Source organism: Crocodylus siamensis, chromosome 3 (genome assembly GCF_052110815.1).
Source record: "Crocodylus siamensis isolate JL-2025a chromosome 3, ASM5211081v1, whole genome shotgun sequence".
Lineage (NCBI taxonomy): Eukaryota > Metazoa > Chordata > Crocodylia > Crocodylidae > Crocodylus > Crocodylus siamensis.
The window spans coordinates 236,043,391-236,115,479 of NC_143397.1; the positions used below are offsets into that span (position 1 = coordinate 236,043,391).

Below are 72,089 nucleotides of genomic sequence, written 5' to 3' on the forward strand. Positions count from 1 at the left end.
TTTAGTAATGACCTTCTTCATTAATTTTACTTACATCTTATCGGCTGCTCATAATGTACCTGATACACACAAGTAAACTGAGCGCATATAGTTTATCTTTAATAAAACCTTCCCTCTTCATCCCCCCCTGCAGGATTTGCTTTTCTAAGTCACTCCCAGATCAAGGCACAAAGTATACCAAAAAACTCACCATCTTCTATTTTGCATAATAAAATGACACCAATGTGATCATTAGGTATCTGGTTAGGTACCTTTTTGAGCAGGTAATGGAGGTAGGTTTGCACAACTGAGTTGCTGGAAAGAAAATGGATTTACCCACTTATGGCAAAACCTGGGCAACGATACAGAGAAAATAAGACCGCAGCTGGAGTACTGCGTCCAGTTTTGGGCGCCACACTTCAAGAGGATGTGGATAACCTGGAGAGGGTCCAGAGAAGGGTCACTCGTATGGTTAAGGGCTTGCAGACCAAGCCCTACAAGGAGAGACTAGGGCACCTGGACCTCTCCAGCCTCCGCAAGAGAAGGTTGAGAAACAACCTTGTGGCTGCCTATAAACTCATCATGGGGGTGCAGAAGGGAATTGGTGAGGCTCTACTCACCAAAGCACCCCTGGGGGTCACAAGAAATAATGGCCATAAGCTAGCAGACAGCAGATTTAGACTGGATATTAGGAGGAACTTCTTCACAGTTAGAGTGGCCAAGGTCTGGAATGGGCTCCCAAGGGAGGTGGTGCTTTCCTCTACCGTAGGGGTCTTCAACAGGAGGTTGGATGGGCATCTGGCTGGGGTCATCTGAACCCAGCACTTTCCTGTCTACGTAGGGGGTTGGACTCAATGATCTATTGAGGTCCCTTCCAACCCTAACATCTATGACTCTATGAATAAGACAGATAAGACATAAAAGTGGTGAGATTATATATATATATAAACACCATTTCTCTTGTACTCTGTTTAGATTATCGTATGGCCTTCATCCTTGGGGTGTCTGAGCATCTTGCAGTAGGTACAGAACTCTGTATTTAATATTGATGCAGTGACCAGAAGTTCAGCCAGGGGCTGGGAGGCTATTCACATGTGGGAAAAGCTATAGCTTAAAAGTGTGTGGTATAACTGTTCTGTCCCTGCACTTGTTTCTATCCAGAGAGAGGTCACTCTCAAGGTTGTCAAAGCTAGAGCCTGAAAAAAAATGCAGGTGTTTCAATGTCTTTAATGGAAAAGGGACTTAAACTGCAGTCTTCCACATCTCCCATGAGGAGACTGAATTACAGGGCTATAGAGTTAAGTCTCTCATCCCACACCGTGAACACTTATTCTATACAATGTGAAAAAGCTGCAGGAGGTTATATTGAACAAGCCCTCTTCTTCAAATAGCCAATTACTTAGTGCATAGGATATGCTTCTGGAGAGGCAGGAGACCTAGTTTCCTAATTTGGTGCAGGGAGTAGCGCGCTCCTCTCCTACACACTAGGTGAAGAAAGGTGTAGAAGGACTAGCACCATATGGCCCACAGGCTGGATCCAACCCATGAAGAGACTGGATCTGGTCTGAAGCAGTTCAGGGAATTGAGATCTTGCTCCACTGACAGCAGCAGTGGAGGCATCCAGGCTCCTAGCACCTGCTACGTTTATTTCATTCTCTTTGCTGCAGCAGGGGCAGCATCTGCCTTTTTCTACTCCCCTCAGAGCATCTGCTGACTCCAAGGGATACAGGGCCACAGCCTGCAGCCAGGGCTGAGTCATAAGCAGTGGCCTATGGTGGCAAATAAGGTTGCCACTTTTTTGCGCCAGTCCTGGAATAGGATGGATAGTGGAACAAACACTGGAAGACTCCCACCTGTCATATGTAGGCTTAGGGTGAGTATGCTGCAGGGCAGTGTACACATCCTGCATATTCAAGTATATGTACCCTATTGGAAAGCAATGGCAACTCTACAATTTCTTCTCCAGTCTTATAGGTGCCATGATACCAGTTGGCTGAACCTGTTATCTTCTCTGGTCTCGGAGTGCTTCCCCGTAAGTGTCGGGCCTTGTTTCTTTACCACACGTTAGACAGAGCCTCCAAGTTCCCCCAGTCTGAGCCAGACTTCAAGCTAAAGCATCCTATTCATCAACTATACCTATTCCTAGCAGCTACGACCAGATTTCATAACTGTTTTTCTCTCTGGGAGCCTGTGCCTAATGGATTACAGTAAGCCAAAACATCCTTCTTAAAATAAAAGTACTGTTCATTTAGCCATAGGAAGGAAGCATAAGAACAATAGTTTAAAGCAAAATCCTTACCCAGAGTTTAATCATATTCTTCATGTGGATCCCCGACAGGCCTACTTTTCCAAGATCCCCACACTGCAGGTTATGGGGTATCCTGAGCTCAAAACCCCATCTTTTTTCCTTGTGAGTTTCTCTCTAATCATTCTGAGTTTTGATCTTGTTTCTTCAAAGGGACCAAATATTCCTGGGAAAACTTGCCCTAATTGATGCCCAGACCTGGGCACTAAAATGAGTAGCTCTTCCATTGTCACTCAGTGTTTACTAGATGTTTGCTTCCATCTCCCCCTTCCTGGGTTTATTTCCTGATGCTCCAAATATTGAATTAACTCCATAAATGCACAGTAAACATCATAATACTCTGGTTATAATCATTTACAATCAGCTCCAAATCTGCCACAGGACACAATTACCAGTTGACAAAGGATCACGTTAACCTTGATTTTACAGTGGCAATTTAATCTGCTTCTGTTTGGGGACAAGACAGACAAACATAAACAGAGTTTTAGGCTATGTACATCTGCATATGAATCTGAAAATAAACAGTTATCAGATTTCATGCCAGCAAACAGACCCACAAAGGAGGGAATCCAGTGAGTGAGTACACCATAAAGCTGTTATTATTCACTCCATGCAAGTCAAAGCAACTAGTTCAAGCTCTAGAGTACAGTGTACATTAAAATACAGCTTTTTACTGTAGTGCCACATGCAGCATGCCATTTGCTGAATTTTGCCTTATTGAAAGAACTTTACTGGTACTCAGTGAAACTGCATAAAATCTGCTCTGTTGATTGGGCCACCCTCCCCACAGATAGGACTATAAAAATGAGACAGTGGAGTGATGCAAAATGCCAAGTTGATTGGGCATTTCAAACAGCTTGATTGCTGAAATGAAGAACAGCTTGAGAATTCTTTGGACATCCTGTTTATACACAGGCATATTTTCAGTAGGCCAGATTTCAATTTTTTCACATATCCAACTGAAGAAATGAAGATTCTCTCAGCTACTTCACAGGTATCAAGGGTCAAAAAGTGAGAAGGATCCTGCTATCAATGCTCTGCTCCCATTCACGATGCAGAGCAGACTGACAATTAAACTGGTTCTGCAGCTGACAGACATGAAAATGTAATTCAGTACTAAAAGCAACCAAGATCTCCTGCAATCAGTTCAGTCTAGATGAGCAGTCAAGACAGCCTGTATTTTATCTCACTTCTCCCAGGAACAAGTCTTACAATACTTTTCTGGCTTCTTGCTACCTCCCTCCATCAGCCCCTCTATTAACCATCTATACATTTGCATATTTGCTTCCCAAATCTCAGATCTCAATATCTTAAGACACATCTGAAATGAAGATTTCAAGATCAGTTGTGGGCTCACATTTAGTTTGTTTGGTCTCCCCTCAGCTGTTTGACTAGCCATGACAACACTCTACACTAAGCACTGATATACTTGATTCAGGTGCTGAATCTGATCATTCATTACAACTCTCACATTATTAGCTGGAACATTTTATGCTTTCCTAAAATGTAATCACTTCGTATATTTTGTAGATTAAAGTCCTGCAGTCAGTAACATAAGAAACAGTTTGAGTTTGTGAAATAAAAGAACCTACCATTACTGGAATACAAGATCAGGTTTTAGCATCTCATCTTACAATTGCATACAATGAAGCCACGTTAAACTATCGTTAAAGTGCTGCCAAAAGCAGCACATGCTCAGTAATGGAAGTCAACTATGAAGTTGAATAAAATGCAGACAAGACTAAGAATGACTATAACACATGTGGCCTGTAATGGGCAAACTTACCGATGGGAAGGTAAGGCAGGGTGAAGGGGGTGTGCGCATGTGCCTTTAAAATAAAAAAATAAAAATAGGGCAGGGGTTCTCTCCAGAGATCCTCCAAAAGTTTATGCAGATAAGTTGCAAGGTAACCTGGTCCAGTTCCAGCTCATAGAGGGCAGGTCCACACTAATATGCAACAGGCTCAGAGGGCAGGAGGGGTTCTGGGTGCACTGTTTGGGAGCCTGCTCCATAACTGCCAGGCACTTAAGGCTGGTGAAAAAACAGGAATATTTGGAAAGGGGAAAGAAAAAGGCACAGTTGGGCTCAGGGAACGAAGCGGAAGTTGAAGCGTATTCAATGTAGTGGCTCACTATGGCTTGAAAAAAAGTTGGTGCTGAGAGGGACTAAGTGCAATGGGCACTACCATATCTTATTCAGATGGTGTAGGGTTTTTTTCCAGCTTAGATCCAGTGTAGTCCCTATTCTCATCAGCCTCTTGTGGGCCAAGATCACCTTAAAAGGCAGTCTGTAGTTGAGGGTGTGGACTTGAACAATGCACTGCAGGGAAGCCCCGCTACTAGAGTCTACTATAGCTTCCCACTAGGAGGATACCAGCTATTATTTTATGGAGATGGGAGATTATACCTTGACTTTAACAAGGCTTTTGCTATGGTCTCCCACAGGAAGTATGGGTTTGATGAATGGACTGTAAAGGTGGATAGAAAGGTGGCTGGAGTACTAGACACAACAGGTAGTGATCAATGGCTCAATGTCTAGTTGGCAGCTGGTATCATGTAATACTGCAAGGTTTGGTCCTTGGGCGTTTTGCTCATTATCTTCATTAATGATCTAGAAGATAGGATAGAGTGCACCCTCAGCAAGTTCTGCAGGCAGTATTAATGGTACTTCTCTAACAACTTGAGGCGTCTCCTGTACACTGTTCACATCTCAGCTCCATACAGTAAGGTGGGGATGATGACTGCTTGATAAACCATGAGCTTGGCTTCAAATCTGATGTCATGATTTTCAAACACTCATTTCCTCAGGCTTCCAAAGCCTGCACTTGCACATTTGAGGCAATGTTGGACTTCTTTAGTGATGACGACAGTCTGCTGAGAGATGGCTTCTGAGGTACAGGCAATACCTGACTTTCTCCAGTCTCACCATAAATCTGAATTACAAGACCTGAGGACTGCTCATTAAGAGCTTGTCAACAAAGGACTTTGGTCTTGTGAACATTAAGCCTGTCCCCTTTTCTTGTATGCCTCAATAAATACGATGTCAACAATTGCCTGAAGGTCTGCTTCTGAGTAAGCACAAACTACAGCATCATCAATGTACTGGAGCTCAGTGACTGAGGTTGGGGTGGTTTTGGTTTTGGCTCAGTCAGCTGAGGTTAAACAGCTTACCATCCATTTGGTAGTTTAGTTCCACTCCAACTAGAGGCTTGTTGGTGGTCAGATGTAGCACTGCAGCAAGGAACATCAAGTGTTGGAGTGATGACGCAGCTTTGCTTAACTCCTGTTTTAACCTAAAAAGGGATCTATGATAGACATGTTACTGAGAACCATCCCTTGCACGCTGTCATGGAGCAGGCAAAGAATGATGATAAATTTTGGTGGGCATCTATATTTCATAAGGATCCTCTACAGCACTTCTCAGCTGACAGAGTCAAAGGCTTTCATGAGGTCAAAAAACATGTAGAGAGGTTTATATTGTTCCCAACATTTGTCCCGCAGCTGGAGAGCTGTGAAGATCATGTCAGATATGCCTGTTGATGCCCTAAATCCACACTGAAATTTCAGGAGCTCTTCTGAAATGGAAGGAGATGGGGTTCAGGAGAGTTCTCACAATTATCTTTCCTGTGGTAGACAGCAAGGTGATCCCTCTAATTTACAGTTGGACCAGTCTCCTTTCTTGAAGACTCACGTCATGGTGTCCCTGAGGTCATCTGGGATTTCTTTGCATGCAGCCATGTGAGCTCCTCTTCTCCCTGCTTGAAGATTTTGGCAGGGATTGCATGAGCTCCAGGTAGATACTTTGTCCTTCATCTGGTGGATGGCTCTTTGTCACCTCAACAAGAGTTGGAGAGATTATGGCTAGGATGCTCTTGGGTAAGAAAAAGGATGTTTCCAAGGGTGATAGAAAAGAACACTTAATACTACTTCAGTGATCTAAAAGAACAAACCAACTCCCTTTGATAGGAGACAGCATATATACAAATTTTAAACTATTGATTTTAAAAGCGGATACTCTTCAGCCAAGCCAAGAAAATACGAAGGAGTGTAACTTATGAACTCATACAGAACAAAATCTAGGCCAGTGGTTCTCAGCCAGGGTGCTGTGACCCTCTGGGGTGTCTTGAGATTCTTTCAAGGGTGCCACACTGTTAGCAGTTAGGTTTAAAAACCATGATCCAAAAGATAAACCCAGAAATTTAAAATAGAAATCCATAGTTTTGGATTCTCTGAGGTCTTCACAACAGCAAAACTGTTTTCAAAAAGGCAAAAAAAAGTGTGAAAACTAAAAATTGACATCGTCCATGGAGTCTAAAGTCTGTCCAAGGGTGCCTTGAGTCTAAAAAGAACCAATGATCTAGGTGGTTAACTCCTACAAGTATGACATCTTTGTGACAGCATTGGTTACTGCCTGTCTTAGAAAATGAAAAGAATACTAGCCATAACCCACACTAATAAGGTAACCTCATTGCATATCACCACATTTCAGGCTCGTGTAATGAGCAGGAACAGAGAATACACTTCTCTAGGACTCTGATCTCCATCCATTACCCAAGACTATGTATAAATGCCAAGAGGAAAGTATATTCTAGTCTTAAGTCAGAATGATCATCACTTAGCATCCTAAATGTTTTTTTTGAAACTTGGTTACCACTTTCCCCAGTGATTTTGCTGAGAAGAGTTTGGATCCAGGACAATGCAGAAAGACCTCCAGCTTGCACTGGTGCATCAAAGTCTGAGGAGAACTGTTGCAATCTTCAGAGGCAAGATTCTTCCCCCTCATACTCCCAAAGTCAGTATATTCTGAGTTTCATCAAGAGAGGGAATGGATCTAAGCGGCTTGCTGCTGCTGTTTGCCAATTAAATAAAGCTATAAAGTTTCCTGGCTATCTAGCTATGTTAGTCCATACTTTTGAACCAGCAGCTCAAACATTCCCAAAAAGACAACAGCATTTGCATCTTGCACGATATAGCTATTGCTGATAGAACTGAGATTACATAATAGTGCAACATGGAGAAAGTAAGTTTTGCACATGCAAAGATCCTAACCTAAATTAAGCTTTTCAGGTACAGTGAAGTCCCTTCAGTGTAGAGACAGTTAGGAAATGAAATACACAAAGTGCACTGGGCAGCCCTGCTCTTTTATAGGCTTGGATCCAAGTGTTCAGGTTTACAAGGAGTATTTGTACTGCACAATCCATAAATTCAGGCAATTCTTAAAGCAGGTAGATTCAACTTTGGATTCATTTTTGGGGTAAGGAGATAGAATAGAAATTGAGGTAAAATATTTTTTCAGTTTTTGTTCAGTTCTAGAGTTCAAACATATCTGGCATAAATACCCGAGTGGAAAACACAGACAGCATGGCTAGTAAGACAGAACATCTTCCTTCTTAGTGGCAAGGTGTCTCTATTTAAAACATTCAGCTTTCTTATGTAAAGGACTACATCATTGCTACATTTTCTAAATACAAAAATAAGCCAGCCATAAATAGTAATTCCTTAATATAACATGGAAAAAAGGTGTTCAAACAAGATACAGCACTAATATATAACAGCTTATAACACAACTTTTATTAGAAAAGTTATACATAACAGCATCAACTATTTTCAAGAATATTAACCCTGAAAAGCAACAAAACAGACTAACAAAATGTGTAACAAGAAACTAATGACCTTTTCTATAATTAAACATTCAAGTTATCTACAATGTCTCTTTTTACAAAGGGGAAAAACCATGGTTTTACAGGCACATCATGTTGAAAATAAAGCTGCAATAACTATTTTATACAATTAACTTTTTCAAGGTTTATTAAAACATGGTCATTATGTAGTCTCAATTTTTAAAACATTCACATAATTTTACACTTGATTATACACTGAAATTTCAGTCCCAAAAAAGAATCATTTCACAAAAGTGCCAACATTAAAACCAGAACTTTCAGTGTTAATTTTGCCCTTAAAAAAAAAAAAAGTTAAGACGTGTTTCCATAATCAACATATTCACATAATTTGTTGTGCTATCTGGTCCTAACAGTAAAGCTTCATTCCTTATAGTAAAACCAAATAGGACTTCTGCAAAGCTGTTAAATACATTTTGAACAGACGAGTGTGCATTATTGGAAAACTGATACTAAAACCATAAATATATCTGAAGAGCCATTAGTACACTTTACGTAATATTAGTTTTATTAAATGGAACTATGCCTGCTTGTATGGTATATTTAGTTTGCTGCCATTTCAATATAGGTGGTGTGTAAATTAAACAGTTTTATAAGGCAACTTGTCCAATTTCTCTTATGTTCATCTTTAACTGTTTAATAAAAAAGAATTTTAAAAAAAGATCAGATAATTTACAATCTAGAAGACTGTTTTTAAAAGTATGGACTTTGTATATAGCTTTACAACACTGATATTTTAAAGTTTAAATGAAATGACTAAAACTTTGATTTGCTGCCTATTAATAGTAATTAGCCATTACCAGTAGCGGACCGCAGTGAAAACGATAAGTAAAAAGGAATGTTTTGTCTTAAAAAGTTCATTATGTGGTCTGTCCTTTCTGTAAGCAATAAGATCAATTAGAAGAAGTGTTTTCCAGAGACACCCGTTTCCCTTTAGCATCAAAGGCTATGAGATCTTACTGCAAAAAAATGCAGTGACAACAAGCCAACATATGAGGCACTACCATTCATACCGGCAGCTGTAACACCACCCATAGTACAAAGGAAGATACTGACAAAGATCTAGGCAAGGAAAAAAAAAACCATTAGCATGGAAAGCAGACTGACATTTTTGGACAAATTTGGCAAAATTTTTAATGAGACAATAGATTGGCTATTCAGGTTTACTTGTGCAGGTTAAAATATCATTACTGAATAAAGCAAATCAAATTATAGCAAGTCATTTCCATTGTTACTCAATATGACATGCACCAATATTGCACACATCTGCTCTGAATCTTTAAAACAATCTTCGTCTCTGGGTCCTTGAGTTGTTCGTCTTGCTCCTGCAATTGAAACTCAAAATCACCCACCCCAGCAGTGTCACTAAAATCAGAAGTGGTAAAATACAAAAACCAAAAAGAAAAAGGACTTTGTACAGACAATAAAATCCAAAATTTTCTAAATCTGTAGGCCCTACACATGGGGCAATATGTACGTACTAGTGAAATTAACACTAGCTCTGCTGTATCTCACCACTCAAATAATATGGAATCTGGGACCAGGTGTTGCAATGATGTCACTGTAAGGCTCTTCCTGTGTCAGCTCTATAGCTTGTTGTTTTTTAAGTACCAAGAAACTGTAGAATTTTGCTGCTGCTTGTTTTCTATTTGTATTTCTGCACAGCTCCAGCAAACTGATAGATTCTGCTCCAGTCTTAGCAAGAGCTCTCTGGAAAAGACGACACAAACAGGAACACAAAGTTAGTCAATATGCCAAACAAAAGTAAAAGTTCTATATATACACACACACCAAGAAGGGCCAATGCTGGCAAGTCATTCAAACACTGTCAGAGTTTTAGCAGCTTTAGCCTTGAGTGCATAGGCAACAACCAGTCTGGAATAATGGTGGTTTCCAAGCTTCGAGGCTCCATTCAGTATTATGGGAAAAATTAAGTCTCTATCCCAGTACTCGGTGGTTCTGAAGTGGTCTTTACTACAGATCCGAGTGCTACTTTTCTGCCAGGAAGAACAAATTAGAGATTTCATATCAAGAGAAGGAAAGCACAAACAATTTCTTTTTCTTCTTGAAGGTGCATCAAGCAGTTCAAGCCTCAGCTAGTAGTACTATCAGACCACTGTGTACTAAATGCCTGTGATCAAGGTTCCCTCTAAGGTGCATGTGGCCGCACACAACCAGAAGTGTGGCCGCACACCAGGAGAGGCTGTGCCAGCCTCCATCCCTGCCTTGCCTCACCTCAGGGAGGAGGCCCACTGCCTGACCCAGTGAGGCTCCGGGACAGTGCTCCGCTCCCCCCTCATCACCTCAGGGAGCGAGGCGGCATGTGGAATCAGGGCAAGGGAGCAGAGCAGTGTCCTGGAGCCGGCAGAGCCTCACTTAGGGCAGGAAATGGCTCCTCCCCAAGGTGAGGCAAGGCAGGGATAGAGGCTGGCGTGGACGGCTGGCGCAGGCTCCACCGGCTCCGGGGAAGTGCCCCACGCCTCAGCTCTGATGCAGGGGAGCAGAGCACTTCCCCAGAGCTGGGGAGCCCATGCCAGGCTCCAGCTCCTGCCCCTGGCCTCTGCCTCCCGGCCCCAGCCCCCAGCACCTGGTCCCAGTCCCCTTTGGTAAGTGTCCCATGCCGGACCGAGGCGCCGTGCTCATAGACCACTGCTCCTTAGAGGAAACATTGCCTGCGATACAACTGCTAAGTGTTACCACCGTAACTAATCAATGGATCAGAACCTATATTTCTATCATTTAAGAGGAACAGGAGTTAAATTTCAGACAGACATAGTAACAAGGTTTGATTGTGCATGATCAAACGTGACCAAACTAATCAACTATGCTTCCCAACAGCAGGGGAGAGGTTGTATTTAAATCTCAGTTAACAGAACTCAATCCATGCAGCCTTCCAAAACGGATCAGAAATTCTGCTCTGAGAAGTCTGAAGTCCTTGTGATCTTTAATCTAAACTTAAAAAAGATACTTTACTTGCCTGTACAATATTTTCCTAGTGGCTCATGTGGAGCCTGCATTTTGCTGGCCAGAGGGACAAACAGAGATGCTATCCCTGACTCTAGATGAATCGGATTAATTTGCTCCAGATTCGCACAATATTATTAGCATTTTCCAAATTATACAATTTTTTGGGATCAGGGAAATGATGATAGAGGTCTAATAAAATCATTAAGAGGATGGACAAAGTAAATAGGAAACTGCTGTTAAAGTCTGAAAAATACTAGAACTAGTGGGCACCCACTCTTACTAGCTGGAGAAGATTTTAAAACTAACCTGCATATAATTAACAAATTACCATAAGAGGTTGTAGAGGCAGATGGTACAACTAGGTTCAAAAGAGTCTAGACAACATTCATGGATCCATTGATATACAGGTTGGCAATATTTTTGGGCTGAGTGCCAAAAAACATACAACCTCAACTTGGAAGATGTTGACATGCCGGGGTAGATGGTCAAGGGAGCTGAAAAGGGCCTGACCCCCGCTGTGGCAGCACAACCCCAATCCCTTCCCTGCCGTCTGCCCAGAGGCCCACATGAAGCCACCACCGGCAATGAATGGGGAAGAGCAAGGCTTCTGTTTGGGAATCATATATGTGGTTTCTCTTTCCTTCCCGATGCTGTTGCTCTCGGATCCGTCTTACCAGAAAAAGCTCCAGGCTTCTCCCACTCCTTTGTACTAGAGTTTGGCGGTGGGGGGAGGAATTGAGAGGAGCCAGCAAAGGGAGGAAGGAGTGGCACTAAAACCTGGAGCAGGGCAGGGGGCACCCAAGGGAAGCAGCTGCCCCTGTACTTGGGGGCTGGGAGGGGAAGGCACAAAGCAGGACAGGGGAAGGCTCCTGCTGCTCTCACCACTGCATGTAGAGTGTACATGGCAGCTGGGATTAGGGTGCACACATCCCTTCTTGCCCCCCTTATGGGGGTGCTGTACTAGGGACAGAGCCTGATGGGACATGCCTCCCACCTGCCCCCCCACACACATGCTTTTCACTGCTGCATGAATAAGCAACATCTCCTCCTCCCTCCCCAGCAGCAGCAGGGTGGACATGGGGGGGAAGTGCAGTAGGGTAGGCACTGGCAACAGGGAGGAGGCAGCTGCCAGGTCAGCATGGTGTAGGGGCAGAGCTGCTGCTGCCACCACCATCACTGCTACTTCTTCTTGTACTGCCCCGAGTCCAGGGCCTGTGGGGCCCCCACTCAGGCAGCACTGCCCCTCAGGACTGTGGCAGGTCTATTGCTACCTGTGCTGTCTCTCCACTCAAACACGCGCACGTGTGTGTGTGTGTGGGGGGGGGGGGGGGCCAGGGCAAAAGCAGCACCTGCAGCAGGAGCTAGGCCCTCCCTAGCCCCATAGGCTGCAGTCCTGGAAGCCAGAGCTGCTGCAGCTGGCACATTCCACACAGGGAGGATGGAGGAAGAAGAGTAGGGAGTACCAGCTGCGTTGCCCCGGCCCCTTTCTCGCTGTCTACCCGAGATACACGTGCAGCTGCCACCACCAGTCAGGCAAGGGCTGCAGACCTCAGTGCACCAGTTGCAGCATCCCGGCTGTCCATCACATCCAATCCAGGCTCCGTGCCATAGAACCCAAGCTGCTTGGAGCAGGGCTTGCAGCCTCCCCATCACTTGCTGTGAACAGCCCGGCAGCAGCTGCCACAGTTCAGGCCAGCTGTAGTGCACTAAGCAAAATGGCCATGTGTGCCAAGGGTTACCAGCCCCTTCATTAATACCCTAAATCTGGTCTGTTTGATAGCTATCCTCACAGGCACCTCTAAACCAATGATGGTAGATGCCAGGGAGGGTAGGACAGAGATAAATCACTCTAGATATACTCTGTTCATATGCTCCCCCCACCAAAAGTATCCATTCCTGCCACTGTCAGGGAAAGGATACTGGGCTAGATGGCCATTGGTCTGGCCCAGTATGGCACTAATTATATTCTTATAAAATGTAGCATTATACCTGAAGACCATGAAGCATCTGTTGAGTTCTTTTATTCCATCTTCTTTCTTCTTGATCTTGATCACCCCCCGTACCATCTTCTTCCTGCAACCAACAAAAGAAAAAAGCCACATTCACTAGCCATGTGAAACGTAAATATCAAGCCTGTAGGTGCCTCAGTGTGGAATCTGTATTTCTCTGTATCCCTACAGCGCTGCTGTCCTCAAGGCAGTGAAGAATGTGTGAGGCTAAGATACTGCGACTTATAAGAAATCCATATATTTCTTCTAATGTAATCTCTATTTCAATAAAAATATCCTGCAGGTATAAAAAACTGACAAAAAAAAAAAAAAAAAAAAAGGCTATTCCTTGTTCTTACGGTTGCCAAGCTGGCAGTCAAAGAATGCCAAGAAATGGGAATTTGTCAAATAGGCATTCCATAAATCTAAATACGAAATAAAGAATGGCTTTGGACACACTGTGGAGTTTTTAGCACTGATCAATACCCTTAACTTTTTTGTAGTACCTTTCAGAGGTACTTTCCAAACATACGTGCTAATTCATGATTCTTGTTTTGTGAATCATGAAACAGACAGAAAAATACAGTTTCTTTAAGAGACAGAAGTCTTACAAGTGCCAAAACCAGAACAGAATCTCTGTCCAATTTCCAATTTTGGACTGCAATTACAAAAGCATCCTGCCTATTCTCAGGAAAAAGCAGCTTAGCTGTCAGAAGTGAAGCTCTATATTCCAAAGAAGCACTTTGTACAATATGAGGAAAACACTGGATTGCCTTGGGAGAGGCAGGAGAAAGGGATAGAAAAAAGAGAGACCAATTACAGAGACCAATATATGGGTGCACCTCTATTTAAAATTCTAGTGAAGAGCTTATTTTCAGATTCATAAGGCATAACTTGTGCTTCTGCTTGATAAAAGCTTGCTTTTAGAAAGTTTAAATCTTAAAACCTTACACCTTAAATGAAAACAGACACCGCTAAACTCAGAATATATACAATGCAAGAAACATTTTCCAGTTCTCAAACTATAAACCGTATGTAATTAAGTCTGTACAAGCTGTACAAATGAAGGTTAAAAATGGATTTTTCAGTTTCAGTTGCAATTTTCACACACTGTTTCTATAATCTCTCAAGTGGACAAATATACCTCCATTTATTAGTGGTCTGAAACAGAAAAGAAAAAAAATGTTTAAAAACAAATTTAGCCTGCATTAGTCTTAAAGAGTTCAATTCCTACCTCTTCCTCCTCCTCCTCCTCTTTCTCTTTCTCCTTTTCCTTCTCCGGCAAGAGCTCCAGCTCTGGTATTAGCTGACATATGTTTTGAGGCTCTTCTGGAGGCATTTCTACTTGCGGCATTTCCAGCTGTGGCATTGGTTGAGGCTTTTGAAAATATATAAAGGAGATATCAAATTAAGTGGGATTTGGGGATCTTTATATTTAATATAAACTTCAGTGACTGATACTTTTAGTATTGAAAGTCAATTAATAAAATACTGTTTGGCACAGAACTAAAACAATCTAGCTTTCATTCATTTTCCAAAGATCCAAGTATTTTTGCTTTGCTCTCCATAAATCCCCTAAGATTCTATTGAGCCTAGAAATCAATAAAACAAAAGTAGATTTCCCAGCTTAGTACTTTAGATGAGTACAGGCCAACTTAGTTTGTGGCACATCTGCCAAAACCCCCCATGCCCTTCCATGTCCTATCGGCTGTTCCGCCTTCTGCTCCCTCCCCAATCTGCTACCGTGCCACAAACTGCTCATGCCACTTGTGCCACAAACGCTGCAGGCTAAGCACTGCTGATTCTATTTGATCCATACTACTGATCATATTCCAGAACACAACATTTCACGCATGCACACATTGGCTTTAAAATCCTAGATGCACTGCAGCATTAAACTCCTGGTTAACTGACTGGGGAATGCCTCCCTGGTACATCAGAACCACCATGGTACCCTTTGTAAAAAACATGGGACAACTGATATTAACCAATGGTATTTTCCAAACGTGTGAGTGATTAAGGAGTTAATGTACCAATTTTAAAAATGCAGGATTCTCTTCCCTTTCCCACCCCCAAGAGTCTCCTCATCCCCATTTTTAAAATTGGTACATTAACTCCTTAATCACCTCACACTTTTGGAAACTACACTGACACACTTAATTTCTCAGTCTTGCCCTATGAAACTTGCCATCATGGCTTCAGACCACTATGGATTCAAATAGGAGAGATTAACAGTACACAAGCTGTTGGAGCTCATGAAAGTAAACTTTGTGACCAATTCCTCTAGTTTGAAAAGGACCTAGAATCTAGGTCTTCCACTTCCAAAACTAGTGCTCTAACTACTAAGCCATTGTAAGATGTGGGCAACACCACTACCTTCTGCTATTCTTTGAAAGCAAAGAGTAAGCCATATTCAAAAGATCAAATTAAGTATGTGAGAAGAAGAGCAAGCTTTGGGCTCTGCCCAATTTCCTTTCAGAGATTTCCTGGACAAATCAGAGCTAAAAGAACCCGCCAACCCCTCTTTATATCCGAACAGGGGCATACCAGTACTATGGCTGCAGGTATTTGCTTTTACTTCAGCTTACTTCATGAGCATGTAGTCATTAGAGAAGCATCTCTCATGGAAAGAGTCCAAACATCTTTCATTTAAAAGATAAGAGCTTGTCCGTTTAGCATAGTAACAGCTTTTTCCTTAACAGAAAAATGTTTGCACGTTACTTCCCATGATGAAAAGGCTTCACAATTTCCTGAGTAACAGATTTTATCTTCTGCAGATTGTTTTCTGAATAAACTAGGCTTTTTGCCATTTCATTTTTAAGGGAAAAGGTGTTGGTTTTACTGAACATTTTTCAAATGTTACCCAAAACAGTTCAACACAAAAGTGATATGAACACCACTCATCTTTCCCCTTTCACTATGCAATACAACCAGGATATTCCCGTCAAAAGATACCATTTATTTCTAAATAAGGACAGCCATGCATGGGATGATACATGCTCTCCTTTTGGGGTTGAAGGCACATTTAAAAACATCCACCTGTGGAACAAACAGGGGCACTATAATCTGACTCACAGGTAACACAGGCTCTGGTTCCACTTGCTGAGCCTTGCGCTTTACTCCTGTCTGAGGTGGTGGGGGCGGCATTACAGATTCATCCAAATTTGTTCTGCTGCCTTCCATCACGGATTCTTGTAGGCGGCTTGGCTCTTCCAAGATAGGTTCATCTACAAATTATGACAAGTTAAAAAAAGGTTTTATAGATATTTTGATCTTCCTGGGATATAAAAAAAGTGATCACACTGCTGTTTCTGAAGCCTAACAGACTCGAGTTCAGCAGCACATTTGCAGTTTACAACAGCTAGGTCCAAATTTTCCATCATAGTGTTTGCACTGACTTAAATAAAGAGTCAAGGTATGTATGCTGACCCACCCTTAGAATCCATTTAATTCACTGGACACAGTTGGATCAAACTGAACTTCTGTTTTTAGAAGAACAGATTCTAACAGAAAGTGATTATTGACCGTTTAACAGGCTACACAGTAAGTAATTACAGGACCTAGTGCTTCACAACTTTGTTCTCGTTTTAGTAGTTTAAATGTAAAGCACAACCCCAAGTGAAAAATTAATCTTTGAAAGGAAATGCATGTTTAATGAATCACAAACCGATGACATCCCGCTGTTGCTGCTGCTGTTCTTCTCTGGGTACCTCTGGATTTTCAAAATCTTTAAGGAACTCATCCAGGTTATCAGCTTCTCCACCTTTCCTTCTCTTTCTAAGGTCTTCAGGTACAAGAGGCGTTAGACACCGAGTAAACAGCTGTAAGAAAACAAGTTAAACCACTACTGCAGATCATTCTCCAATACTGCAACTACTACTTACTTTTTCTTCGTAATTATTTTTTTTTAAGAGATGAGTTACTTATGAGGCTCTCCCCTCTAGTCTTCTCTCTTTCAAGAAGAGCTTGTTAAAGATTTAATCTGCAACTGAAATGCACTGAAATACATTTTGGGGGGGGTTTTTTGTTTTAATGCCTGGGCAACTATGTAGTTTGTTTTCAGTCATGGCAAGTTCTCAGAAATACATAATCTACCAGATGCTGTTATTGCATCGTGTTGCTCACTATAGAGAGCATTAATTTAATTGACTTTAGTCTTCCATTGTATTTCATGTTTTAAGATAATCTTCCAGAAGTACTGGTTACCTTCAATAATCTATTGTTCCACAAAGGCTGAGCAGGCAGAGAGAAAAGTTTTTCAACTCCCCCAGTTTCTTTCCACATCATCAGTTTCTTGGTGGGAGGTGCCAAGTCCAAAGTGGTGACAATATCAGAATAGTCACTTAATTGGGCTCGGATAGTTTTGCTATCCAACTCCTTCACGCTGTCTACAATCAGTTTTCTCTTCCTCTTTGCTTTAGTTTCCTTGACTGTTGAGACAAGAGAAATAGAAGATTCAAGCTTAAAATCCTGGTTACTACATCAGACTTAAAGTCTTACAAGTTCACATACATGATTTTAAAATAGAAATTGAAGGGATTCTTATTTAGGAAAAGGCAGTTATTATTATTATTAATAAACAAAGTAAAATATACAAACAGTGCTTTGAAACTGAAATATACTACCAATTGATTTTTAATGATTCATACACTGAAAGCAAACGTAAGTGAATAGTTCCACTGATTACCCATGGACTTTACTATAAGCTATGCTTCTGCTCAAATCTATGACATCTATGAAATCATTTTGATTAGGAAAATCTAAAGTATTTTATTATTAACTAAACTAGTAGAGAATAATATCAATGTTTTTCAAGGATTATCTGAACAAAAAGAAGTCCACAGAATGATAGTTTTTCAATTCACAACAGTGTTATGTACACTGTAAACAGTTTTCTCCTACATATAATTATAATATTCAGGTTATCTTGGTCTGAGACATCAAGCTGGTAATATTTCCAACATGCAATTAATAGCATTTGTATAAGCAGACAAATTTATGTTCTTTTTTAACAAGGGACTGAGCAAGGACAAGATGGTCCAACTATTGCAATCCAGTACATGGTATGGTACCGCATATTTTCCAAGGAATGCAGCAGATAAAAGTTACTGGAGATTAAAAAACAATTTCACATTCTGAAGGGAAAGCAGGACAAAGTTAAACTAAGTTAGTGGTAACACAAGCAGACTTATTTCCATTCTAGTGAGCCAAGATTTTCCTAGTTAAGATTGCAGATATTTCAAGCAAAGAGCTTCCAAGTAGCTTACTCACCAGTGATGTCAATTGGCTCCAAAGCAAAAGCTTCCTCTTCATTTGGAACCAGTGTTGTTTGATCCGTCATTGTGGGTAACGGTTCTACTGGATCTACTGAATCTGGGCTGTCTGGTCCACCCACTACAAAATAAAACCAGGAATTAGATGCACTGGATTGTAAATTGGAACATTTAGATCCCCGAGCCCTCTACCTTATCTCCAAACAAAATCAACAGCTTCACCTCATATTTTTTACACTATCAGCACATAAATGCTTTGCTATGGAACAACATTCCGAGTAATCTTGAACTAGAAGTAGTCCTAGATTAAAAACACTTACTTGACACATTATCATCATCATCCATATCATCATGGGCAGGCTGTTCTGGCATCATTACTCCACCTTCTGAGAGAGCAGGTGGATCATCAAAGATACCTCCATCATTATTACTGAGAAGTTTATCATCTGAAATAGTGATGTAAGAGAATCAATTACAAATATAAATGAACAAAACTCTGGTAACACTTAAAAATCTGTATCATTTATATTTATGCTGTTAAACCTAGTTTTTATATGCTTTACATTATTTTTTTTGAAGCATAAAAACTAAGGAAGGAGATGGTTGGGATATTTTACAAAACAAACTCTGGCAGGGCGTTTAATTAATAGTACAAGGACAAATTATCTGTCACACATTTATGTCAGCCTTATTAGTCCTCTCATTCTTATTATTCAGTCACATAAATTTTTTATGTACCATACAAAGATTATAAGTCCAGCGTAGAAAGGTTTCACAGTGACTGTGAATTTGAGGGAAGGAAGGATCCAGTAATATTCCCAACATATAAATTAAAGACACTGCTAAGCATCCAAGAGGCTTACATGTGCCAGGGGAATTGCATACTAGCTTCTCTTTCAAATTATACATGAACATAACGGAGTATTTTGAATATGAGAAGTGACTTTTATCCAGATCTCTTTAAAAAGAGAGTCAGTGCTTACCTTAGAGTATTAACAAGGTTACAATAGCACCCAGGGGCCCTTTTACTAAACACGATGTAGATGTTCAAAAAAAAAAAAAAAAAAAAAAATCCCCCATCCCAAAAGTTCATATAATTCAAGTACAAGGAGAGGCAATATAAAATAAAAACAAGTTACTACACTACTACAAACATACCCAATATTCCTCCATCATTCCCTTCTCCAAAGTTGTCATCCTTGTATTGGTCTTCATATTCTAGGTGGTTAGCTTTCTCATTAAGATGGCTAGTGCTCTGCTCAGGTTCCAGCAAGAGATTGGAAGCACCAGTACTCACTAACATGTCATCTTCAAATGCACTACCTTCTCTCATCATCTCACGATCATCCATTCCAAAGTCACCTGTAAAAACATTTATTATTATTGTTATAGATGAAGAGATTATTTTATCTACCTAGGAATTCAGCTTAATACTTTCAGTCCTATTATTGCAATTTATCACCATATAGGTCAATTCTACAAGTGTTTCTACTCACAAAAATGAATGGTTCGTACTGCTCCTTACTCTAACTGAAAAGTCACTTAAAGTAGTAGGTAAATTAGTCTACACCTACATTCTCTTCAGTGATATTTAGTTCTGATTTATAGAAGCAGCTTTCTCCTCTCTCTTCTGAACAGTCATTTTTCCTCATGTAGAATATATTCTAAGCATCTCATTTTGAAGTTGGCTTCACTGCAGCATCAATATATTTAAAATGCAACCAGGTCCTCTGTCTTAGAAGAGGTTTTCATTTTAAAACTTCCTTGCACCAAATTTGTTTAATGAAAAAGGGAAAGAACAATATTACAGAGGTCTATCAATTCTATGAGTAGGCTAGTGATAACTACTAACAGAGCTCTATTAAACTCCACACACAGAATTCATTTTTGGATGTTTTTCCAAATGTACTATTTTTCCTGTTTTGATTCAGTTAAGACACTTTTAATTATACACCAACAGACAAGTTTCAGTTAGTTACATACACCATTATAATTGTTCAGCTGCCTAAGTATTTCTCAGCCACTGCTTCATAGTTGGTAGGGATGGAAAAGACCTAAGCAGATCATCTAGTCCAACCCCCTGCCGTGGCCACGAAAGGATGCTGGGGTCAAATGACCCCAGCTAGGTGGCTGTTTAGCCTCCTTTTGAAGACCCCCCAGGGTAGGGGCAAGCACCACTTCCCTTGGAAGTTGGTTCCACATCCTAGCCACCCTGACTGTGAAGTAGTGCCTCCTGACATCTAGCCTGAATCTATTCTCAGTCAATTTATGGCCGTTATTCCTAGTTACCCCCAGTAGTGCTTGGGGGAGCAGGGACTCTCCCATTGCCTGCTGGTCCCCCTTGGCAAGTTTACAGAGGGACACCAGATCCCCTCTCAGCCTTTTGTGGAGGTGGAACAGGTTCAGGCCCCGTAGCCTCTCCTACTAGGGCCTGCCCTGCTGCCCTCTAATCATGCGACTGGCCCTCCTCTGGACCCGCTTGATGCTATCCACATCCCTCCTGAAGTGCGACGCCCAGAACTGGACACAGTACTCCAACTGCGGCCTGACCAACGTCACATGGAGGGGGAGGATCACCTCCTTGGACCTGTTCGGGATGCATCTATGGATGCATGACAAAGTGCAGTTAGCTTTCCTGACCATGTCCCCCCATGTTCATCGTTTATCTTGGAATCAATAGGGATTCCAAGGTCCATCTCTGACTCTGTGCTGACGAGAAGGGAGTTCCCCAGCTTGTAAGTATGCTGCTGGTTCTGCCTCCCCAGGTGCAACACCTTGCACTTGTCAGTATGGAAACCCATCCTAATCTAATCTGTCCACCTCTGTAACCCATCAAGATCTAGTTGTAGCCTGTCCCTCTCTTCTAGCATGCTCACTTCTCCCCACATCTTAGTGTCATCTGTAAACTTGAACAAAGTGCTTTTCACACCCTTGTCCAAATCGCTGATGAAGATGTTGAACAGTGCAGGCCCAAGGACCGAGCCCCGAGGAACCCCACTGCCCACATCCCTCCAGGTGGAAAATGACCCATCCATCACCCCTCTCTGGGTGCAGCCCTCCAGCCAATTTGCAACCCATCTGACTGTGTAGGCGTTGACACCACAGCTGCCTAATTTTTTAATGAGGATGGGGTGAGAGACACTGTCAAAGGCCTTCCTAAAGTCCAGGAAGGCTACGTCCACTGAGACACCCACGTCCAAGGCTTTTGTGACCTGGTCACAGAAGGCGACCAGGTTGGTCTGACAGAACCTGCTTCTAATGAACCCATGTTGGTCGCTAATTAATATATTTTTAATACCAAGAAGTTATTAATACAATGAAAATATATAGAAAAAACACAGTTGCTAATAGTTTGGACAGTCATGCTTAAATAGCAGAGGAAATATAAGCAATATTAAATAATCATTAATCCTTCAAATGAATACCGCTACTACTATAAAAGACAGTTGCATCTTTTTTGGGTGTTAGGTAAGATTTTTATTTAAAAAAAACCTTCTCCAATAAAGTCAAGTGAAGGTTTAACATTCTCCCCTATAGGAATGTTTGACTAATATTTAGCTAGCAGTATTTCACATAAGTTCATTCTGTGATAACTGCAACTGTTCAGTTAGAAGCAGGGCTGCAACAATATTTGTAAAATCTAATTTTAGCACATGAGCTAGTGAAAACTTAGCGTCACACACTATTAAACAGAAAAGCATTTACCAAAGTCATTATCTTGAAGGATGCTGATATTTCCCACTTCTTCTCTCATTGTAATTTCTTCCACTCTACTCTGGTTCAAACTGAACTGCTGGGCCACATCAATATCGCTTAAATAAAACAGAAAATATAATTTCAAAGTTGTCTATTACAGATAAACTACAATTCTTTAAACCAGCAGACATATTCCTTTATGAGGTCTGTTTCTAGCAATATATGTCGTGCATTTGTACAAATGTATTCATTTAACATTTAAAAACAAAGATAGGCTCAGTATGACTGAGCCACATAGAACTTTAGGATTTTCCATGAGTGCTACCTTAAACTGTAATCAGTGTCCAGAGAAGAACAAACAAACAGTTGTCAGCATCATAAAAGGGATTTTCAATTTAGGTATTGCTGATTTATTCCTGATGTTAGCTTCAAAAAAAGATTTACGAGATTCAGCAATTTAATATATTCAGCAAGCTTTAGTATGCAGCTATGAACTTAAATATTTTTTAAATGGGATTAATTTTAAGTTAAAGCATGTCACGTTTAAACCAACTGTAAACTAAGAAAAATAGTGGCAAAGCAATTTACATTCTAAGACAGCAGTTGGCAACCCCTGGCATGTATGCCAGAGCATGGCACAAGGCCATTTTGCTGGGCACGCCACATCCAGCTTGGGCTCTGGGCAGCCACAACCAGCTACAGAGCCTGGGTTGCTCGCAGCAGGCAGCCAGGATGCTGCAAGCATCCTGGATTCCATGGCTGGCAGCAGCTGCTCAGAGGCCAGGCCAGCTGCAGCCAGGCAGCTTTAAACAAGTGTGCCAGGCTCTGTGGCAACAGTGGTTGCACACATGCTTCAGGGCACAGGGTGGGGAAGGGGCTGGGGCAGTGCAACCCCAGCCCCTCCCCCACCATACACCCAGAGAAGTGCGCATGCAACTGCCACCACAGAGCCTGGCCCAAGCTCTGGAGCCAGGCACAACTGTTTGCAGCCTCCTGGCTTCTTGACAGGTGTCCCAGGCTCCAGGCAGCTGCAGCATGTGGCGGGCAAGCTGTAAACAGATATGCCAGGCTCCAGAGCTCTGGCACCAGCTCCATGCCAGTAGCAACTGCAAGTGCACCTGCATGTGTGCACCTGCCACTGGCAAGAATGATTGGGCCCCTCACAGTCTGCCCTTGGCATACCAATTAAAGGTGTGGGTCAGGGTTGGGGTGTTTTTGGCACTCCAGCCAAAAATGTTGCTGACCCCTGTTCTAGCACTTCAAAGGACAGAATAATCTAGGCCAAAAAATACCCCAATGTAAATATTTTAAAAAGAGGTAACCACAATTTCCAATTGGATACTTAATTTGTCATCATGTCCATTATAAGAAAAAAGTTTTGATACTGAGTGATTAAGACTTGAAATTATTAGAAAGTGGCCATCAACCTAAAAACAGCATTAGTTTTGGGTGCCTTGACAGTTCCCAAAGTCGTTTCCTTCCTACAGAAGAAAGATTATGCTCAAAGATATTTACTTAACCTATACATCACATCTTCACCATATTTGCTTGCAAAATATTTTTTTCTTCTATCACAATTAAGCAGTAGTTTAGATTCAAGTAATCATAAAAATGCAACTGCTTGTCTACGCATTTGAATTCTAGCACATCCCAGGTTAGAATATTAGAATTTGAATCAATTGCCACATGAAATGCTTAGTCTTTAAGTCCTGATAGCCTTAAACAGGTTAATTATTAAATTCAAGCAAATAAATAAAGGGAAAGTAAGCTTACTCTAGATCAGGCAGTGGCTGGTCAAAATCATGAAATTCCTCAGGTAAGGTGATAGCATTGTACGCAGCCTCTCTATTTTCCTCAGGCAGATCAACAACACCTGAAAAGAATCCCACTCAGTAAGTTCCTGTATCTATACCAATGCTGAATTTTAGCAAACTTTATGCGTTGATCTCTGTACAACAATATTTCCACCATCCTCACTTTTCACCAGGCAGGAAGTCAACTCAACATTCAGTGCTTCTGAGCATGCTAACTAAGGTATAGAACTACAAGAGTATTAGGTGCCTTAAAAGGTCAAAATCTTTAAAACACCCTGGTCAGCTGCTGTATAACACCATAAGTACTAAAGCTGTGTGAAATAGCACTGGTCCAATTTGACTTGTTTTGACAGAACAGGGTTTTGTTTTGAGTTTCATTTAGTTTCAAAAGCACTGTTTCATTTCATTTTCTCGAAACTGTTTTGCTGTTTCAACACTGTTTCAATGTTTTGCCCTTAGATTATTATGGGGAAACAAAATGCTTGCCTGCACCCCCGGGAGGGCTGCCAGAGCTCTGTGCTGCAGATCTGCCTGCCAAATGAAAGCAGCCAGGTGCTGCTGCTACGTGGGACTGGCACCAGGGAGATCGGTGCTGCTGCCGGTCCCAGGTGATAGCACCCAGCTCCTCTCATCCAGCAGGCATATCAGGGGCTTGCCTGCACACCTGGGAGGGCTGCGGGAACTGTACCGGAGTCCTCCTGAGGGGTGTGGGCCCCTGATCTGCCTGCCAAGATGACAGACCAATGCTGGGCACAGCTCATACCCAGTGCCGGGAAGACTGCTGCTCCCACTGGCCCCAGGCAGCAGCACCCAGCTCTTGTCACCTGGCAGGCAGATCAGGGGCATGCAGCCTCAGGAGGACTCCAGCACAGCTCAGCTGACAAGAGTGGGATGCTACCAGCTGGGACCAGAGCAGATCAGCTCATGCAGGGACCCCCAGCTCCAATCCCAGGATGGGGGAAGGTCCCTACATGAGCTGATCTGCCCTGGGCCCCGCACCCTCCTTGAACCCAGCTCCAGTATGGGGCCAGGGCAGATCAGCTCGCGGGGGGACCTGCTGCCCGAATCCCTGTACCAGCACTGGCTCGAGGAGGGTGGGGGACCCAGGACAGATCTCATGGGGGGACCCTCCCCCACCCCAGGATTCGGGTGGTGGGTCCCTGCACAGGTTGATATGCCCTGGCCCCACTGGCCCTAAGCAGCAGCACCTGGCTTCCGTCAGCCAGCAGGCAGATTGGGGGCCCGCCAGCACTGACACAGCCCCTGCAGCCCCTCCTGGGGGAGTCCTCCTGGGGGTATGCATGCCCCTGATTTGCCTGCCAAGTGACAGGTGCTGCCAGTTGGGACCGGTACTGAAGCCAGTAAGCCTGGCTTTGAAACTCTAAATATTTTGAAACTTTCCAAACTTTGAGTTACCTTGTTTTGTTTCAAAGTTGTTTCAAAGGCTTTAGTTTCGTTTCAATTCCGCTGTTTTGAGCTTGAAATGCATCAAGTGGGAGCGGCACAGAAGGGATAGGTGCTAGGCCCATCAATGCCAACATTCCCCCCAAGATGCTTCTTTCTCCAACCTAGTGCATGTGACATGTTTTTCTGCAGCCTCCAGCCTACTGCTGCCTTAGCCCTCCCTTCTCTCTTGGCACTAAATTCATTGTTGGTAACAGTCAGCGATGATAGCAACCAGTCATGGGAGTAGAGGGCAGCTGGAGTAGGAAGTTACAAGACAGGACTGGGCTATCAGCAGGTGGCTTGGACACTGCAAAATTTTGTTACTGGAGTGGCAAGAAAAGCAACAGCTGTTGGTTTGGAAGTGACAGGCCCAATGCATCTTTCAGACACAGTCCAACAGCTGATCTTGTGCCAGCCCACTAGTTCCAATTCCCTGCGATGTTTCTCCCAATAAGCACAGTTTTTACACCAAAGAGAGGCATCAACTATGCAATATCATTACATATCCATATCACCTGGTGTGTTGCCTGTATTGACAACAGCAAAAGCCATAGGCAATAATTTTTGACTGATGGAATGCAGGCAAGGAAGAAGCATTTTAGCAAGTTTTGGCTCAGCACAACTCATAGCCACCCAAATGCAAGACGGCATTTAAGGAGAACTGTGCATTTCCCCACAACAACAGGGGAACCTAAAGCCACACTAAAAAGAACCAAGCATTTCTCATGGTGCTCTTATCAGAATGACACAGGATGGCATACCTGCTTATTAAAAGCACTATTTATAGTAACATAACCTTTGGAGGGGAACATTTAGGTAAAGCCAAGTACCTGGACGAAAAGCCATCTTGATCTTAATGAAGGCTTCATTACAGTCTGCAAGAAGATATTTAGCTTTTCTGTGGTAAATTCTAACAACTCCCAATAAAAGATGTCCCGAAGTTCGAAGTGCCATTTTCACCTGAAAATATACTACAATCAGCAAGTAAGAACAGATGTATCCAATTTACAAACATTAATTTTACTAGGCAAAAAAAACCTCATTGAAAGTCAGCCATACTAGAGTCTTCTATGATAGATACTAAGCACATTTAAGATCATTGTAGGGTAACTTGCAAGGCACAGTATAGGGAGATGTGCATTATTTCCAAAATAGCTGATATGAAGTGTTCTGCACTTTCAAAAGGAATCTCACAATTTCTAAAAATAGTTACAGAGAGTCCTGACAGACTGGTAAAGTGTACTAGCCCCCTCCCCCAAAAGCAGCAGCATATTAGTTCGACCAAGCTCCGTAGCATCAGCATAGCTCAGGTGTTTCAGCAGGGTCCTTTTATCTAATAATGGATTGAATCAGCCTTAGAAAATGTGCCAAAAAAGAAGCACCTGATCTATACAGACATTGAGTGAGCTGGGTCCAATTAACGTGATGCCGCTTCTGGGCATGTGCTGGGCTCAGTGCATGGGCATGCAGAGTCTGAAGTAAAGTGCCAGGGCAGTGAGGGGAAGAGAGGTTACATTTGTAAGTAGGCAAATATTTTTATTATCTACCTAATATAGCATGCACTCTTCAAAATGCTTTAAAAAAGTAATCAGCTTGCATTCCACTTGAGGTTTATAATATATGGCAAAATTATCTGGTATTAACCAGAACTGGAGCTAATGTTAACAGGTGTTAACAGGATTGGAGCAAATGTTTTTTCTTTAATTTTAGTTCATTTACTGAAGGCTTAATTTGAAATGTCCCGATCATTTTCAAGTAAGTTAGCAAATAGTACACAGTCAAATGCAGCTGTAATGAAGGAAAGGTTCACAGAATTAAAGATATGATGTGGAACAATATTAGACTAAAACAGGGGTGTCCAATTTGGATTGTGGACCTATGTCATTCAGCTTGTGAGGCTGGAAATATGGTGGTGGGATGAGTAGTAGCAGCCTCGATTGAAAACAGAAACAAAAATCTCCCAGAGCGGCACCACTCATCCTGCAGCTCATATTCTGACCCTGTGGAGAGTCCTATGGTCTGTGGAACCAGAAATCTGAAAGTAGGTAGTGGCAGCTGCCCTGGGCTCTAGGAGCTCTGGTAGCCCTGCAAGCGACATAGCTCCACGCTCTGAATCCAGCCCACAGGGCTGACATCCACGAACTAAAATAAAAGTTATTTGGATTTTAAGCAAATAAGCCTTTCACTAAATGTATATGACTCGACACCAAAAAATGACCGACTGTCAGAAAAGCTAAGAGCAATAAATCAGGACAAATAATTCAAGGACTGGATTCTACAAATGTCTTGTATATACAAGTACACTCCTGTCTTAAACACTCTCCCAGTGCTACTTCTACACCTAGTCAGGCACCTTATACAGTACGGGGAAAGCATGGATTTTATAATACCAGGAAAAACTCTCTCTCCAAGTATCTTTTAGGCTGAAGGCAGCTTGTTTACTAAAGGATAAGTGGAACTATCCCCAATTCATCCCAAGATGAATATTTAAAAACATCCTAATTAAAAAAAAAAAAAAAAATTACCGAAACTTAGGTTTTTATTATGCATAATAATAAAAGCTATTCTAAAATCTGCAGAAGTCTTACAAGAATCTTACTAAAAAAAAAAGATTCTTCAAAGCTTACAGCAAACCTTATCAGCACCAAGGTACAAGAAACACAAGACTCTAGTGACCCCATAACTGCTTCCTTTGAATTGGTTGTTTCCTGACATTTTTAGGAACTCTTGCAAGCAAAGAATCAGTCAGTTCTGTAAAGTACCATGCAAATATGCAGTGCCATTATATCTATTATCTGTTTGTAGTCATAGCTTTTATAAGGCTCATATTAGCTGCAACAAAACAGTCAAGAACATCTATCCCAGCTGAAGACAGCATTATAGCTATTAGAATACTAAGCAGAGAAGCTTCAGGGCCTTTTTAAAAAACCATTTTTCCTGTAAGGCATTCAAGTGTCTGTACAGTGACATGTTTTTATATTTGTACATGTTCTGACATGATGGAGACAAGATAAATGCACAAGGGCTGAAAGGCTTTCCCTCTAATATGTAGGTATTCAGCAAGAAGAAAACATTCTATTCTCTCTCAAGAGTTGACATACTTTGTCATTTGGCATGTTTTACACTTACTCTGCTAGCTGTACTTTAATATTAGGCAAAGCATCCCAGGCCACAAAAAAGCAAGGCTCCCATATAACAATGTAGGACTTACTTTGAGGGAAGATAACGTTACTTACTTGCTATTAATAATAATACATTGCTACTACATATATTCATCAACCCTTTTTAATATGAGAAGGAATCTACTTTGTAGTTGCCTTACAAAGCAGAGGCAAGTATTTTTCAGGTACAATCCGTTTCAATAGTTTTCAATGAGGACAGTGAGGAATGGTCAAGCATTAGCATGTAGCTGCGTTTTCCCTTTTGCTCTTCCACTTAACACATTTCAGCTCCATAAGCAGTATATTAAGATAATTCACAGATGTTAAACCCTGCTTTGGTTAAAGTATATTAAAGCTAGCCATACCTTGAAGAACTCTTAACAAAACAGTGACAAGCCCAAGCCTCTCTTTAGAGCAGAATGATTCATATATTATTTCATACTTAAAACAACGTGTCTTTCCATTTCCAACATCTTAAAAGAATTGCACAGGTTAAGCAACCAGAATATTAACTTGATTTTCAGTCATGCTTGGTCTTTGTTTCCAAAGAACCAGCAACATCATCAATAGCATTGTAAAACAGTTACCTTAGGTGAAATGATACTCTCCACACTGCTTTCTAGATTACACTCAAATACATGAGCTTTAGTTAGTTTTTTATCCCAATGGGCCGCTAGCCAGATTTTAGCCAGCGGCCCACGCTTGCTCAGTACAAAATGGGCGTAGAACATTGTCCCAGCTGCCTACAAGACAAGGTATGAACCTGTAAAGAAAGAAAAACTGTGATAAGTGGCAATATTTGATAGCAGAAGTTGGTCTCAACTCTACATGACCCTTTTCTTTTCCACAAACCAGAGAAAGTAAAATACTTCTGTACAAGCAGAACAGAAAATATTTAAGAGGATTCTTCTTTGCATCTCTTATGTCTACAAGAATTGTTTCTATGATTTTTGAGTGTTGCTATTTTTCACTGCAGGTTGCCAAAGAGCCCTATCCTTGAAGAACTTGGATTTCCATCTGCTTCCATTGCTTATCCTGGCAACATCTTTGACCACAAATGGTGCTCTCTCTTAATACACCCATGTCTGTAATTTTACCAAAGATCTATTTACTAACACCATTGAACTCTACTGCTGTAGAAATCCTCATTCAATCTTCCACTTTTTTTTCCACTTCAGCTACCTTAGCCTTGTAGCAGCTCTTATGGTCTACCTCTTCATACTCTGACACAAACTACTGTTGACCCAGCTTTTCATAGATGGAAAGCAGGACCATAGCCACATTTCAGAATCCATGTAATGACTTATTTAAGGACAGAACTAGAACTCTCCATACATCTAACACATATGTGCATGCGCGTGCCTGTGCATGTGCAAGTAAACCATCGGGGGAGGGGGGGGAGAAGGCATATTCAATTCTCATCCTTTAAATCAAGGACAAAGGTTCTCAGACTGTGGTCCACGAGCTTCATTCAGGTGGTCAGCAGGAGGGTTGCGGAACAAATGAAGAATATCTGAACTTGTAAGGTAAGACTACCGTTATTAAAATATGATTGCTGTGCTTTGATTTGTAGAACAAAAAAAGTTTAAGTGGCCTGCCAAGACTCTCAGCAATTTTCAAGTGGTCCACAAAAAAAATTTATTTTTTTTTTTTGAGAACCACTGGTCTAGGATAATACAGGTTTCCCTTGCTTTATATGGGTTCAGTATGTGCAAATTTGCTCTTATGCCATGACCCTTTTATATCAAAAAATTGTTATATGCAAGGTAAACCCACTCTTATGAGATCAGTGGGGTGGAAGCCTGAAGTCAGCTGTTTTGTGCAGTGCACTGTGGGAGTGGCACTCACCAAAACAGTCTCCTATGTGGATCTGTGCTCCTTGCTCATCTGCGACATGTGTTTCTATAGTTGCCACCCCCATTATGGTAACATTCATCACCACGCTGTGCTTGTGTGTACTGTTTGCTGTTGATGAGTACCAAAACTCGTAAAAGTGGTAGAAATGGGTCTGGGGATCAGTGCAGCCGAGGTCTTGCAAGGTATCCCTATTTGTTACGTTGCAAAGCGGGTTCCCTTTAAGCAAATTTGAGTTATGCACCAATTTTCCAGGAACACGTGAGAAGCACAAAGCAAGGGAAACCTGTACTGGTTTCTTTTTATTCAGGAACAGCTTTCCTACTGCTAATGCAAAAACCTAGTCCTAACAACTGGGAACAGAAGTGGAAATATAGTATCTGGTCCTCCACATAAACAGTTTATTAGGTACATTTGTGACTGCAGTCAAACCACAAGCTTAAGGAAGACCCTTATGCACCCAATTAAGTGAGCGCCTTGAAAAGGCAGAAAACAAACAAACAAACAAAGACAAAAAAACATGCACATCCCCTCTAGCTATACCTATTACCAGACAACAGGAAGAGCCAAAGCAGAATAGGTTACCATCTTCAAGACTCTCTTTCTCCACCTCACTTTATCAGCAAAGACCCAGCTTTTGCCTCTACTACTCCTATCCAAAGCACTTTCCCCAGCAGGCATGGCCAAGTGATATTAGAACCAGGGCAGTTTAATTCAATACCTCCTGAATGAGGTCAACCAAAAGAGCATCAGGTTCCAGTAACTGACAATGATGTCCCATTGGCAAGTTTCTGAAATGTGGTAGAATGTAAGATGCAGACTAGCTGTGATCCTAGACCAAACTTCAACGTCAGTGGCTTTGCAAAACTTGAACATGTACTACCTTTCATTATGTATTTACTCAAGAACCATGATCTCTCAGTTTGACCATTAGTGTAGTTAAGCTTATGCTAATCTGAATATGTTTTGTTACTTACTGTATTATGGTAGTACTCAAGAACACTAGTCCAGGGTTAAGATTAAGGGCTTCACAAACAATCAAAAATAGTTCCTGTCCTAGAATTTACTATCAGAAAAACAGGCGCAGATGGATGCAAAGAAGCAACATCTCAGCTCAAAAACCGCCTATCCATAATCAGACACCAGGGGAAACAAAGATCCTAAGAAGATAATAAGGTAGCTTTGTGAATGCTTAAGGAACTCTTTCAAGAGTGAAGGAGCAGCATAGGATATAAAACATACGGAATTTGTTTGAACATTCAACAAGTGGAAAATGTAATCTAGTATTATTAATTGATTGGAGGCTGGAGTCAGCTCCTAGATACTGACTAAACAAAGAATGATAGAAAAGGATATGGCCTTAAGGGAAAAAAAAGCAACAAGCAGCAAGTTAGATGCGATGAAAGGAGAACCAATGGAAAGATGCAAAAAGGTAAGCTAAAAAAGCAGCCTTTGAAGTGGCATTCTAATGGATTCAAGCAAAACAAAGCTAATTACCAAGAATGAAAAGAATGTTGCAGTACTCAAAAGTAGTATAAGAATGATGTTGTAGCTGTAATGGTTTAGAAATTATGAGGGAGACATGGATTTTTACAGGTGATATCTTTTATTGGATCAACTGTGTAGCTGGGATAAAGTTAGACAAGCTTTCAAATGCAAGACCCGATGAAGTGTCTTGCATTCAAAACTTTATTTACAGTTTGTCCAGTAAGAGATATCACCCTAAGAAATTCCTGTCTCTCAGAAATCAAGAGGCAAGATGAAAGTCTTGAGTTTAAGCTGTGTCAATGGACAGGAAAAGCTGCATCTTACAAATGCTATGTAGAAAGCATAACATGGATAGGAGGACCTAGAGAAGCCTATGTTGAAAATTATACCAAGATGAGGATCCTGCATAACTGTGATGCTTTCCATAGGGATTAAGTAAGGAGAAAGTGGTTAATAGTGGGAAGGATGGAGTAACAAGCATGTTGAGCCTGAACAGAAGCGTAAACATCTGCAAGGGCAGTCTGACATCTCTAAGGACACTTTTGCATGTGCTCCAATGTGTTCCAATTAGAATATGTTGGAGCAATTTGATTAAATTGAGCTTGCTGGTGCATCTTATGCATTTAGTGTCCCCACACTTCAAATGCTAATGGGGGAGCTTTAACTAAAGCGCATTAAATGGGCCTTAGTTAAATTGCTCCTGCCTGAAATGCAGGACACTTAATACACTGCAGGCTTTTTAATTAGAGCAGCTCATGAGAACCACTCTAATTAAAATGTTCCCCTGCCCCCCAAGCATGTGTATAGGTGCCCCAAGATTCTAGTTTGGACAGACACAATGGACCTAGAGGACATCCAAGTCTTTAATACGGAAGTGGTATTTACAATCTATTTGAAAATAAAAGTAGCTACAAAGAAAATTGCAGAGGACAAAGGACAGGGCCCTGGAAAGTTGAGACCTGGATATGGAAGAGCCTCTTAAAAGTACAGCAAAGGAGTTATTTTATCAAAAAGGCAACCAGGTCATCAACTGAAGGAGCAAAAAGTAAATCATTCATCAGCTATGGATTTTGGTGAAAGGGCTTTCAGGATTTAAAAAAATTGTTTGCTTGGTATTTAACCCAATGGTGCCCATAACTCTTAAAAATGCAGAAAAATCAGAGTGACCAAATAACAAAGCCTCCAGTATTACTCTTTCACAACCTTCTAAATTTAGTTGCCAGAAACTGTACTGTTATTCCTGCAACTTGGCATAATTATTCAGTTTGACACTTTCACAATGAGTTCAAATATACACCTTGAGATTCATGAAGAAACATTTCAGACTTCAGAAACATAAGCTTGAAAATATGCTGAAAGGCCCCCATGTAAGCATGAAAATCATTACATAGACCAATATGAAACAGATACAAATATCATCACTTTTTGGGTTAAGCGCATGTGCTAGCATAGTTATGCTACCCATACTATCTTTTGAAGATATTACTGTATTCTTCCTAAAAGCTTTTAGAAGGAGATTTACAAAAGGAAGTAGGGTTCTTAAGGAACTCAGTTGCCAAAGAGGTAACAGCCTGCCAATGGAAGTTTTCACTCTGCGCCCCCTCCCCCACTTCCAAGGAGTATAAACATTTGGGTGTAACACACCTTCCCTAGTGCAGTTAAATAATATGGAGGAAGGGAATTTGTATCTTACCTATATCCACACCTCAATTTATTAAATAATAATGGAAGTTGGGAGGCTCTTGCATTTTTTGTGAGGATGATCCAGGAACCAGAAATTACAAGTGGTTGCTGTGCATTGATATTTCTCAATGCAGGGTTATGGATAAAGCCTAAAATTCAGTAGCAGTATCAGTGAAGAGATTAGGTTACAAGTTCAGTGTTCTGAAAAGCTTCAAAAAATAAAAATGAAGTAGCAGTAATTGGCTTGTGGCAGAGGTTAGCCCTTTCTCTCCACACACTAACGAAGTACTGCCAAAAGTTATACACAGGTAGAAAACACTAGTGACACTACCAGACTACAAATAATTTAAGAGATGTAAACGTTAAGAACTTGGATTAAATAAAAAAGAATTAAAGCTGAACATAATTTGTAGTGTTTACTTTCTGCATCTCTGTCTGCTTGATCCAATACACAAGTCAACATCTTTTAAATATTCTCATGTGCTTTTCTCACTACAGCAGCACCCAAATTATGTCAACTACATGAAAACACTGACTTAAACATTCTCTTCTGTAGCTGTTATCACTTTTTAACTCTTTGGGCTGGAGCTCTCATTAGGGTCTTGGGGATGGGCACCAGTGTTTCAAGATTCCTTGTAGCATGTCCCAATAGTCACTGACATCCATCTCTGTGTGTCCACTCTTAAATGCTTTTCTCTTCAGAGAATTCATTTACTTGTTTTTCTTTTTCCTTTAGTTTTATTTTGGATAACTTCTCACCAAAGGGAATGGAACAGAGATTTTTTTGGCACAGTCCAAGACTGGGTTGACTGCTGAAGGTGGAGAAAAGTCTGGAGAGGCAGGTTGCTCCTTAACTGTACTTAGTGTACAGTGAATCACTCTTGCAGCCAACAGTATTGAGCATTACAATGGAAGCTGAGTGGAGACCCGATTACTTTCAAGAAAGCATCTAGAATTATTATACCCATTGAAGCAACAGCTCATTTGTTGTATGTGGGAACAAGTAAATCAGAACTGAGAATTCTACTGTTATGTTATGGGGTCCAACAGCATTGTGGGGCAAAACCACCCTCTCTACTGCAAATTATGGTAGGTTCAAATTTGGCATTGCCATGCTGTACATTTTGAAAAAAAGGGACATCAAGTTAATTTAAGCAAGTTAAAATTAGTTCTAAATGTTACAGTTGTTACCAAGTCCCCTATTTTTGTGGTCTGACAGCTACCTATTCTTATTTTCATTTAGGTAGCATTTTCTACACTGCTGTGGAAAAAACAAATGGGAAATGCCTATATACACAGTGCAGTCAAAAAGCAAACTAAAATGGGGTGGGGAAGAAAGAGAGCGAGACTACTAGTATGGCAACTCCTGATTAGACCCCTGGTACATCTGGTCCAGCTACCCTCTCTCAGAGAGCTGGAACCAAAGGCTTTTAAGCAAAGAACAAGAAACTGTACTATGAAAGGATTATCTCAATTCCAAACAAGTGAAGATTTAAACCACCATACATAGCTTCTTAGTTGGTAGGGTTGGAAGGGACCTGAGCAGATCATCAAGTCCAACCCCCTGCCATGGGCAGGAATGAATGTTGAGGTCGAATGACCCCAACAAGGTGTCTATCTAGCCTCCTTTTAAACCCCGCCAGGGTAGGAGCCAGCACCACTTCCCTTGGAAGTTGGCTCCAGATCCTAGCTGCCCTGACTGTGAAGTACTGCTTCCTGAAGCAGTGCTTCATACAAGATGTTCTGTACGGTCTAACATTTGTTAAACATCATCTATTACTTCTGGTCATGCTTGTTACCTGCATTCCATCATACTTTGAATACTAGTAACATTTCAGCCTCAGTAGCTTCAAGCAGTAGCATTTTTAAGTTTAATCTGCCATTATAAGAACAACAGTATTTAGCTTTATCAGTTTTGAATTTGCTACCTGTTAATGCCTTTGGATATTCCTTGTTCTTTTTAAGACTGAGAACAGAAGTTCCTGATGACCTTCACTATGCATTAGATTATACATTTTTAAAAATCACACTCTTATTTGTCCCTTGAAGTTAACAACTCCTACCTTTCCGGTCCTCCAGTTATTCCATATTATATGTTTCACATATTCTATGTTTCACTCGCTGCCCCTTGATTCTGCGTTACTCTTTTTGTGATACTAAAAAGTGCTGCATGATATTCTAGATGAAAGCATAACTACTAATTCATAAAAAAGAACTTTTGCATTACCCTCTCTATCCTGCTACTTGTTAACCCTAATGTCTTGCTTGCCTTTTTAAGCCATGGTACAATTCAGCACAATTACCATGGCTACAATGAGAAATAAGGGCATTTCCTGAATTTATATAATTAAATTTAGAACACTGAAAAGCATAGGGCTAGTTATTCTTCCCACACCCCCATCACTCCTGTCTGTATTAATTGGGTTTTAACAATACTGATTCATCCAGCTAACCTGATTAGGTACCTCAAGTTCCTCACAATCATCTCTATACTTAAGTAACTTAAGTAAACATCATCGACAAATTCTGGTAGTGCAAGACTGATGCTGGAGCTGTGATGGTGACCTGAAGAACGCCTTGCATCTGAAATGCCACAAGAACAGCTTGCTTTCCCCAACCTCAAACCCCAGGCTTTCAAAAACAGTTGTGTGCAGATTCAGGTGTTCACCTATAAAAAGCTTACTGGAGAATCAAAAGCTTGGCTGTATGCAGACAAGACAAATGTTTTTTGAGATGAGCATGATCTAACATGACAGATTTCCACTGAAATTAAGTATCGTTATCTGATGCGACTGCATCTGCCAGTACCTTTCAAGTTTTTAGTTTTACACAGGACTGGCAAAGACCAAGTCACAAAGTTCATCCCTTGCTACTGCAAGTAGTAATGTCCTATAATCACTTTCATAAAATGATCAAGCTTCAATTCCAAACTGCTTTTTCTTCCCCTGTCCAGCCACCATTATTAGGTTGTTCCAGAAATTCACTGTTCTGATGGTTAGAAAGTTTCTTGCAATTTCCAGCCCAAATTAATTCCTGCACAGTACTTACCCATTTGTTCTTGGGCCAACACTGTCCTTTTACCTTAAATAGCTTGTATTCCTCTCTAGTTACTCCAATGCATTTATAACAACCAATGATATCCTCTCTGGGCATGTCCAGACAAGAGCACATGTGCGTTTCCTGGGGGATAAATAGCCCATGTGCACTGCTCTGCTTTTTTTTTTTTTTATACTGTTTTTTTAAAATGCTGGGATTTCCCGGTATCCAAGTTTGGGCCCACACTAAGAACTTTTTCACATGCACTGCATGCATTTTGCAGAGCTTCAAGAACTTTTTAGGTGCCACAAAGCACACACATGCACTCATCTGGATATGCCCTGTATTCATTCTGCCACTGGTTGCTCTCAACCTCTTTAGATTCAAGGCAACCTTAAGGCACCCTTGTGAAAATGTCAGATCTTAATTTTCACTCAATTTTTGAGTGCAGAAAAATAAAAGAACTACTCAGAAAGGCACAACAGGTCAGAATGTTTTTAACACTACAGATTCTTCTTTGAAACCTCCAAGTTTATCTTGTGGATCACATTTACATGCCTAACAGTGCTAACATCACACAGGATCCCCTCTCAGCTGCCTGGAAAGTATCACAGGACAGCTCAGGATGTCTCTAGGCATCCTAATTTCAGTTGCCTCTTAAAAGATAAGCTTTTCTTTCCTTTGATCATCCTGCTCTGCACCCACTCCATTCCATGTCTTATAAATATGGGTAACCAGAATTGTACACAGTATCTCAGATGACATCTCAACTTTGTACAGTGGCATCGATATTTCTCTCTCATGAAACTCTCTCACATTTGGTACATTCTTGGTTTGCATTTGCTTTTTTCAGTGCTGCATCATACAGACAGCTCAGCCATTCTGTGATCTATGCTAATTTATCTGGTGAACTACCCTAGCTTTCTTCTTAAACTTTACCTTATAGCACCCTTTTTATGAACTTGGAAACCAGAAATAACCTTGCACTTTGTATTATGACATTTCTTTCCGTTTCTACTCGGCCTGTTCTGAAGGCAATCCAATTCTTTCTACATAATATCCCAATCTAAGTTTGTACTGACAATGTTATCAACTTGTTAGCTCAACAAAATTTCATCAACATGCTCCTATTGTGTGTGTCAAGATCATTAATGAAAACCTTAAGCTAGAACAATCCCAAGCCTAATCTTCAAGGAACAGTAACCATCCTCAAGTCCAATACTTCTTTCAAGGAAGCTCCTCATGCCCTCCCCATTAGTCAGGTTCATACTCCCCTTACCATTTTTATCAATCCTCATCTTTCACAGTTTAACTACTAACATACCATGTGGCACTACACCACATGCTTTCACTAAATCTGAACTGATAAGATATATTGCTTTTCCACTGTTTAAGCAATCTTTATCTTATCAAAAAGATAGAGTAGTCTAGCCTAATCTCTCCTTGGACAATAAGATAAAATGTGGCATGGGTCTACCAATTATCTTCATTTCTGTAGGTATTCTTTACTTCAGAATCTCCTGAAACCTTGCATACTGTTGGGATCAGACTAACAAACTAGTATTCCCCACATCACATTCTTCCTTGTTGCTTTTATATAGCCCCCACATTCATTATTCTTCTGCCACCAGATAGCACCCCAGACTTAAAATTTAAATAAATGTATTAAAAAAATACTGCTACTGGATTTGCCAATTCAAATGGCAGTTCTTTTGGAATTGGAGGATGGAGACCATCTATGCACTACCTTCTACAAGTTTTACTTCTACCTTGGCTACAACAGCTTCAGGTCCTATACCCAAATACCCATTTGACATTCTGCATTGGAATTGACACTCAATATTGTCTTTGTTGAAAACTACAGGAAAATTCAGTTTTAGTGTCATACATTCATTACTATTAATCTCTACACTAAATCCTTTTTGAACCAAAAGCTAACTAACAAGCCAAACTATTGGAGATCCACTCACTTGCACAACATGTTGTGCTAATATATTACAGCCCGTCTACAGATGCTTCCTCAGCCTGACAAAGGGTTTGTCCCCCAAAGCTTGCTAAGAAGTTTTTCCATCTAGTTAAGTTAGTCCAAAAAACGATAGCAGATTTACCTCAAGAACCTTGTCTGCTCATGCTCTCAGACCAACATGGTTACAACCAACGCCCGTTTATATTACTTGAAACCTTTGTATGTTATTAAATAGCTAAAGATATTTCTACATTTTACTCCTCACTTAGCAGCACAATTCTCTTATTCCTGTGGGGATCCAAAAAGCACATCGTACAATCTGCATTCCTCACATTAAGCCTTACTAAAAAGTAAAAAACAAAAAAGGGCAGAAATATTAGTTAAATTACCAGATTATTTACAGAAACCCTTTGCCTTACAACTCCAGGGTTTCCAGGGAGAGATTTCAAGCTAAGCAGCAAGCAATAACCATGATGGCAAAACCTCATTTCTGTGACAATTGAGAACTGGGTGCAGGGCCTCCCCCCTTTAAGGCACTTCCTTGGCAGCTTTTAAACACCAATTTCAATTTTTCTTTGCAGGCCATCCAGACGGTCAACATCCTGCTTATGTTACAACTCACTGCTTAAGTTACGGCACACGTAGAGCCCTTTAAAACATTTCACAGCATGACCATAAGCCCCCCCATCCGCGAGCGTGCGAGGAGCCTCCCCGATGATGGCTACTCTGCACCCGCCAACCGAGCACAGGCAGACATAAGAAGCTGCCAAAACCTTGCATTTCCCCTCCTTCCCCCCCACAAAAAAAATCCAAGCTAGGTTCACGGGGTGGGGGGCCGTGTCCCTCCCAATCCCACTCTGCTTCCCCCCTGCAGTGTAGACAGGCCCCTGCTGGCCGCAGCCCGGCCCGCTTCCAGCCGCAGGTTTCAGGGAGCTGAAAGCGGGCGGGCTCAGACCCGGCGGAGAGGCAAAGCGCCCCTTCTCCTGGCCGGCCGGCGTCCCCCGCCGCGCCCGGGCCTAGGCCTAGGCCTAGGCCTCCGTGCCCCGCCCCGCCCCAGCCCCGGCGGCGCCAGCCCCTTACCCGGGATCCCGCTGGGCGGCGGCGGGGGAGGCAGAGGCGGCAGCGGCGGCGGCGGGGGCGGGGGAGGCCGAGCTGGATAACGGCTCCGCTCCTCCCCGAGCCAAGCCACTCGCTCACTCAAACAAACAAGATGGCGGCCACAGCCCTTCCTGCCGCCCAAACCCGCCGTTCAAATCGGCAGGATGTTTACTGTTAAAATGCCCCCTCCCCGCCGCGGCCGCGGCCCAACTGCCCATGCGCAAAAGACGCTCGTCCAATGGGAAGAGAAGCGTTGAAAAAAAAAGGAGGGGAAACTGCGCATGCGTAAGACTCCTACCCGCTGAGCGCTGGCAAGGAAAAGAACGGGGTTTAAAACAAGGCGGACTAGCCTATGAATGACAGCGAGGCTGGGGAGGGGCGGGGCTACCAAGGCTAGGCAGAGGGGACTGCGCATGTGTAGGTCCTCAGCCGGGCGGCGTGGTTAAAATGGCCCCATGGGGGTGGTGCTCCGCGTGGGTGGAGATAGGGCAGTTGCCATGGAGGTGTGCGGCGAGATGTGCTGGCGACCCTCAGACTTAGAGGGACGTTTGCGCAATGTTGCCAGAGTCGCTTTCTTGCCCCCGGGGCGGCGTTGGGCTTAAAGTGCGGGAGTAGTGCCCTTGCCACCAGACTTGCCTACCTTCCAGGATTGTGCTGCACACTCCAGGTGTAAAAAAGAAGTAAAAAACTAAGAAAAAATTACCAGGGGACTCCAGACATCAGTGATAGGATTTATTCATTCAAATAAATATTAAATGTTGAATATTCCCCAGAGTCACCCAGGAGATCAATGATAGGGCATTCATTCAAATAAATATTAAATGTTGAACCTGATGTATACAGTAGTCCAGTGGGTTTTTTAAATGTGGTAGTAATAGTAGTAATGTGCATTCGTCTTCCTAATGTTGAGTCATTAATGTCATTGTGTGATGTGACCAAACCTCTGGAAATAGAGTTGAACAATTGGCAGCCCTGCTTGCCACACCTGTGTGCTGTGCGGGGAAAGCTGAGGGTCAGGGAGGGAGCGCCCAGCTCCACCTGTCTCCCGGCAGCAGAGTTTGGGAGAGTCTCCATGCACCCCCTGCCAAAAGCATCACCAACACTGCCATCAGCAGCTCATCACTCCCTCCTTTGCTGCTGACACCGTCAGCAGCGTCTGCAGGTGGTCAGTGATCCCTGGTAGGCGCCCACCACTCCCCCCCACCGCTGACACTGCCGTGGCTGCCTGCAGCCGCTCCCCGGTCACAGCCACCATGCTGTCACCATGGACACAGTTGCTCATGGGCAGTTGCCATGCACCCCCAGCCTCCGGGGGCATGTGGCATTCATGTCCGTGACTCCCACTGCCCCTGCCCTGCCTGGGGTGTGGAGCAGGTCTGCTGCCTGGCAGCATGGGTTACCCTCTCACTGTCAGGTTCACTGGGGAGATTCACTGGGACAGGCGCATCTCCCGTAACACCGACATGCTTGAGCCCCCCTGAAGTTAGGGCTGTAGTGGAGCTGCACCAGCTTGGAGCTCAGCTGAAGGTAGCTGCTGTCTGGGCTGAGCCTACAGCAAGCACGCAGCTCTGCACTGCCTGCTCCCATTGGCACTTGTACTCGCCGGCTTGAGGCGAATTGGTCATGGCCATGCTATGCTGCAAAGTGCAGTGGTGTCGGTGGTGACTGGTGAGGGCCTTGCCCCCCTGCTCGGGGTCAGACCGATGGCAATATTTGGGGTCAAGAAGGACTTGAACCTCATGGTCAATTTGGTATGGGGCAGGGAGAAGGTTGCCTTCTTCTAGAGCAGTGGTTCTCAAGCTTTTTTTTCCACAGACCACTTGAAAATTGCTGAGGGTCTCAGCAGACCACTTAAACTTCATTTTGTTCTACAAATCAAAGCAAACAACTCATATTTTAATATCAGTAGTCTTACCTTTTGAATGCGCTGGATATGCCTGTTTTTTTGAGCTACGTTCTGTAATGTTTGTCAGCTTTAGCCTTAGGTCATCTTTCTGCAGACCACCTGAATGGAGCTCATGGACCAGTGGTGGTCCACAGACCACAGTTTGAGAACCCCTGCTCTAGGGTATAGCCTCTGTGGCAGGATGCCACCTCTGTCTCTGCCCAAAAACTCTGCTATGTGACAATTTGGTTAACATGGTCCCTGCAGAGGGCAGACTCCCATGGGCTCCTTAGGTAACCCTGAGTTGTAACCTGAACTGGATACATTCCTGAGGGAAAGGGAAAACCTGCTCCCTCTGCCTACGTGACTGGCATCACATACCTGGGTGAGGGGCTTACACTCCCTATTGTTCTTATGCCAACTTGACTGGGAGGGGGCTACCTGGCAACCAGCGATGCATTTCAAATTGGCTGGCTGGCACCAACAGGTGCTGGTCTCCTTTGGATCAGGCAAATGAGGTATTAAGGCCTATGTAAGTTAAGGACTGCCCAAGGGGAGGTGCAGTAGCCATGATGAAAACTCAGAGGGATAAAAGCTGGACCATCTGAAACTTGATCTCTCTCTTGAAACTCATGATCAATGAACTGCCTGCCTCCAGAGGGAATCTCCACCTGCCCCTGGATGATACTTGTGAGTAAGCTACCTGGGATGTAACTAGATATATAGCTTTCAGTAACTCAGATGCGTGATCAAAGGCTACCCAGCCACCCTGTTTGCTCTATGGGATTTCTCTGATATTGCTCAACCCTGTACCCTATTCCAAACCTACTCCTTGTAACTAATAAAGTTCTCCTTTGTACCTAGTGTGGGAGACTTTCTAGGAGTGGGTCTAGATTATGTCTTGGGGTCCCCTTCGTTCAGCTGATTAAGGGAGACCACTATTTGCTTCAGACTGAGGGAAGCACCCCAAGTTCTTGAAGTGGGTCCAGTACCCTCAAGGGATACAAAGCCTATGTTTCCCAGGGGGCACAGAGCCAGGATCAGTTCAGACCCTGGGTGGTGGCAGCATTACCCCCAGGCTAGCAGGTGTGCTCCAGGAAGGGGGTCGGCCAGACATGAGGTGCACCCAGGGAGGCACTCAGAGCCTGGAAGGTGGTTGGGTGCAGTGAGGTGGGTGGCTCAGCGCAGAAGCACCCCCTACTGGCCTGCCACAGCCTGTACTAGGGATCTCTTCAGTGTATATTTACAACATTTCAGAGAAGCAGGACGTTGGCAACCGGCATTCCCCTGCTTTACCTGTGGCAAGTTAGGGTGTTAGGTCTGTGTTGTGTTGTGGTTGACGGTAGGCTTATGTAGAGTTTACCTTATAGTTCTTATGGGATGTTTAGGTATGATCAAGCCTCAGGCAGGGGGTTGGATTAGATGACCCCCAGCGGTCCCTTTCAGCCCTGAGTCTCTGATTCTTTTACTCTTTTTTGGCTCAAGTCTCCCTCCAAAACTTACGAATACAGCATCCTCACCGCCCCCCCACCCCGCTGGCCTTTCGAAAATTCCAGTATTTATTACAGTACTCGGAGCCAGATGCAGGCATGAATGAACCATGTGGCTGCCCAGGACCCACACAGAAAGGGGGCCTGAAAATTCAAATTTTAATCATTATTATTATCATTATCTCTGGCGAAGTGGGGATGATACTAAAAGTTCACCCAGGACCACCAAGAGTCTAGGTATGGTGTTGACAGTACATACTTTCTTCAGAGGGATCAGACAGGAAGGAGTCTGACCCTGGTTTTATCTGCTTTTCTTCTCGCTCTTGGAGCCTAATCCCGCCCTTACTTGCTTATTTCCTCACACTTGACTTATGTCCTCACACTTCCTGCATCACCCTTCACAGGATCTCCTGGCACCCTGGTTAGGAATCGCTGTTCAAGGGGAAATAGACCACTAGGGAAGTTGTGGACTCTCATCACTGGCGGTGTTCAAGAAAATATTGGACAATCACTGATCCAGGATGATCAAGATGTAGCTAATAGCTATGCCTATGTTCTACTATGGGTAATTTGTACTTCTGTGCTTTGCTAGTTGCTGTTGGCTGCCAACCAGCCAATTTGAAATGCATCACTGGTTGGCAAGTAGACTGGCAGCACATGTTGGCTTCCAGGAGGCGCTACTTTACTGTCAGGGCAGCTATGATCTGGAACCAACTTCCAAGAGACGTGGTGCTGGCTCCTACTCTGGGGGTCTTTAAGAGGAGGCTGGATGAACACCTTGCTGGGGTCGTTTGACCCCAGTACTCTTTCCTGCCATGGCAGAGGGTTGGACTAGATGATCTGCTCAGGTCCCTTCCAACCCTACAAACTATGAAACATGGGGCGGGGAAGGAACCCCACTTCCCTCCTCCACCCCTGCTGCTACATATTGAGGCAGGGGTTCCAAGTCTGCCTCAGAGGCATTGGGCGTTGACCGCAGCCAAGGCTTCCGACTGGGGTGTGTCCGCGCTCCTGCTGAGACTTAGAGGTTCCTGGCTAGAGGATCTTGCCCCTCCATTCAGGGTCAGACTGATCGCCACATTTGGGGTCAGGTGGGAATTTGTTGACGGTAGTTTTAAATCGGTTACATTACAGTCAATTAGATATAACATCTATAATCTAAGTGGTTAGATTATGGATTGTATAGAATCATTTGGAAAGGGATGATCCTGCCTCAGGCAGGGGGATGAACTAGATGGCCTGTGGAGGTCCCTTGTTACGATTTCTATGAAATAAAAGAATTCTGTTATTAGCTGACAAGCCAAGAATTCAATCCCCTTTCTTCAGGATTATTTAGCTATGAATGCAATAAACTAATTTCATTTGCCTGAAATAGCATTTCTCTAGCAGAAATAAAATATCCCCGTTTTACAGCTGCTTTCTTAAGGCAGTTGAATTATCTGGCCTTCCTTCCAGAGCTCACAGTTTGTTCTTATTCTCTGGAACACTACAGGTATTTCTGCCTTTCCTCAGGGAAACTGAAAACACTCTTGGGTTTGGCACCTACATATCCTGTGCTTTTAGTCTGCATGAAGTAATTTGGTTTTAAAACGACATAGGTTGGGAAGTTTGGAAATCGAATGTCCACAGCAACCAGCAGTGATATCACAAAGAGAGGGTTATGATTCCAGATGGAAAATAAACAGCAGCAGCAGATGACAAGTAAACAAAGAATCTTTTTCCATGTTAAATGCCCTTAATATTTTTAAAGAGGAAAGAAAAGAAATACCAAAAAGAGGAAAGTATCTTTCTCTCTGACTCTGAAATAGCTTTTTTTTTCTGTGAGGCAGCAGCAAGACTTTGAAACCATGACTACACAAAAGTCAAATATACTGGTTCAAGCATAAAAGAAAATGCAGTAACTTGTCTCTGGCCTAAAGAGACCTTAAAAATAAATGCGGTATGAAAACTTCCTTAGACAACGTTTTACATTTCTTTAATAGATCAGCAGTCTATAAACAAGCTGGAGAACTGAAACGCCAAGAAACTGTGCTCACCCTTAAGAGTTCCAAGAGTAATTTAGCAAATCTATCATATTGGAGGGCAGTCTATCTTAGGAGATGATAACATAGACATATGTAAACTATGCAGTCTTAGGCTTCTGATTCCTTTTCCTCAGACTCGGTTTTTAGTTGTTAGCATTCATTTTCCTTAATAGTGTCTCATTAGAATCTTTATTCAAAACAAACATCGATTCTCCTTATGCCCCACATGGAGCTTTGCTGAGTCTAGTAATGTTGCCAGGATGCCTTCTGTCAGAAAATGTCTGCTGTAACACCACATCTCCGTTTTTGGGTGTTTTTTTCCTAATATGGCCCAAGCACCAGGAGGGGAATCATCCAGGTTAGAACCCGCAGAACCAGAAATGCCTGATTTTTGTCTACACTGGGAATACTTTATTGATGCAGGCAGTCCAAAGACACAATTGGTTCCTGAAAACCCTATCTTTAGTCAAAATGTTGTAACTCAGAACCAAAAGCAATACTATAAATGAGGTATTGGTTCTTGAACCAAGGCCCAGTACCCTATTTTCATAAAAAAATACCCAGAATTTTGTACTCAATTAATTATAGATGAGTAATATAACTACATAATATATTTATATTGTAAGTAGCACTCATTGTTTTGGAAGGACTTCTTTAAAGTGACTTTCCTGGACTTTTTGAAGGGCTCTTGGCTGGGGTCTTCTAAGGAATCTTGACTGCAGGTTTTTCTGGTGTCTTGTCTGCTTTCTTAAATAAAGTATCCAAGGAAGTTTCTCCAGAGAATTGGGTGACGCAGCGAACCTGTTCACTGTTGTGGTGTGGCATCGGATCAAGCATCGTACGTCGAAACTGACATCAGGGTGTCAATTTATAAACACTGTAAACACCATTTGTTGTAACTCAGTGTTGTAAGTCAAGGGCTGCCTGTACAGAAAGACGCTCACTGTAGTGTGGATGCAGTGATATCAGCAAAGCAACACTTCAAGCCAATATAGCTTGAACTCTACTTACCTGTCGCAAGTCAAACTACCAGTGAAAATACAGGTTTCAGTTTGTTTTTGCTATAACAGCATCTACACAAGGGGTTTCTGCCAGCAGAGCAGTGTCAGTTAGGGATCCTGCCTTTCAGACCTCCAACAGCTATGCCAGCAGAAATCTGTAGAGTAGACCTGGCTAGGCCACATCTATGTTAGAAAATTTGATGGCAAATGTTTATCAGAATTCATATACAGCACCTAAACAGTGTTGTAGGTATGCTGTCACTTTGTGTCCTTACAGTGCACAAAGTTTAGTGTGGACACCTGCCAACTTACATTGACATTTTATGGACTATACCAGGCTTGAGTTCCAGCAAAACTGCCACCACATACTCGGAGATGGATCTAGTGATAGTGCAGTGGCATGGTTGCACCCCACGTTTGGCTGTGGACTACATGCATAATTGATGCTTTGCCCAGAGTCCCTGCTTTCAAGCAGCTCTGGAGCCTTCTGCTCTTCACTCATCTTCTCTCCTCCCTTTTCTCCCCTTCCTTCATATAACAAATTATTAAAAGCTTTCATATATTCTGAATATTGTCCACCTCTCAGTCTTACACATAAATCTAAAATAATTATACTCCTTGCCTTACTTCATTTGGGTACACTTGTGCTAAGTTCTGGCAACAGCGGTTCTTATAAAAGAAATCTTACAAATCAGGTCCAGGTTGCTTGAAATGAACTTGTCCTTAACCTTTATTGGTCAGTTGAAATCATGAGGCCATTAAGGAAATGCTTTCCTGATGTTTCTACATAGCCAGTTTGACATTTTTTTTCAGGTTTTTAATGTCTGGTTATTCTATGTTTATTAATAGCTTTTAGTTATGAAGGATGTGGGCACACCTTGCTGAATGCAAATAGGAAAGCACAGCTCAAATCCTAAAGGATTTAGGATTTAAATTTAGTTTATTTTATATCTAAATGGTCTGAATTAGTTTCTCCTGTGTTCCCTACTGGCTATCAAGATCAGCTTATTCTGTAGGTTTCTTCTCCAGCTGAGTGTTATCCATAGTTTCAGTTTAATTTAGGGTTATTTAGTTTAGATAAGACATTCAGAATGATGCCTTGTAGCTGTATCTCATGAGACTGAGCCTCTCTACCAAAGTTAAATAAGAAAGCCTTTTTGAACAGCATGAGTCTGAAGTTAATTGCATAGGGTAAGGAAATGTTAGATTTAAACTCTTACTGAGATTTTAAAATGCAGTGACTTTCTGCAGTGATAAAGCCAATCAGTTGAGCATTCCATGTAAGTGTGAAATCTCTTCTAAAGATTACTAAACTAAGACACAATAAACAAGAAGTCACTGAACAGAAGTGCAGTGCCAAACAGCTGATCTTTTATGCATCAATCAAGCTAGTAAGAGGAACATAAATGAACTCTTTTTTTTAAACAACAAATAGTGTATAGACATTAAAAACATGTTAGAAACATAATGTTTAAGTGCACTTGACTTCAGTTACCATGATCACTATGAGGTATTAAATAACTTTAAAAAATTTTTTTTATCATTCATGTTGGGTTTTTTTCGTGTTTCTACTTAGCTGTACTGGAGTGACCTGCACAACTGACCTGAAGATGAAAATGTAAACTGATCTTCTGCTTCTATTACCCTGTAAATATCACTGAACAAGAAAAGACGTATACCATATGATTTGTATGCTGTATCTAGTAGTTTCCTAAATTTCAGCTGCTCTATCGCTTACATTGTATAGTATACTCCCTGGATAGAGCTTGCAGCTGATTATGGGGTACTTATTCAGTAACGCTAGGATCAGATATCACATTTGGCCCAGGACAAGATGTTTGTCCTAGAACAGAAAAGTCCTGGATTAGCATGTACACACGTTACCCTTCCAGTCAGGGTTTAGTGACTGTCTGAATGCATTGCTACTTTTCTATCATTATTCAGAATCTGAAATAACTGTTCAGATGCACTTCTCAATGTTCCAGGACAAACTATTAGCACTTCTTATCCTGTCCACATACCCAAAAAAGGTTCACATCTGAACAACTGCACTCTGCTTCTTGATAAAATGGTTTCTCCCAAGACAAATGCAACATCTATTTGTAACCTGACCGAACAAAACTGAGGCCAGAAGCTTCTTTTCATTTCTGCTTTCTGTTCAAATGCATCATCTGGTCAGATTTTTAAATGCTGGGGCATTTACTTAGTTCAAGTAAATAGGTCTTTGTCAATAGACAGATAGAATCCACATGCAAAGTGAAACTCACTTTGAATAGAAAATAATTAAGGTAATTCTGTTTCTATGTTGGACAGCCAAACTTGAGATTCAGTTAGCTTTTGATCTTCCTCTAATCTCTGTGTCCTCATCTAGACTGCTTTTTGTGCAGAAATGTAAAGAATCAAGGACTACAAACTAGGGATGACAGCCTCTATCAAACTGCATATGAGATGTTGGAGAATGGAGAAAGGGCAGTCAGAGCTTGAATCAGATATCTACCACATAAGCCAGGGGTATCAAACTCATCTGACCCCCTAGGCCAGATCTGGATTGGGGGCTTCTCAGGGGCTAGATCTGGACCTGGTAGTGGGGCATTTGGCCTTTGGGAGCTATGGGGACTAACGCAGCTGTTGCTTGCCCCCTGACACCAACATACATCCCCAATGAGTCTCTGTACCCAGGATTTTGACAGTGTCTCACGCCCACTCACCTTACCCCTAAATTTCCAGCCCCTCTAGAAGCCTTGGGAGCCAGATAACACAGCTCCACAGACTATATGCTTCACACCTCTGATATAACGTAAGGATAATTTCCACTAGTTGTAATTTCATGACAGTTTGTACTGTAGATTCAAGCAGGCTGTATGTCTCAAAAGGGCATTTTTATTACGCACAAACACAGATGCTTGATCCTTTATTCTTAACAGCGAAAGGAAGTGTGCATATATTCTCCAGCTTGTACATTGTAAGTTTTGCAGATTTCCAAGGAATTAAAATCTCTGATAGGGAGTTAACATGTAACAAATAACAAAGAAATAGAGTCAAGCTGTAGAATTCACTGTCATCAGAGGCTATTGAATAAAATATTGTGACATTTTTAAGAGGTATTATTATTTTCATGGCACTTGACAACATTTATAGCTGCAAAATTTGAGATGCTCAAGTTCATCAGAGCTCATGCTCTAATGTGGTAGGCTTCACCAGTACTGTAACTGAGAAGGGCAACCAGGACAGCAGTGCCACCTTTGTGGGAAGGGAGCGTGCATCAATAGCTTCCCTGCCACTGCTCAGGCATCAGAACTGCCCTGCTATTCCCCTGGGCTCCATAATTCAATGAGTCTTTCTCTCCATCTAACTCTTTTTAATTTTTAGTGTGTGTGATCCTAGTGAAGGTCAGGAATAACTTCTCACCTCACCCAAGCATAGTGCAACAGCAAACAACTAGTTGTGTGCATAGCGCTGCACCCTGCTTCACTGAAGGAGAGCAGGATCAGAGATGATAGGGAACTGACAGTGGCTTCCCATTTTTCTGCCTTGTTTTGAGTATAGGCTGTTTTAATTAGTACCAGTTGAGTACAGTTCTATAGGAAGGATGGTAAAATGGGAATAATTTAAGGAATTGCATGCTAGTCACTTCCTCCTCTTTATCCCCATTGTGTTCCATTGCCAGTAGCAGCAGGCAAAGAGCCATAAGAGCAGGCTTTACATCTGTTGGGGACTTCCCTACATGCTGAGGGGTATTCCCGGCAAGAGAATTTCTAAATACTTCTGCCCAAGTGTCACAAAAGGTAAGAACTGGGGTAGCAAGTCTGCCCTGGTGTGCGACTTGAGGCTGCGGAGAATTCCTCAGAACAGAGTTGACTGTTAATCAGCCTGCTCCATCTCCTCCATCAGCAAAGGACAGTAGCTACTAAATAAAATTTAAATAGTAATGGAAATGTATGGCTTTCTCTGCCTAATAATGTAAATGCTTTTAGTTTTGTGGATATTTTAATACACGTTCAGAGAAATGTATGGATGATGAGATATAGTTTACTATATAGCTACTGTCCTCTGCTGATGGAGGAGATGGAGCAGGCTGGTTCAATAGTCAGCTCTGACCTGGCAAATCAGGTATTTTTATACACTGAGCTGTTTCTGCCTATAGCATTTCAAAGCATGCTCAACTTTCTTCTAATTAAAAGTATTGATAGTGTTGGAGTGATGTTGTAGCCATGATAGTCCAAGAAATGTGTGAAAGGCAAGGGTGTTTGTGGCAGACCATGTTTTATAGGGCCAACTGCATGGCTGAAATAGATTTGGACAAGCTTTTGAATGCAATGCATTTTTTCAGGTCTGTTTTGATCTTCTTTAGGTCTGAAGAAGAATGCACTGCATTCGAAAGCTTGTTCATCCAGTAAAAGATATTACCCACAAATGTCCTTGCCTCTTGCAAAATAAAAGTATTATTTTTCTGACCCCTGAGAAGTAATATGAGAAAAGCAAATTGAATCTAAATCTAGTATTCACATATTGGCCTTTTGTACTGTAAATTTTTAACAACCTGGTCTTTCAGAGTGATCTCTTCCCACAATCCTTAGACAAGATTTAAGAAACTACAGTTATTCGAGATCAAAAATGTGAAAACTTCCTCTCTTTCTCTCCAGAAGACATCTCATTTCCAGTAAACTTAAATACGCCTTATATCAGCTATAACTTAAGTCTCTGGAAAAAGATCATTCTTTGTATTATGCTTTTTGACAAGTCTCTGATGTACGGTATACCCAAGATATTGTTGCTCTAATGTATTTTAGTATGAAACAGTTCTGTGCTAATGTACATATAAAGAATTGTGCCTTCAATTTTATGATATATACATTAGAGCCTTGTCAGCTGGATGATATATAAAGTATTACACTTGCCTTGGGAATAATTCTGTACTAACATATTTTATCAGACTGGTGGTATTTGCTATACACAGAATCAGAAAGATGTGCAGTGCTGAGGTGTATGAAAAGTATCCATTATTGATAATACATCTTAGTCTAAACATATTCTCAAGCTAAAATGCCTGCTAGATTTATAGTACTACTTATTCACTATATCTCATCATCCATACATTTCTCTGAACGTGTATTAAAATATCCACAAAACTAAAAGCATTTACGTTATTAGGTAGAGAAAGCCATACATTTCCATTACTATTTAAATTTTATTTCCCCAAAAGGAATGGGAAGTATATAAATTCTTTATTTTAATCATACTGATGAGTCAACAAACGTGGAGTAAGTTGGACTTTGTAAGAAGTTGCAATTCATTTTGCTCAAGGAAAAGAAAACCAAAGGATTATGACTGTTTGGGTCACTTTTTTTTTTCTAGGGTACAGTGGGTCACGTTGTACATTATTTTTTTCATCAACATCTCAAGGCTCAGTTAGTATGGCAGGGGAAAATCATTAGTAACTATCAGCAAAGCAATTTGGAATTGAATTGGTATTTCAGGAATTAATGGTTGTTTTACCTTTCTAATTTTAGAATTACTTTTGATTGAATTGTCATAACTTTTGATTAGTATAAAGCAGGACTGGGCAATTGAGAGAATTTTATTGAGGTTCCATAATTCTATATGGATAACAAAATACACTAAGTGGTATAGAAGTAGACATATTTTGTAGTGGATCGTGTTAGATTACTTTCAATGGATAAGATATCAAAGATGTTAATATAATCCTGATACTATATAGCTTTATACAGAGGAGTGTGGTTTTGGGTTCTGAATCCAGAGACCTCAGCATTCTTGGTCCTGTACCAAACAAACTAGATAATTCTTGTCAAAGTTTGGAAATGTATTGATTGTGATACAGAATAAAAAAACCACAAATAAAAGCCTGAAGCATTCTGAGATACAAATTGTGTGATTATGGAAAACAATTTTGATCTAAGCCTATAAATGCCCCTTTCAAAAAGAGGATATCAGTTTCTCCTATTTTGTCAAACATCTTTCTTAGCAGGAAAAGAGTTAGATCTGTTGTTGAATTTTGAGTGGCCCCTACAAGTGGTTAATTACTTTTTCTGATTTTCACAGAAAAAACTTTCCGAGAGGGGAGAGAGAGCAATGTAAAGAAATACAGCTGTTAGTGATATTCTTAGGATATAATGTGGTCAACTCACAGACTTGGTGGTCCCTGGGTTAAAAAGTCAGCTGTGGCAGTGCTCACTCTGGATTGATCTGGGACAGCATATAGCCTGTATGCTCAGATCCCTTTCGTTCCCCAGATTCTCAGGTTAAGGAGACTTGAATGTTGTAAATTTTGTTGTGTGGAGGAGACAGAGAGAAAGAGAGAATATAACATGGATTGGAAAGGAACAGCTAAAAAAAAAAAAAAGGGAATTCAGAAGTCAGCCTTGTGTTCCTCACTCATTGGAGAATCGTATTGGTTCCAGGGTCTCTTAGTGTCTCTGTAGTAAAGGAGAATCATCCATAGGCTCATTCCACCACTGCCACTTCCCAAAGCACCTATTTATAAGGATCTTAGAAGGGACTAATGCACAAAACTAACTATCCCATAGTTCTATTGTTGAATTGTTGGAACAGGGCCAAGGTGGTGGCCTTCTTCAAGAAAGAGAGGAAAGATGACCTGGGAAACTACAGGCCAATTGGTTTGCCCTCAATCCCTGGTAAGATTTTGGAAAAAATGATCAAAGAAACTATTCTTGACAGGCTAACAGAAGGCAACTTTCTGAGGGATAGCCAACACAGGTTTGTTGTGGGTATGTCTTACCTGACCAATCTCATTTCCTTCTATGACCAGGTGACCTATCACCTGGGCAAGAGGGAAGAGGTTGATGTCATATATTTGGACTTTTAAAAAAGCCTTTGACCTCATGTCCCATGATGTCCTCATGGAAAAATTGGGAAACTGCAGCCTCGACTACTCCACAGTCCAATGGCTGGAGAACTGGCTCTGAGGTTGGACCCAGAGAGTAGTAGTTGATGGAACTGAATCAACATGGCACTTGGTGACTACTTGTGTTCTCCAAGGCTCTGTTCTTGGACCTGTACTCTTTTTAATGTCTTCATTAACAATCTGGACACTGATGTCAAATGCAAACTGGCCAGGTTTGCTGATGACACCAAACTTTGGCCTCTGGCCCTGCTCCTAGGCCTATGGGACCTTCTCATCCTCACAGTTCACCATAAGCACCAGATGCTGGGACCCTGTTATACACACATCTTCCAACAACTGAGTTCACAGCTGAAGTCAGCCCACTAGATTCTAATTACTATAATAATTGATGAATTACTCCTTGGCAAGTTTTAATATCTGGGTCCATACTTCAGCTGACTTAAGTCCATGCAGCTATTTAATGAAAAAGGAGCTATACCTATTTATATCAAAATAAAGTCTAGTCCGTTGTATGTTAAATCTATTCCATTATAGTCCATAAAGAATATCTTTTTTACCATCTGGATTTAGCTTTAAATTTGCCTTGGTGAGTAAAATTTAAAAATATGTAAGCTTTCTTAGGCAAACTCTGGCCCCATTGAAGTCAAAGACAAAACTCAAATGAAAATTCATTAGAAATATGCGATGGACAACTAGGTACTTAAAATGATTTCATAGATTCATAGCTTATTAGGGGCTGGAAGGGACCATGCAAATCACTGGGTCCAGCCACGCCCCCCTCTCCCCTGCTCTAGGCAGGAAGACAACTGGGGATAGGTGACCCCAGCGAGGTGACTGTCTGTCTAGTCTCCTCTTGAAAACATCACAGGTAAGTGGCTGCACCATCTCTGGAGGGATCTTATTCCACAGTCTGGATACCCTGACTATAAAGGAGTTTTTCCTGGTATTAAGCCTGAAGCAGCCTTCAAGGAGTTTGTATCCATTAGTTTTGGTCTTCCCTGGGGGTGCCCTAGTGAACAGTTGTTCACCAAGTTCCAGATGTAATCCTCTGATATAGTGGTAAGATTTAATTAATCTATATCTTTATATTGCATTTACATGTAAAATAAAGGTCTTGATTATTTGTAGTAACCTTTTGTTACAAGAGTTGTTTGGTCTCTAGGTTTTCTTAAGGTGCTTACTTTATAATCATTTTTAAAAAATGACATACACACATGCACAAATCTGAACTATGCATGTATCTCTTACAATAAGTAAAAAGGGAGAAAGAAGAACAAAAAAAAAAGTGCAAGGATTAATATTTTGATTACCACAATTATCCACATTCCACTACACTTTTCAAAACAATTAAGCTTGTTAAACTTGACACTCACCATAGATGCCAGCTATACCATCTCATTGTACCAGGTTTTGACTTTTGGAGAGGTCCTACTTGTCTAATACAGTAATATAATCCTGTGTGTAATATTACTAATGCAGTAATATAATCCTGTGTGTCACCAGTAAGGCCCACTGTAAGAGTCAAGTTTAAGAATTCAGTTTGACTTCCTTAGGGATGTACCCAAAACATATTTGCTAAAGGTATCAGTGCTGTGTTCAGAATCATGTTAACTCTAATTATATCAATTCCTTTTGGAAAGATAATAATAATCTATGACCAAGTATTGCCTGCCTGCAGTGCATTGCATATGTAGCACATATCTACTGCTAAATAAAAATATTTAATTTTTTTTAATTTAGAGGAAGCCCAGTGCAGACGAAAATGATCTTTTGTTGTAGACGATGAGTTCTAAGATCTTTATCAATGTTCAAATATTGTGAATTTCTGATTTTCCACTGGGATTTTCTCATCTGGATACCTAGGGCTTCATTCAAATTCAGTTTATTTCAGGTCTGTTTTATGACATTATATATTTGTATAGTGATAGCACAGAATGGGGAAGAGAAGCAGATTGCAAGGCAAAAAACAATATCTTTGGAGTATTAGCTACAGCTAAGGCCTTAGGTCAAAACTGATTTTCTAATTCTTGTTACAATCATGTAGCCTGGATGTGCCCTGATCCCAATCACAAGGGAGTGCTGAGAGGTGAGGGTGCTATGAGAGGGAATCGCCATCACTGACACGTGGTTCCATCCTTCCTCCATAGAGTTAGACTGTAGACAGGCTTTTAACTATTTACAATAATATTAGCATATAATATACTGTGAGGATTCAAAAGGTACTCACCTGGGGCTCAACCCCAACCAGGAACACAAACCTCTCCAGGTTGAGATCTCCACACTGCAGCAAGAGCTCCCCAGCTGCCCCTGCCTGTCTTTACCACCTTGTCAGGTGAAGTGGATTGGGGCCAATCCGCAGCTGGAGCAATATCCGGTGGCCAGGAGCAGAGCAAGAAAAAGAAGGGAAGCCAATGGGAGAGGAGAGAGGAACCAGGGAGTCTGGGTTGGGAGAAAAATGCCCCGAGGCCATGGCAAGCATTGGGCCGGATGCTGAAGATATAGCAATGACCCCATTGCAGGGTTGAAGAAGAGGGGAAGGAGGATTCTCTTCCCCGAACAGTCAAGTCCATTTTTTTTCCCAGTTTTTTCTCTTTTTGTATGGGGTTTTTTTTCATTTTTTTGAATGGCGGAGACTTTGCCACTGAGCGAGCCCAGAGCAGCTTCGGCAAGAAGAAAGTTCTAGCCGGCACAAAAACAAAACATCCCAGAAAAAGGGGAAAAGCTCCGTTCTACCCGAGGATCCCCACTGCCAGACCCAGGGATAGGGGAGCTGAGGTGGGCCAGAGAAGGATGGGGAAGACCTTCCCTCCTACAATTCATCCGTCATCAGGAGCTCCCAACACTTGTTAAGTGGTTGCACACCACCAGTTAAGCCAGGCGTGGCCTCAATCAGCAAAGGATGCAGGGAGAGCCCAGAGCCAGGCGAAGACTCCAACAAGCCCTGAGGCAGTACAAGGTGCCAAGTTCCCCTGAGGCAGTACAAGGAGCCAAGTTCCCCTCCGGATCAAACTGCCCGGCAGCCCCAGAGAAAAAAGAATAGGGAAAAACATAGAAATAATTAAGAAGGAAAAAAAAATTGTCTCTGGCTAGTCCTTTCAGCCACTCCCTCCCCAAGGCTTTGAGAGCCTGGTGGAGCCTGGTGATCAGTCACCACCTCCCTCTCGATGTATTTCTTAAACTTTGAAGTTGTGGTAGATGAGAACAGAGAGCACTGGACCCCACCTAGACTGACTAGAAACAGGCTGCAACCTCCCTGAGGGGGTTGGTGGATGTCATCAAGACGTAAAAATGCACGTCTGTACCCGGTGGCTACCCAACAACTTGGTGCATTGGCCAGGAAATTCGACAACGGCCGAGAAGAAATAGGAAGGATGGAAGTCCCCACAGGGGCAGCTGTGACCGGTATGGACCCAGTCCAGCAGACACTACATCTAATGGGACAAATTTGCCAGCAGTAGCAGCAATCGGCACAGCATCTGGCCCTGGAAGAAAACTGGATCCAGCAACAGGTGTGGCAACAGTGGAATGCGGTGGAGCTAAGGATCCTGAAGATGACAGTACATGACAATCCCGAGGTATTTCTCAAAAGCTTTGAGCTGGCAGCTGGATTGGAGAAATCATGGTGGGCTGGGCACCTCGGGGTGCTGTTGATAGGGAAAGCACAACTGGCCTACAGATCCATGACACGTGAAGAAGTCAGGGACTATGATAAGGTTAAGAAGGAGATTTTGTATACATTGGACGTCAACCCCGAGACTTACTGGTAAGCTTTTAGGGCCCGGAAGCAAAGGAGCCACAGGTGTTGTTATAGTGACTGGCTGACTTGCCTTCCAAGTGGCTGAAACTCATAGAGAGCTCAAAAAGTGAAATTTGTGACAAAATTCTGTTAGAGCAATTTATGAATGATCTAGACAAAGAAACCCAGAGGTGGGTTTGTTATCACAGTCCAGGGTCATCAGCAGAAGCGTTGCAGCTAGCTGAGAATTTTTTCAGTGCCCGAGGGGAGAGGCCACAGGACCAAGGCCCAAGAGTGGTGGGACATTTTGAGACCTCACGACCCTGCCAAACTGGGGAACCAGAAGACCCAGGAAAACCAGAAGACTGACAGCACTGGGGTGATTTGCTTCCAGTGTGGAAAGGCGGGACACATGTCCTGGGATTGCGCTTACATATTCCAGGCCCTCCCTTGAACAATGCATTCGTCGTTTGCAGAACTGAGTGGAGCGTCTGGCCCAGCCAATTTCAGCAGGTACCGAATCTATGACTGTAGTGTGGGAAGAGGTGCATCAGGAGGCCCTGGGCTCCACCCGATGGCTGACACCTGGGTCAGTGGTGAGAGGTTGGAGGCCATTATCAACATGGGCTGTTCACACACCTTTGACCAAAGCAAACTGGCTCCCTCCACTTGTATCCGGAAGGCCACCCCCGTGAGGATGACTTGTATGCATGGGCACAGTACCTTTTACCCCTGAAAGGTCTATCAAGTCAAAGTACTGAACACCACCCAAGAAATGCCAGTCAGGTTGGCACAGGACCTACCATACCCCATGATTCTGGGGCGGGACTGGCGGGAAATTTACAAGTCCTCAATGTGACAAGGAGGGGCAACGAGGGTAAGGTCGGTCTGGCCAGAGATCTCACTGAAGACCTGGATCTCAAACAGCTAGTTAGCAGTCGTGCTTTTCAGATGGCTCAGGAGGAGGAGCAAGAATTCCAGGCCATATGAGAAGCTGAGCTGGAGAAGGTAGAAGAAGAAATAGTGGACCCGGGTCGCTATGCACACCTGCCTCAATTTGAAGTTAGAAATGGGCTGTTGTATTGGGTAAAGCAGGGCTTACTGGGGGGGAGGGGAGGGGGCTGAGACATCTCAGCTACTGATCTCCGCTCAGTTTAGACTTCCCCTTCTGAAGCTAGCACATGAGAACCTGTTAGGGGGAAAGCTGGGGTACCATAAAACAGAAGCCAGATTGACCAGATGGTTTTTCTGGGTTGGGTTGTATGAGCAGGTAGAGAAGTTTTGTTGGGCCCGTCCAGCTTTTCCAAAGAGTGAGTGGGGATAGGCCAGCACAAGCCCCATTGCAACCCATGCCGATAGTTGAGGTGCCCTTTTCATGGATCACGATGGACATAGTAGGCCCCCTTTCGAAGAGCTCAGCAGGCCACCAATACCTGGTTGTCATCAAAGACGATGCGACCAGGTTCCTGGAGGCAGTTCCCATGCGGTCGGTCACAGGACCCCAGGTAGCGGAGGAACTTATGAAATGGATCACCTGGGTACGCATCCCAAAAGACATAGTCACTGACCAGGGTTCTAATTTTATGTCGGGTGTCACATGCAGTTTATATGGGTTGTTGCGGATCAAACATCTTTTCACAACCATTTACCATCCACAGACTAACGGGGTAGTAGAGAAGTTTAATCAAACCTTGAAGAATATGTTGAGGCGGTACATACAGACAGAGCCCCGGGGGTGGGACCTGATGGTCCCGCTGTTGTTGTTTATGACACGAGAGGCCCCTTAGTCATTGCTAGGGTGTGTCCGTTTTACCTGGTGTATGGGCACCAGCCCAGGGGCTTACTAGACCTGGTCAAGGAAGGGTGGGAGGCCAGACAGAGAGAGAGAAGCTAGACACTTCTGGATATGTACAGAACATGCGTCAGTACCTACAGAGGGTAGGGGAGTTAGCATGTGAGTGCCTGAGAGCAGCCCAGCGAATGCAGAAGTCTGCGTATGACAAAAGGGCTCAGGAGAGGATCCTCTGGGCTGGCTAGAATGTCTTAGTGCTACTTCCTGACACTGAAAGCAAGCTCATGAGAAGTTGGCAGGGGCCTTTCGAGGTGATCCATCAAGTATGTCTCGTAGACTACAAAGTGTATAAGCTAGGGTCCCAAAGAGAGAGGCAAATTTATCTTGTCAAATTGCTTAAAGAATGGCAAGAGCAAGAAGGCCTATTAATTACCCCTTCCTTGCTGGAGGATGAGTTCAGCCGAGAGTTAGGCCCTAGGGCAGAGTTAGGGGTTGGCAACCGAGGTGTCCCAGTTGGACCCCAACTTGACCCTAAGCAACGGTGCCAGATGAGGGCTTTGGTGATGTCTTCAGCGAAAACCCTGGGTGCAGCAAAAACCCTTCTACAATTCACCTGTCATCAGGAGCTCCCTATACTTGTTAAGCGGTTATGAGTCGCTAATTAAGCCGGGCACAGCCACAATCAGCAAAGAGCATGGGAAGAGCCCGGAGCCGGGTGGAGCCTTCAACGAGCCCTGAGGCAGTACCAGGAGCCCAGTTCCCCTTAGGATCGAACTGCCAGAGGAAAAGGAAAAAGGCAAAACAGAAATAAAAAAAAAAGAGAAGGAAACAAATTGTCTCTGGCTAGTCCTTTCAGCCACTCCCTCTCAAGGCTTCAGGAGCCGGGTGGAGCCTGGTAGTCGGTCTAGGTGGAGATGAGTAGTCACCACCTCCCTCTCATCAGTATTTCTTAAACATCAAAGTTGGGGCAGGTGAGAAGAGAGAGAACTGGACCCCACTTAGATCAACTAGAAACGGGCTGCAACCTCCCTGAGGGGGTCGGTGGATGTCATTAGGATGTAAAAACATACATTCGTTCATACCCAGTGGTTATCTGGTATATACATAAACATAAAACTAAATATCATACATATATTTACACAGTGACCATTAACCAATAACCAAGGTCAAACCCTACATAACACTGGGAAAATCACTTCAAACCATCATCTCCAGGAAAAACAATATATACACAATAAACCTACAGCTTCCCCACCCCACAGTGGGGAACCCATACTCAATTAAAAGGTTATGCAAAGTATAACAGGGGCAATGTGATTTTACCCCTACAAATGAACAGTCCCTCTTTTTTTAATGCAGGAGGATAGGCATCAATGGACCCCAACCCAGTCAGGGGAGGTAGCAGTTAGGGCTGCACGAAACAGAAGCATTTCATTTTGACCAGCATTTCGATGTCTCATCACAACAGTATTTCATTTTGACTTTTGTTTTGAGTCAAAATGGCTGTTCCATTTCGTTCCATCGAAACGTTTTGCCGTTGCGATTGTTTCGACATTTTGCATTGGATATCATGGGGAAGGTCAAAACAGGCTATATCTTTGTCATTTCTGGCCAGATTTAAATGAAACTTGAAGAAGTAGTAGCCCCTTCTGAGAGCATGATGCATGCCAAGTTCCAAGAAGATAGGTACAGGGGATTTGGAGACACTGCACCCCAAAATATTTAGAGCAAAACTCAGGTTGCATGTGTGTGTTAAGCCACAGTGGGGTCAAAACTGAAGGGATGCTAGGCCCTGCTGAGGCCACAAAGCCTGCCACATTTGAAGGAGATAGGTGGAGGGAGTTTGGAGAAACTGCACCCCAAAATCCTGAAAGCAAAACTTGTGTCGTGTATATGTTAAGACAGAGTGGGGTCAAAACTGCAGGCTTGCTAGCCCCTGCTGAGCTCACGAAGCCTGCTAAGTTTCAAGGACATCGGTGCAAGGGGTTGGGGGGAACTGTGCCCAAAATTCTTGAAAGCAAAGCTCATGTCAGATGTATGTGTTAAGCCACAGTAGGGTCAAAACTCCAGGGTTGGTAGGCCCTGGTAAGGCCACAAAGCCTGCCAAATTTCAAGGTGATTTAATAGATTTCATAGACATTAGGGCTGGAAGGGACCTCAGAAGATCATCAAGTCCAGCCCCCCGCCCAAAGGGCAGGAAGTCAGCTGGGGTCATAGGATCCCATGTGGGTAGGTCTTGCTTGACCAATCTCATTTCCTTCTATGATAAGGTGACCTATCATCTAGACAGGGGAGAAGAGATTGATGTCATATATCTTGACTTCAAAAAAGCCTTCGAACTGGTATCCCATGATTATCTCTTGGCGAAACTGGCCAGTTGTGGCCTTGGGTCCACCATGATCCACTGGCTGGGAAATTGGCTCCATGGTTGGACCCAGAGGGTTGTAATTGATGGCAGTCACTCATCATGGTGTCCTGTGGCCACTGGGGTCCCCCCAAGGCTCTGTCCTTGGACCCATACTGTTCAACACCTTCATTAATGATGTGGACATTGGAGTCAGGAGTGGACTGGCCAAGTTCGCCGATGATGCCAAACTTTGGGGCAAAGCATCCACGCCAGAAGACAGGCGGGCGATCCAGGCTGACCTGGACAGGCTCAGCAAATGGGCAGATGAGAACCTGATGGAGTTTAACACAGAAAAATGCAAGGTTCTCCACCTTGGGAGGAAAAACCTGCAGCATCCTTATAGGCTCAGCAGTGCTACGCTGGCTAGCACTATGGAAGAAAGAGACTTGGGGGTCATCATTGACCACAAGATGAACATGAGCCTGCAATGCGATGCTGCGGCTAGTAAAGCGACCAAAACGCTGGCTTGCATCCATAGATGCTTCTCAAGCAAATCTTGGGACGTCATTCTCCCCTTGTACTCAGACTTGGTGAGGCTGCAGCTGGAGTACTGCGTCTAGTTTTGGGCCCCACAATTCAAAAAGGATATGGAGAAGCTTGAGAGAGTCCAGAGAAGAGCCACGCGCATGATCAGAGGTCAGGAAAACAGACCTTATGACGACAGGTTGAGAGCCATGGAGCTCTTTAGCCTGGAAAAGTGCAGACTCAGGGGTGATCTGATGGTTACCTATAAGTTTATCAGGGGTGACCACCAGGATCTGGGGGAACGTTTATTCACCAGAGTGCCCCAAGGGATGACAAGGTCGAATGGTCATAAACTACTGCAAGACCATTTCAGGCTGGACGTAAGGAAGAATTTCTTTATTGTCTGAGCCCCCAAGGTCTGGATCGCCCGCCTGTCTTCTGGTGTGGATGCTTTGCCCCAAAGTTTGGTGTCATCGGTGAACTTGGCCAGTCCGCTCCTGACTCCAATGTCCACATCATTAATGAAGATGTTGAACATTATGGGTCCAAGGACAGAGCCTTGAGGGACCCCACTGGTTACAGGGCACCAGGATAATTAACTTCTGTCAATTATCATCCTGTGGGTCCAACCACAGAGCCAATTCCCCAGCCAGCGGATCGTGGTGGACCCAAGGCCACAATTGTCCAGTTTTGCCAAGAGGTGATCATGGGATACCAGATCAAAGGCTTTTTTGAAGTCAAAATATATGACATCAATCTCTTCTCCCTTGTCCAGGGGATAGGTCACCTGGTCATAAAAGCAAATGAGATTGGTCAAGCAAGACCTACCCACAACAAACCCATGCTGGCTATCCCTCAGGATGTTGGTGTCAGCCAGTCCATTAAGGATGGCCTCTTTCATAAACTTTTCTAAGGACTTCCCTGGAATAGAAGTCAGGCTGATGGGCCTATCTATAGTTTGCCAGATCCACTTTCCTCCCTTTTGTGAAGATCGGCACCACATTGGCCTTCTTCTAGTCTTCGGGCACTACAGCAGAGTGCCAGGAGTTCTCAAAGATCTGTGCCAGAGGCTGGGCTATGATCCTTGTTATGATGCTCATGATAGGTGAAGGGGTTTGTGGGGAACTGCACCTCAAGCTGTGGACAAGCAAAACTTGTGACATGGGTGTTTGTGCAACTGTGTCTGGTCTTGGGGCACTGGGGGTGGTGGTTATGGGGCTGACTACTGCAGGCCTGGCTGCTAAGCTACAGTATTACCAGTTACCAATTAATCATGATTTACTCAGGGACCACCTCAATACACAGTACCTAGCTACTACATAATGACTTAACGAGCAGGGATTAACACCTACAAAACCTCAACTAAGGAGAGGAAGTAATCAATACAGACAATCAATTGCCCCAAGACAGACACAGTCAGTTGAACAAGCACCCATGTCATGAGTTTTGTCTGTCAGCAGCTAGGGGTGCAGGGCCCCAGAACCCCTGCACCAATCTCCTCGACAGCTGGCAGACTTCATGGCTGAAGAAGGGGCTACCATCCCTGCATCCTTCACCCTGCTACATCTTAACACACACAGTGTCATCCATGTCATGAGTTTTGCTTGTCCACAGCTTGAGGTGCAGTTTCCCTCAAACCCCTGCACTTATCTTCTTGAAACTTGGCAGGCATTGTGGCCTCAGCAGGGGCTAGCATCCCTGCAGTTTTGACCCTGCTGTGGCTTAACACAAACACATGACACAAGTTTGGCTCTCAAGATTTTGGGGTGCAGTTTCTCCAAACCCCGTGCACCTATCTTCTTTAAGCTTGGCACACTTTATTCCCTCAGAAGGTGCTACCATTGCTGCAAGTTTTATCCAAATCTGGCCAGAAATGACAAAGTTATAGGCCTGTAGCCTCTCCTCATAGGGCCTGCTCTGCTGCCCCCTGATCATGTGAGTTTCCCATGATTTACTACTACTAGTTGTTCTGTATGCATAGTACCTTTGTAAATCCATTTTTTCCACATCAGTTCGTGAGACCCATACTTCATAAAAGGATTGTCCAAAATAGAGGTCTGCACCTCCCCTGTGAAAGTTGGAACCCACTACCAATTCCCTGTCTCAGACTCCTACCAAAGCTTAAAAAAAGTCTCTCTCAGAACCTCTCCAAAGATGCGCACCCTCTGCTTTCCAGCTTGACTCTTCAGAAGATATGGAGTAGGTTTAAAAGTACCAGCCAAATTTCTTTAGGTAATTATATGTTGCTTCTACTGTTCCTACAGCCTGTGATGCTGGTTGGTATTATCGCTAGTTTCCATTTGATCGGAACAGTAGATTTTGTGCTGAAAGCATCCTTTTGTATGCAAACAGTAGACTTCACTATTGGTTCAGGTATGCTTGTTTTGTGCTGGCATTATTTCATTGAAGTGATAGTAAAACTGGTGTTCAGGCAAAATTAAGACCCATCATTTTATTTTGGACCTATAGTGTCTGCAGTGTATTAGTGGTTCAGGTCCAGATTAAATGCATATAGGAAAGCTTATCTAGCACTTCAGTATAACCAGATTACTGTGAAGCCACTTCTCACAGCTTGCTACACATGCATGTGTAGCATCTGAGTTGTAATTTTTCCCCCCATTAAATCTTACATGACCCAGAAAGGAACCATATAGATGGCTTTCTGGTTTTGAACTAACATCTTTATCTTTCAGTCTAGAAAGCTCGTGTTCTTCTATCTTGGAGACATCAATGTTCCATTAAACTTTCTTAAGGATGCTCTTATTAACAATCTGTGTGTGTGTGTTCTCAACTAGTATCCAAATGCTTTGTGCCTCCCTATGTTTTCCATTTTCCTTTTTAAGGGATTAGGAGTGCATCAAAGACAATAGAAAGGTCCCTGTTAACTTTGGTGGCATTTAAATCAGGCCCTTAGGACCAAGGCCAAGGTCATCATAGAAAGCACTATCAGAATTTTGTGTCTTTCTGCCCTGAATGCTAATTGTTCTTTTTTGCCAGCCTGAACATGTTGCAAACATAGATCAAAAATGTTTAATACCTCTACACTCTGATTTATAATACCTTGGACCTTGTTGCATTAAAAGATCTTGTTCTTGTACTTATTTGCAAGCCCTTGGACTTCTGCTTCTTTGCAATTGTCTCTGCTAAATGAGAGAGAATTTCACTTTTTTCCTCTGTATAAAGTAAAACGTGTAGCAGGGCACCAGGGTACCTGCTACTAGATAATGGTGTGTAGCAGGGCACTAAGGAGCCTGCTACTGATAATGGTGATATAGGCTTAGCTGCCACTCAATAGGGCAGCACAGCTGTGAGTTGCCAAAGCAACTAGTTGGGTCAGCTGACCACCAGGGGGCAGGGCCTGGCCTTCAAAAACAGAGAAGGCAGCCTAAGGAGTAAGAGCTCTGTTAGAGCAAGCAGGGTGGTGTTGTGCACCAGTGTGTGGCTACAGGGTGGAGAGGACCCTGCCAGGGATGAGAGAAGGATAGCCAGGTTTGCCTAAGATTTGTGTTATGGCCTAGGGGCTTTGTGTTTCTGTTTTAGTTGGTTGTTGTGATTATTACACCGGAGGACTGGGTGAGGCTATAGGGGTGGAGGAGGCCTCAAGGGAGCTCCCCAGTAGAAGGGGGGGGGTTCCTAGTGTCACAGAGGGTGCTGCGTTTTGGGGTGTCCTGACCCCAGCCCCAGTGTGGGCGACTATCGGGACAGGCCTCAGTGGGGCATAGGCCTGAGGAGGTGGGGCCAGGTAAGGCTGATGCTGCCTGAGCTCCAACTGGGAAAAGCCCGGTGGGTGTAAGACCCGAGAAGGTGGGTCTGGGGGGCCAGGTGAGGCTGAGGCTGCCTGAGCCCCAATTCTGGGAAGCCCGAGTTGGGCATAGGAAGCCCCAGAGCAGGCAGAGGCGCGAACATAGGCCCCAGGGTGGGTGGGCGCGCGAGAAGCGCGGGCATAGAAGGCCTAGTGCGGGCAGGGGAGCACGAGGAGTGCAAGCAAGGGCCCCAGTGCAGGCAGGGGAGCGTGTGAGGTGCGAGTATATTGGAGCAGGCCCCAGGAGAAGGCGCGTATGTTGGACATTGGGGCAGGCCCAGTGGGGCGCTGCCTGTGAGGGGGAAGCCCTGGAAGGGGGCAAGCCCAGTGGAAGGCCCCGGAGAGAAGGGCAAGTCTACTAGGAAGCCCGAAGAGAGAGTGGGCTACTTGGAACAGTCCCAGAGACAGGCCGGCGAGGGCCGGCACGGGGATTAGCCCTGGAATTGTGGTATAGCAAGACCGGCCCCATGCCAAGGGGGGCAAGAAAGCAGCCTCCCATTGATAATATAAGATCAAAGATGTGGTGGGCGAGACAGAGGGTGCATTCAAGACCTAGACTTGGCACGGTAGGCAAGGGCACCAGGGGAGGTCACAGCACCCCTAAGGACCGTCCTGGACTAACATGGTTAGTCACTCTTGTGATGGCTACAAAATTAGATTTCTTTGTTTACTATGGTATCTTAAGTGCCTAAATATCCTATCATGTGAGAAATGGGTGTGGGTTAATCACCTAAACTTATCTCTATTTAAAGTGTAAAAGCAAATAAAAAACAAACGCATGTTCTTCCGCAGCAGTGTCTAATCACTGAAGCCGTGGTTCAAATAAGCACTTAAGCATATATTTAAATCCAGCTTTGTTCAAAAAGACATGTAAGCATATGCCTAACTGGGACTGAAGCACCTCCTTAATTGCATTTTTTAGTTGGGGTGCTTACTAATGCCAGGCTAAGGACTCAACTGATTAGGTATTAGAGTTTTATTTTTGTTTGGGTATGGACACACAGTAACACAGCATTATTACTATGGAGTGATATACCCAAGATTTCCAGTAAATTTTCTGCTTTATAACGAGTGCACCCTGGTCCACCTCTCCAAACTGGGTGCTTCAGGAGGCATAATTACAGTGCCTGGTCACTAGGAGGCCAGGGAGCCTGTCTGAATTCAGCAAAGGGCTACCCTGGTTTGAAATTTAGAAGAGTGGACATGCAGGGTGAGGATAAAACAGCAGCTCCTTGTTGCAACTCATAGCACTTTGCGGGAAGCACTGTGAGTCGCAATGATCCCCTAGACCTAGCAGAAGTTCACTGTTGGGTCTGGGAGATGCAGATTGCAGCTGCTTGCTGTGAGCCTTTAACCCGGTCCTGTAATAATACCACTTCCTCCTCCCATCTTGTCGCTGTTTTAAGAATGGGAGGGGAGAAAGGGAGTAGAGGGAGCTTGTTCCTGGGGCTCCCCAGACGGTGCTGGCGGGTAGAGTGGGCAGACTAAAGTCCTACCCCTCCTTCCTTCCCCTCTTCCCCCCCACCAGTGGAAAACCTCCCAAACCAAACTCTCTCTGCTCCCCTTTCCCCTCTCCCATTCTGAAAACAGTGACAGGCTGGGAGCTCCACAGACACATGTTACAGCTGCTCTTTGTTTTGGAGGGTGTTCATCTGAACCCATGTACAATGAGGGCTCAGATTTTCATTGGCCCCTAGAAAGTGGTCTGCGGCTGTGTACTTGTGCTCAGTCACAGCTGTAGAATACTTTCTGGGGACAGATCAGGTGAAAATTGTCATTTTGGTCTGTACCCACAATAACTTTCTCATAGATAACTTGATCCTAGCATAGAGTGAATTACACTGGAATAAGGCTGTGTGTCATGTATCTATGCCATTTTTAACTATGGAATAAAGTCAGTTTACTCCCTAGTAAACATATTGTGTGTCTGACTTTGAAACTGAATCATCCCATTTATTACCATCCTGAGCATCCTTTCATTTTTTTCAGGTACATTTTAATTTTTTTTTTAATGAACCATACTTAATCTTTTTCATTTTATATCTAGAAGCATTCTGTCTTGCATAGTTTACCAGAGAATATGGCTTCTGTCTGATTCAAAATCTTAATCATAGTGCTCAAGTGATATTTTCTGTAGTCCTAATTTATTTTTCTATTCTTACTACCAGAATGCTTTATGGGGTAACTTTTTCAACTAATTTGGGACCTCCTGGTGACCTGTTCAAACCTCTTCCCCAGGGCCCTTTGGTTAGATGGTCCCCTGAGGTCAATTATATGTGCGCAGAATTTATCCCAGCTGCCTTCCATTTGTTTGTCAAGTTATTTGAGGTGCCCCCTAAAAGGCTTGTCCACTCACCCACAAATAATGACCTGGGGTCATTTGTGTGTTATAGAATCACATAAAATTCGGGTTGGCAGGGAGCTCAGGAGGTCATCTAATCCAATCCTCTGCTCAAAGCAGGACCATCCTTAACTAGATCATCCCAGTCAAGTCTTTGTCTACATGGGTCTTAAAATCCTCTAAGGATGGAAATGCTACAACCTCTCTGGGTAGCCTGTTCCGAGCCAGAGCTTTACTATTTTCCTCATGAGAGTTTTTCCTAATATCTAACCTAAACTTCCCTTGCTGCAACTTGAGCCCATTGCTCCTTGTTCTGTGATCTGCTGCCACTGAGAACAGTCCAGCTCCATCCTCTTTGGAACCACCCTGCAGGTAATTAAAGGCTGCTGCTAAATCCCCTCTCAGTCTTCCCTTCTACAGACAAAATAAGCCCAGTTCCCTCAGCCTCCCTTCATCTGTCTTGTGAAGCATCATGTCCACTGCTTTCCCCACGTCCACAGAACCAGTTATCATAAAAGGAACTCAGGTTGGTCAGGCATGACTTGCCCCTGGTGAATCCATGTTGTTGTTCCCGATCACTTCTCATCCAAGTGCTTAGAAACAGATTCCTTGAGAACCTGCTCCATGATTTTTCCAGGGATTGAGGGGAGGCTGATTGCTTTGTAGTTCTCCAGATCCTCCTTCTTCCCTTTCTTAAAGATGGGCACTATATTTGCCCTTTTCCAACTATCTGGGACCTTCTCCAATCACCCCAAGTTTCTAGAGATAATGGCCAGTGGCTTTGCAATCACATCAACAAACTCTCTCAGCACCCTTGTATGCATTGCCTCTGGCCCCATGGACTTGTACACATCCAGTTTTTCTAAATAGTCCTTAACTTGTTCTTTCACAAGTGAGGGCTGCTTACCTTCCCAGACTTGCTGCCTGAGGCAGTAGTCTGGGAGCTGGCCTTGCTTGTGTAACCAAGGCGGTACTCCAAGAGGTACCCCCTCTCCAATTGAAGGGATCAAAGCAGGTACACAAGCACTGTGGGAGGTGTAGGGACTCTCCTCCCCCTATAGAGCAGAGCCAGACCACCAATGGGGACTTAATCATATACCTTTTAATACTGGGAACATAACGGGCATAAATCAGAGGGTATAGTGGACACTACAATGCCCCAAGGGAGCAGGATTCAACAAAGGTTAGACACTTATGATCACTGCCAAAAAAACAGGGTTAACAAAATATAAAACACAAACAGCAGAACAAACAATACGGGTTGGTGAAATATAAAAAAGGCACAAAATGCAAAATGTCAAATGACAAGGAAATATAGGGCCTTGGTACCTGAAGGGGGGGAAACCACAATGGTCCCTTTCCACTGCAAGAAGATTTGCTTCTTGTTAGCTCACTCACCCCAGCTGGGACTTGAACCTAGATCTTCCACATGGTAGACAGGAACACTACCACCACTAGTGGCACTGCTGTAGCCTGCTAGGGGTCTTGACCGTCCCAGATCCCCGGCCTCACGTCGAGCTGTCTGGCCTCTGATTGGAGGAGCTGGAAGCAGAGCTGGGAACCTCTCAGGTTGCTGCTCAGATCCTTGCTGGAGCGGGGGGAGCCTCTCCTGCTGGCTGCAGCCTCTCCCAGGGGATCCTGGAGCCCAGTGGGGAGCCTCTCCTGCTGACTGCATGCCACGCTGCTGAGGGTCTCACTGCTGCCTGCAGGTCCTGCTCTTTCAGGTTCTTCTGGGGCACTGCTCCTACCCCACTGGCTCAGCTCTTGCCAGCTCTGTGAAGCTCCTTCCTTGTTGTCCCTCACTGGTCTCTCTCCTGAGCCAGCCCTTTTATCCCTCTCCAGGTGATCCAAGTCTTCCAATCATCTTTTACCCCTTCAAAACCCATGGGCCAAATCATTACCAGATTGGTGAGGAAAGGGAATCCCAAGTTCTCCAATCGTCTTTTGCCCTTTCAAAACCCCTGGACCAGGTCACTGCCAGGCAGCTCGTCACACTTGTGAAGACTGAGGTAAGAAAGGCATTGAAAGCCTTTTCCTCCTCATCTGTCACTATTACTTATTCAGTAAGGGACGCACACTTCCCCTAACCTTCCTCTGGTTGCTAACATATTTGTAGAAATCCTTCTTGTTACCCTTCACATCCCTTGCTAGCTACAACTCCAATTGTGCTTTGGCCTGCTTTCCCTGCATGCCTGAGCAATATTCTTATACTCCTCCCTTGTCATCTGTTCAAGCTTCCACTTCTTGTAAGCTTCTTTGTTGTGTTTAAGCTCACTGGAAAGGTCTTGGCTAAGCCAAGCTGGTTGCTTGCCATATTTGCTAGTCTTCCTGCACATTTGGCTGGTCTGTTCCTGTGCCCTCATTAAGGTTTCTTTAACATGCAGCCAGCTCTCTTGGACTTCTCTCCCCCTCACCCTGGCCTCCCAGGGGATGCTGCCCATCAGTTCTCTAAGAGAGTCAAAGTCTGCTTTTCTGAAGTCCAGGGTCCTTACTCTGCTGCTCTCCGTTCTTCCTTCTGTCAGGATCCTGAACTCAACCATCTTGTGGTCACTGCTGCCCAAATTGCCATCCACTTCAAGATCTCCAACCAATTCTGCCCTGTTTGTGAGCAGTAGGTCAAGAAGAGCGCAGCCCATATTTGGCTTCTCCAACACTTGCACCAGGAAGTTGTCCCTAGCATTCTCCAAAAACTTCATAGATTGCCTGTGCATTGCTTTAGTACCCTCCAGCTGATGTTGTCCAATTGCTCAAATAACCTTTTTTTAAGCCTTGCAAGCATCCAACAAGTTTTTCTGAGTGCCTCCCAGGTGAACTAAGGTAACCTTTTGTCCCAGGTAACTGCTGTACATGATGGTATGGAACATGTGTTTGTGGCACTGGGTTTTGTAGGGTTTCCACTTTCCACTGCTCAGGAATTCCCTTCGGTGGCCCATGCATCAGACCTCTCAGCTTTTACCCAGACCAGGACAGTAAATGGGCGGAAGAGAAGGAAGTTACTTTATTTCCTAAACAATTAAATAGAATTGTATTTTAGTTACACCTTCAGCATCCATACAATGCAATTCCTTACTACAAAATAACTGGTGAAGTGGGGATATGTTTTTACTTTTGTTGCCAGGTCATGAGGCGCTACAGGGAGTTGGGAGCGGGGCTTAGGGCTCTGGGAGCTCAGGTGATGTTTTCATCAATCCTCCCAGTCTCGGGCTATGGGCTGAGGAGGGAGAGGAGGATCCACGCAGTGAACCAAAGACTGCGGAGCTGGTGTCATTGGGAAGGCTTTGGCTTCCATGACCACAGCCCGCTCTTTGGCGAGAGAGGCAGCGAGCTGCTGGGAAGAGATGGCCTCCACCTCTCTCCCCTGGGGAGGAGGCTCTTCTCAGCCAGGCTGGCTGACCTGCTCCACCGGGCTTTAAACTAAGCCCGCTGGGGGATGGGGGGGACTACTGCCACTGCTGGCCCGCTGAGCGACCCTTGCAAAGCCAGCAGACCAAGGCACTTAAGGGAGCCCACCCCTGCCCCAGCCCTGGCACACTTGCCTGCCTGTACACTAGTGCCAGGAGCCTAGGTAACAAGCAGGAGGAGCTTGTCCTCCTGCTCAGTGCAAAGAATTATGACGACATTGGGATAACGGAGACCTGGTGGGACTCCACCCATGACTGGACCACGGGTATAGAGGGCTATACCCTGTACAGGAGGGATCGTGTTGACAAAAAGGGCGGGGGTGTAGCTCTCTATGTGAAGGAAAGCTACATGTCCCTGCAAGCTGATGTTGGCAACTGGCATGGACAGCTAGAGACCCTCTGGGTAAAAATTTGTGGGAAAAACGGCACAGGGGACACAACGGTGGGAGTCTACTACAGACCTCCCACTCAAAGTCCTGAGCTTGACCAGGAGTTCACCTGGGAACTGACTGAGGCCGCTTGCTCCAGGACCTTGGTTGTCATGGATGACTTCAATTACCCGGACATCTCCTGGGAAGATCACTCAGCAAAATCCGAGCGGGCGCAAAGCTTTCTCTCATGCGTGGATGACCTCTACCTGACTCAAGAAGTCTGTGGGCCAACGAGAGGCAAAGCGCTGCTCGACCTGGTAGTGGCTATGGGGGACGACCTAATCGGCGACCTAGTGATCGATGGGAAGCTGGGTGACAGCGACCACAAGCTGATCACCTTCACCATCCGCCGTAAAGCTGGCAAGTCAGTCAGCAACACAGAAGTCCTTGACTTCAGAAAAGCCGACTTTGACAAGCTCAAGAGGCTTGTTGGTCAGGCCCTCAGGGACCATGACCCCAGGGAGATGGGAGTTCAAGAAGAGTGGTTGCTTCTCAAGGAAGTGATCTTCAATGCACAAGCTAAATCTATTCCAACACGGAGGAAAGGCAGCAAGAAGGCACAGCAGCCCTCCTGGCTCTCTAGGGACCTAGCGGACCTCCTGTGGCTAAAAAGGAAAGCCTACAAAGGGATGGAGGATGGGATTCGCCTCCAAAGAGGATTATTCTGCACTGGTCCGGTCCTGCAGGGAGCAAACCAGGAAAGCCAAGGCTGCAACTGAACTCCAACTAGCTTCAAGCATCAAGGACAACAAAAAGTCCTTTTTCAGATATGTGGGGAGCCGGAGGAAAAGCAAGGGCAATGTTGGACCCCTGCTAAACCAGATGGGGCAACTGACAACTGACGCCCAGGAAAAAGCCAACCTATTAAATAGGTGCTTTGCGTCAGTCTTTCATCAGTACCATGGGATGCCCATGCCTGCTATGGGACAGGGAGATCCGGGTGATGTGGATCCCCTACCCTCCATCAATGCTAACCTCGTGAAGGAACACCTTGAGAAG

At 43.4% G+C, this 72,089-nt stretch overlaps 1 protein-coding gene across 1 annotated transcript; it reads right to left on the reverse strand.

The window, feature by feature from the left end:
- Window positions 1–7,833: 7,833 nt before the first annotated feature.
- Window positions 7,834–39,575, reverse strand: RAD21 (RAD21 cohesin complex component). Its single transcript, XM_090040538.1, has 14 exons — window positions 39,415–39,575; window positions 28,895–29,070; window positions 25,977–26,106; window positions 23,660–23,759; window positions 21,896–22,002; window positions 19,349–19,552; window positions 18,511–18,636; window positions 18,189–18,311; window positions 17,124–17,347; window positions 16,585–16,738; window positions 15,993–16,144; window positions 14,152–14,295; window positions 12,919–13,002; window positions 7,834–9,672 (listed from the first exon to the last, which is right to left on the reverse strand). Exons 2-14 carry the CDS (start codon window positions 29,036–29,038, stop codon window positions 9,481–9,483), a joined length of 1,884 nt encoding a protein of 627 aa, XP_089896664.1. The 5' UTR covers window positions 29,039–29,070; window positions 39,415–39,575; the 3' UTR covers window positions 7,834–9,480.
- Between the last annotated feature and the right edge of the window lie 32,514 nt (window positions 39,576–72,089).

Excerpts from the sequence above, each read along its gene's own strand:
- RAD21 (XM_090040538.1), bottom strand. The coding sequence starts at position 29,038 with ATGTTCTACGCCCATTTTGTACTGAGCAAGCGTGGGCCGCTGGCTAAA. Across the intron at positions 16,739-17,123 it reads GGAACAATAGATTATTGAAG|CTGTTTACTCGGTGTCTAAC; the intron begins GTAACCAGTACT and ends GTTTTCTTACAG. Across the intron at positions 9,673-12,918 it reads AGATGCTTCATGGTCTTCAG|AGAGCTCTTGCTAAGACTGG; the intron begins GTATAATGCTAC and ends CGTCTTTTCCAG.